The sequence below is a fragment of the Magnolia sinica genome, chromosome 16 (genome assembly GCF_029962835.1).
Source record: "Magnolia sinica isolate HGM2019 chromosome 16, MsV1, whole genome shotgun sequence".
Taxonomy (NCBI): Eukaryota; Viridiplantae; Streptophyta; class Magnoliopsida; order Magnoliales; family Magnoliaceae; genus Magnolia; species Magnolia sinica.
Window position 1 is genome coordinate 12,829,157 of NC_080588.1, and position 72,089 is coordinate 12,901,245.

The window sequence follows — 72,089 nt, forward strand, 5'->3', positions numbered from 1 at the left end:
CCATTTTTCTAGGACGTCGACTGCATTGGCCAAGTTATACAGATTTCATAAAAACTTGGATCGTTGTGAACCCTTGATCTCATTACATAATTGTTGCATGATGCATTGTTTGAGTCCATTTAATATTTTGATGTTTTAAAGCAAAATTAGTCAAATCGAGAATAACTCAAAATCTAATAAGAACTCATTGCGGGTTAAACAGTGATTCATGTGGCTGTGGAACGATTGCCGAGGAATTCCATGAAATCTGAACATTTATCCGATGTCATGTTCTACCATAGCTCTAAATTTCACTGACTTCACTTAAAATTGGGACAAGTCGATTTGGCAAGATCTCAAGCTCAGCCTCTTTAGGAAACTTAGTACTGGGTCTGACTCAGCTTTGACTCGGAGAGACTTATCAAGCCATCTCAATGGCTCGGTCAAGTCAAACAACTGAGTGTGATTCGAACCGAGTCGCCTGGTTAAATATCTATATAATTTCAATTTATAATAATTATATAACAAGTTGAATTGAGTAGTCTTCCACTCTAAACCCACTGGCTTTTGAACTATGGCATCTACCCGAGGGAGGATTAGTTTATCATCCATCTAAAGTCCTGTACATCAACTGCCAGAATGCCAAAATATCAATGTTTTTCTCCACCTCGATGTTAAACTGATTACCAAAAAATTCCTATTTTTACTTTGAAAGAAGTGATAAAGTTCAAATTAGTGGGGCCCACGTTGTTGTTGTTGTATGCGTATGGCATCCAAACCGTCCTATAGATGAATCCTATTACAATCCCATCACAAAGATCAGACGAATGAGCTTCTGGAGGATCAAAGTGATATTATGCACTGCACCCAAAACATCAAAATTCATGTTGGACGGGTTGAATTGTCATGCACATCATGTGGGCCCTGGGGTAGAGTCTTTATTTGGTGAACTCTGGATTTTGTGGTAAAAATCTTTCTTTTCAGTAGATTGCAACTAGCGTTATTTTAGGCTGCCAACATCGTCAGGATAAAGGGATTGGAGGAGTTGTTGAGTTGTGGTCAGATGCGAACGTGCCCCCATCCAGAGTAATGAGTTGCAGAATTGAGGAAGGCCCAAATGAATATCTTTTCTTTTCTGTTCCGGTTGAAGTTCTGCCCTTAAATAAGGTTGCCTGCTGGTTTAACTGTCCAAACGTACTGTCGGAGCAGAATCTAAGTTTTAGAATTTTGGACCCAGATCCAACCCATTAAAATTTGGGTCAGGTCCCAAGTTGGGTTGAAGTTAAAAATTAGCCAACCCATCAATTTAATGGGCTGGGTCTAGGTCCTACACGACCCAAACCCAAGCAGTATGTGACAACATGTATAGAAATTATAATTTGAGGTTTCATAAAAATGTAGTTCTACAATCCAATTCATGGTGACTAACAATTTTGCTACGGTGCAAGTTCAATAGGTTAATTCAAGTGGTTAGGATGGTTGGAGTATATGTGATTTTTGGTACATTCTCCATATGGGCCTTGATGGAGTCCATTTTGTTATGGACCTATTTAAACTGTCTGGATCAGGTCAGGTCAGGTCAGGTTGATTTCGAGAGAACCTAGACCCAACCCACTTTAGTAATTTGGGTTGTGACGCTCGTTTCAGGTACAAATGACTGCCCTTTCACTTCTATGCTTTTTATCCCCTATATTTCATTTTTCTTTTATTTGCATAAATCAATCCACCCCACCGATATTTCAGTAAACCGAAAGTTGTGGTGTACGCATCTCCAGAATATCATAGCACAAACTGGTTGATGAGCACAGCCGTGCAATTGATTTCTTGTAACCACAATGGTAGAAATAATGACCTGATCTATAGCCAAAACTTGCCAAAATGGTCGGTTTGGTCTTCATGCTGCGAAGCAAACTGTAAGTAAACCGGACCTCGTAGCCACCACAGTGACAATCACCAAATGAAGATTTCGGGTAGAATTGACAACATCTGGAATTGTATATATAGAATGCAACTTCAAAATTCATCCTAGAAATCTCCTACTCCGAAACGCCCTCACAAAATGGAGTCAGAACAGCACTGAAATCAAATCAAATTTCTCATCGGATTGTCAAGCCTTGCGTGGCCTGGGACCCTTCCTCAGTTATCTTGTTAGCTTGGATGGTGCTTATGACGTTTGTAATATTTCCCTGAAAAAGAAATGTTTAAAAAAGCATAATATCAGGAGAGAACCAATTGAATATGGTAAGCTCATCTGGATGTAACACAAATCACTTGCAGGAATAGCTTTTTGGCCAAAAAAACAAAAAACCATTTATTACCGTCCACCAAGCATTTGAGATGTTTGCCAAACAGAAATCACATAAGGTGTGACTCCATTTTTCTGCCTTTTTACTCCCAAAATTGATATCAGATGTATGCCAACACATGCCACATCAAATATCAATTTGGGTGAAAAGCATCATGCTGAGCAACTTCGCGAGGGACATCCAAAGGAGCCATAAAATAATCAAGCATAGCTTGGGTTGCAAACAATGACAATTCAATTAAAACAAAGAAAACAGAAATTTGAAGGTCCAAATGTAAGAAATAAAATTTACCCTCCAAGCAACAAGTTTTGATCGGAGAGAGTTCCATTGCGACAACCCGAACACACGTTCAGTGCAGCGGCTGCAAATCAAATATCAATCAGACTGAAATTCCCTTCAAGTCGAAGCGTAAGGGCAAACAAAAGAGGCTTTATACTGAAGAACATTGCTATTACAAGTTCCATCAGAACAAGCAAAATTTCAAAAGGCCAAGGCTATTCAAATTACAAAAATGTTACCATTTGATGCAACTACGCAGAAAGAATCCAAAGTTTGACTCAAGTCCCATTCCGAAAATCCTACAATTCACTAAGAATGGAACGGCATAACCATCTAAGTCTACTTGCCCTCATTAACTATTGGTGCTACTCCTATGTTCCCTCAAATGCATCCATTTTTATTCTACCCTTCCTCATCCTGCCACTCATCCATTCAACGTCCTCATTTCGGTTACATTCATCCAATGAACATGCTGTTCCTTGGCTGCCCAATATTCATTCCCATAAAGCGTGGCTGGTCCAATAGCTATCGTAAGGAATTTCCCCATATGTTTGATTGGGGTATGCAGCGATCGCATAACTTCATCCACCCAGCTCGAATTCAATAAGCAAAATCCTTCTCAATTTCTCTGCTCTTAACAATCAACCCAATCCAAAACAGTGATTTTGGAATACTTCTTGGTCGGCAATCTTAACTAATTCATCATTTCCACTCCTATTGGGATACTTCCTGGTCAGCAATCTCTCGGTGAGCAGTGTTCCCTTTGTGGTTCGCTTTGATTTGTTGTTTGTCTTCTCTAGTTCTCATCCATCAGGTTTTAATCATACACATGTCATACTAGAGTCCAGATGAGCAGAACTAATTGTGGGGTGTGCCACTTTAACACATGCAAGGAGATTGTGTTAGCACTTGCAAACATATGGCCGCAAGAGCATTATTCATTTGTTGATCACTACTTGAAGGATCGGGATATTCTAATATAAGAGATTTTGGGGCATTCCCTATCCATGATGGGGGTCATCAAATAAATGGTCTGGATCACGTGCATGTGCAGAATCCGGCGTCTCAGAAATCCTTGCCATCCCCTATCCATAATGGGGCCCATCAAATGGTCTGGATCACTAACACGTGCAGGCTCTGGCGTCAAAAAATCTAAGCCATCCCCTATCTATGATGGGTTCCATCAAATGGTCTGGATCACCAAACCACGGGCCCAATGCATGTGTAGAATCATGTGTCCCAAAAATCTATCCACTTGCTAAATCCCGAGTCCCTACAATTCCTCCTTATCTCATGCGTCTGAGGGAGATGAAACTTCTTTTCATCACTGCACCATGCATGGAGAGAATACTAAATTAACTATAATTGTATAAATGCTATTATTTCAAAACTTCTATAACTAGTATTTTATGTGAAAAAAGAATTTAAAAGGTACTATTTATATTATGAACAATTTTCTCTTTTTGATTATCAAAAAAGAAAAAAAGAAAAGAAAAGAAACCATATAACATGTCTTGAGCAAAAACTTTACTGTGTGGCCTATGCCATAGGACAGGCATAATGTCCTCAAACCCTGACTTTGTATGAGTGGGGCCTTGTCCCAATCTTTGGCCTTTCTGACAAATGACCCTCGTTGCATCCTTTTTGCCATCTCCTTGCAGGCCGCTGATCGAGAGTTAGCAGTCCAGTCTGGGAAATTTTTGTAGCATTCGGCTATACCCAATTCAGACCATTGAATCTTTGTACCATATCATCGAGACATTTATCCCTCTTTTACAAGAAGGCCTGAAACTTCTATATGTATTCTTGAGCCAAGGATTATATATTTCTATTTCCACAACCTTTCTTTAAGTAGCATGTGTCACAGTTAGCAGTTGCATCCTCTACTCTGGAATGATTATGCAGGATGTTGAGAAACATAAGGGGGGGTGACTTGGAAGTGGTATACTATTTAGAAGGTTAGGAGAATTTGGCAGTGCATTTGAGTGACAGTTTCAATTTTGAAATTCAATCAAATTTCATTTTTTCTCGTCATTTTTTAGTGAATTGTAGGCGATATTCATTTTGGTGACTGACCATAATTGCCAAGGTAAAAAAGGGAATGGGAACGGTAACTAAGGCTGGAACTGAATTAGAATGAAGGTAGATAGCTTCCAGATATAAACTGAAAACATATTAATTAGCAATTAGAAAATAATTATACATAAAAAATAAAAGCATGTTACGAACTAAGAAATAGGTTTCTTGAAAATAGGAAACAGGTTCTTTTTATTCAGCAGACACATTTGATACTGGTTTTTTGAAGACATCAACGGGGAAAGGCATATTGGAGTTGATGAGGGTTTCCCTATAACAATGTTAATAATCAGAACATTTACAGTTTAAAAACAATTTGCTAGTACTACATGTTTCCAAAAACAATTGGGTTGTATTTGACCATACCATTTTGCATTATGTAACACAAATACTTAAAAGTGTATTCTAAAATCTAATACTATATTGAAGAACCCAAAAATTCATAATAGATACTCAAAATTTTATTTATTGTCCATGGAACTAGGGATGTCAACGGATTAGGCTCAGGTTGGGCCCTATTGTAACTGGGCTAATTGGGTTCAGGTATTGCTGGGTTGGTTCCCTTCAAGTCAGGGTCTAGTTCTTCAATATCCAGACCTACATCCATTGTCGGGTACCTGTCGAGTACCCATCGGGTCTTTGCATCTAGGTTTCAAGTTGGGTCGGGAAGAACAAGAGCATTTGCATGGTCAGGCCCACCCAATGGATGAATTAGATCACACACACATGCCACTTCTAGACATGTAATGATGTGTAACTGGGCTCTTGAAAAAGTGAGACCCAAACCCATCCTAATTTCTTAATGGGTTGGTCCCATTAGAGTTGGGGTCCATCAGGTACCAGTGGGTCTAGGTACCCATTGACAGTACCCATTGACAGCCCTACATGTAACTTGGTTTTTTTTACATATTTTTATTATTAGAGATCATTATTTAACAGAATATTGGTTAGTGAATGGGCATCCAGTATATGATAAGCTGATCCTATTTTCACAAGAGACTATTTTCACTTGTGATTTTATAATATAACTAATTTTGGAAATTTAAAGTCATGCTTACCTCACAATTACAGTTTGATTCATCTGGTCCATCTTACAGTTGAGTAGTCTTGCAGTTATTGCCTTAACTACCCAAAGTTCCACCTCATCATCCTTGACCTGTGAAAAGTATCCCCAGATTAATAAGTACGAAGAAGCAAGAAACCAAAGAACCAACAGGAGAAAAGAAGATCAAGCTTACCCTAAGAGTGTCCTTGATGAGAGCATATGGGATCTCGCCAGAATCATTTGAACTCAAATCAGCCAATGACATCAACCTCATCCTTGTTATACAGTCCTCATGGACCAGACCTACATATCATCACCAGAAACAAAGTAACTGATATGTGAGAGGAAAAATGATAAAGACCATACCCTTTTATGGCTACTCTCCCACACATGCCAATGTGGTAGCTGCGCAATATCTAGGCCACTCATAAGGCGGGCCACACAGTGTAGCAAAGCAGCCCAAATCAGACCTGCCCAGTTTAGTTGCACGAAGTGTGAAGCATAGCAGTAATAAAATCAGGTGTGGGAGCAGGGAAGCATCTGTTTCAAAATGTTATCAACCACAGAAAGCCATGAGGCCGGAGTGGAAATCCCAGCTGAAGAACGATTTGAAGGAGCAGCACATGGTTAGAGGGATGAGTGCGAACAATGGGTCAATTCTAGTCAATCATCCTTTCTTCAAACATGTGCCCACCTCATGACTGTTCAAGTCAGACATTTTTCAGGCCAAGGCGTATATGCAGTGGAGCATACCCTAAAATGGCGCACAACTCACACATGTGGAGAGTAGGATGAGTAACCATTGTGCTTCTTCCAAAAAAGAAAAGAAAAGAAAAGAAAAAGAAAAAAGAAGAAAAAAAAAGGGGGGGGAGAGGAATAAATCGCACCATAGCTCTTCAGTAAAGTAGAATTCGCAGCATGGAATTCTAAGTAGGCATCCAACCTTTGTGTGAGAAAGATCTTCAACAGCTGATAAACCAATGCATATTTGCCATCTTTCTCTAATTGCCCTACGGTGGGCATATCTAGCAGATCACACTGCAAAAACAATAACAAGTTGAAATATAAGAACTCCTTAACACTAGGGATATAATTGACAATGTAAAAAAAAGATCCATTGGGGAGAAAAAAGGAACTAGAAAGCATGCACTAATGCAAGACAATTAACCACTTACTCTAAAAGCTCGAACTGATAGAGCATGGCAAATTAATCCATTTATCTCATAGTCCAAGCCCCAAATCCATGGGTTAGGTCTAGAGCTAGGCATCGGTCCAGATCGGATCGGATTGGGTCCAACTCGACCCGATCTGAAGTCTTAGTGGCCTGATCCGAACTCGATCTGATCCAGGACCGAGTGTGGATCACCTGACTCGGACTTATCCGATACATGGTTAGCCTGACCCGAACCGAGTCCGACTCAGTCAGGAAACCGAGTCGGATCAGGTTCGGTAGGATTCGGATCGTATGAATTTAATCCAATTGTTTCATGTGGTGTGGTCCACTTCAGCCTTTAATATACCGTCTTTTTGGGCTTAAGGCCTAACATGATATGTCAAAATGGATGAACGGCTTAGATAAAACATATATATCAAGGTGGGCCCCACATGGCTCTGAAAGAACTCTCTGTACCGTATGCATGCTTTTACCCAACGTGTGTTACGTGCACTGCACGAAATTGCAATGATTGCTTTTCACGCAAGTAACTTGCTGCAACGACGTTAGCAAGTTTCATGGGTCTGATAATGGGGTATGTGTTATATCCAAACCATCCATCCATTTGGCGAGCTCGTCATAAGGCTTGAGACGAAAAATAAGACAGATCTAACTATCAAGTGGACCTCACGAAATGTTTAACGGTGAAAATCATTCTCTACTGCTATTTGTGGTGTGGTCCAAATGATCTTTGGATATTATTCATTTTTTGGATAATGCTCTACAATGATCTCTAAAAATATATGAACGGTGTAGATATAATAAATACATCACTGTGGGGCCCATATAACTTTGATCTCCTTTGAACCGTTCGTACAACTCGGAGCTCGAGGAGCGTTAGTTTCATCTTCCCACGCCACTACCTAGCCAGCTAGCATAGCTACGAAAGCGGATTGTGTACTATGTAACTCAGTACGCTAAGTGTACTGAGTAAACTCTGTGGGGTCCACCGTGATTTGCATATTTTATCTACTCTGTCCATCCATTTTAACAGATAAATTTATGGTTTCATCCCAAAAATGAGATATATCCAAATCTCAAGTGAACCTCACCACGGAAAATAGTGTGAATTGAAATTCTACCGTTGAAAATTTCTTAGGGCCCACAGAAGTTTTTGATCAAGCTGATATTTGTTTTTTACCTTCATCCATGTCTGCATAATCTTATGAACAGGTTGGATGACAAATAAAAATCACTATGGACCCTAGCAAGGTTTCAACAGTGGATGTCATTATTCGCATGGTTTCTTATACTGTGGTCCACTTGAGCTTTTGGAATACTTCTATTTTAGACTCAACCACTAAAATGATCTCGAAAAACAGATGGACGGCATGGATAACCCAATACATTCATAGTAGGCCCAACTGAGTTTACTCGGTACAATAGAAGCGTAATGAGTAACTCAGTATGCAATCCTTCCCTATTTCCTAGGCTACAGCTGTAGCCAGTGTGTGGTACTGACGCTGACGGTTGCTCCATGTGTTCCGTGTTCGATGATCTGTTGGCCCCACCATTATGTATGTATTTCATCGATGTCGTTCATTCATTTTTATAGATCATTTTAAGGCTTGATACAAAATATTAGAGGGATAAAAATCTCAGGTGGACCACACCACAGGAAAACAATAATGATTGGATATCCTCCATTAAAAGCCTCCTAAGGCTCCGGATCAGGTCGGATCTGATCGGATTGGGTCCATTCGAATCGGGTTTCAGATCGGATCGGTCCGGATTGACTACGATCTGATCCCGATCTGAAAATCATTCGGATCTGAACTACCTAACTCGATCCGCCCCGATCTAGGCCGTCGATTCGGTTAGGATCGGGTCTGATCGGGTCGGACCCACCGGATCGAATCTGTTTTGCCCAGCTCTAGTTAGGTCTCGGCCGAACCCTCCTCGTGGGCCTCAAATCCATGAGTTATGCCCCCTCGTGGGCCCCGAATCCATGGGTTCCGCCTCACACAGGCCCCAAATCCATGGGTTCTGCGGGCCACCCACCCCGAGTGTGCCCCTGCATCCCATAGGCCCAAAATCCATGGGTTCTGTGGGCCACCCACCCCGATTGTGCCCCTGCATCCCATAGGCTACCCCACTCAAGCCCGGTGTGAAAATACTCCCGCATTAATCACCCCCGATGAGGAGTCTCGAACACAAGACCTCCCGCACTGATACCAATTTGATGCAAGACAATTAACCACTTGCTCTAGAAGCTCGAATTGATAGAGCATGGCGAATTAAACCCATAGCCCAGACCCCAAATCCATGGGTTAGGTCCTCAGCCAAACCCTCCCCATGGGCCCAAAATCCATGGGTTAGGTCCTCAGCCGAACCCTCCTCATGGGCCCGAAATCCATGAGTTCTGCCCCCTTGTGGACCCCAAATCAATGGGATCCGCCTCACACAGGCCCCAAATCCATGGGTTCTGCAGGCCACCCACCCTGAGTGTGCCCCTGCATCCCACGGGCCACCCCACTCATGCCCGGTGTGAAAATGCCCCCGCATTATCCACCCAATGCAAACAGGCAATATATTAAATAACTACAATTAGAAGATATTAGAGTGATTAAACAACTCTATAACTAACACAGATTTTACCATTTCCTCTTTCTAGGAGTAAAACATTCTCAACAAGAGTAGACATTGTTGGGGAAGGCTACATGGCAAGCAAAATAGAGGGGTGTTGTTCATACATGTTGATGCAAAAATCTGGTCCACCCTTTTTAGACCTTCGAGTACCTGCACAGGAAGAAGACAAAGGAGACCCTGGCTAGAGCAAGAGACCCTCCAATGCTAAAGTCGGGCTAGGAATCTAGGTCTAGTAGTATCAGGGGTTTTGGGTGAGAGATTTTGCGTACCTTTCACCATTAGATATACTTCTATTTATAGTTAAGGAGAGGTGGTGGCGTAGAGAAGACCTCTCTACTTAGTAGAGACGTATTGTAGAGGAGGATTTGGATCCCGAATGCGTGGGGGAATCTCCTGAGATCTTTGGCAAAGATCTTGAGATCACGAGCGTGTCGCAGATATCCTCCGAGATCTTTGGAGAAGATCTCAAGCGGATCTTTCTTAAATAAGATCTGATTATTCAGAATCAGCGGAGATGTGCAGTAGGAGGCCAATGTGGTCTTGGCCAACCTGACCTAGAGTTAATTTGCCGACCTAATCTGGGAGTGGTCTGCCCACATGACCTGGGAGTAATTTGCTGACCTGACCTGGGGGTAGTCTGCCGACCTGGATTCTCTAGCGAGCCCTGACCCTTCTCTCAGTGCCGTGTGGATTGTCAACCTGCCGACTTGCCCTTATACTTCGTATTTAGGGCAGTGAGGTCGAGCTCCTTTCCTTAGTAGAACTCGGATAACATATGTTGTGGGGGGTCGAGCTCAAGAGTTCAATGTGGTCTTGGTTGACCTGCATACTCTAATCAGCTTCAAGCCTCCCCTTATCATTGAGGAGATGGCCAACCTTCCTCAAGAATCTGAGGTGGTCTTCGCCTACCTGCCTCAAGAATCCTAGGTGGTCTTGGCCAACTTGGATACTCGGATGAGCTTTGAGCCTCCCCTTACCGTTGGATAGATGGTCAACCTGCCGACCTGCCTCAAGAGTCTGAGGTGGTCTTGGACGACTTACCGACCTGCTTCAAGAGTCCGAGGTGGTCTTAGCCGACCTATCGACCTGCCTCAAGAGTCCGAGGTGGTCTTGGCCGACCTGGATATTTGGATGAGCTTCGAGCCTCCCCTTGTTGTTGGGTAGATGGCCGACCTGCCTTCATATGTAGTAGGTGACCGACTTCTCTTCATTGGCCATTGAGGAGCTTATTGGTCATGACCGGCACTGGCCGACCTCGTGTCCCGCAGAGAGGTCCGAGCTGACTTCTCTTTATCCAGTCTATTTTTACCCATAACACACATTAATGCCTCTACAATTGAGAAGAACTATGCCACGAAGGATAAAAAAGGATCCTAACCCTTATTTGGAACCATGGACCACCACTGTAGTATCCCGCTATCCCAATTCATTTGATCAAAGGATCCTAACGCTTTTATGGAACCATGGATACCATAGCCATCTGCGATTGAGGAATTATAGGGTCCTAGCCTCACAATTATATCGCTTTCTGGCGTGCATGATTCCATACATGCGCCATGGGTGATCCAGAGGCCATTGTTCTTCTTCCCGTAACTGGCTATTTGTAGACCACTGGTTCAAGAGTTGGGATCTTCCAATCCAGGAGATTATGGGGGCATCCACCTTCCACAGTGAGGCCTACTACATAACCCTCCAGACCATTGAACCATAGGCACCATATGCATGCAAGATTGCACCTCCGCAAACTGTGTTTCTAGAGGCTCAGACCCCTATAATGCCTCTTTGCCATTTACAGAAACACATTGGGAATCAAGGCACATTGGGAATCAAGGCATGGCCATTATCATGTTGTTATGGCCTCCATGAGAATTTAACTGAATGTTAGAGATCAAGGATTGTATGCTTGAAGAAAGGTTAGAGGCAGTAACCCACTGGTATAGAAGTGACACACAGATAGTCAGACCCTACCGATTGATTCATCCATCATCAATATATCATCACTTGCATAGAGCATGTGTTTTGTTTGCACACTTTTAGTATAAGCTATTGCAATGACTTTGGTTCCCGCATGCCGAGACTATACAAAATTGTTAGTGCATCTACAAAGTTGTGACCAATGTTTTAAATATCGTTATCATGTAATGTATCGCACCCTTGGGATACAGATACATATCAGTTATCACGTGGGATATATCGGTTATATCGCGTAATATATCACTATTGTTGGGAAACATGGGAACATTGGGAAATTGGTTGAATTTTTTAATGAAATTTCAGGGATTGTTGAAAAAGACATCAATACACACTTTGAAATCAAAACATCACCATTTTAATAAAAATAAAAATAAAAAAAGGCCATAATGGGGGTTTCCTTTATATGGGGTCCTAATATATGTGCTTTCCAACTGAAATGATGCAAGTATGTTCAAAGTCTATTCATATAAATTATAAACGTAAGAAATGTATGGAAACACAAGCAATACATTCAGAAGCAAAAGAAGAATCATTAGATCAGGTTACATACATGTTTAATTTTGTGTTTGGATACAAAAATTGCAACCAATTTGCAAGAATTTGAGAAATTTTGATTTTTCTTAATTTTCCGCAACTTGACCCATCTCCCCTAAATCTCGAAATCGAAGTTCATAATCCATGATTTTTCATCAACAAGATGAATAACAAAAATGTGTAACCATTTGACACTGGTTTAACGTGATTTACAACAAAAACATGGATCGAAAATCGAAAATGATCACTGGATCGAATAGGTGGGATATATTGGCACTACCTGTGCGTTTCGTATCGCACAGGTGGGATACAAGATATATCATGGGATATATCGGCTGATATCGTCGATATTTAAAACACTGATTGTAACATTATTGACAGAAAAACGGCTTGCTAGCTGCAGGTGAAGAATGAAGGTATTCGGCAACAGTAATGGTAATGGCCGGCCATATGACCGTTACAATATAGGCCGTAACGACCATTACGATATGGGTCATAACGACTGTTACAGCTCTGTGATGGTTAAAAAATTAAAGAAAAATATATCAGCCCCATATCGGTACAGAATCTTTAGTGAATCTATAGAGCTGTCACATTATTAACAGAGTAATGGCTTAGTGACTTTAGGTAAAGAAACAGGGTATTCGGAAACGGTAACAGCCAGCTATGTGACAGTTATGATACAGGTTATTATGGCCTTGTAACGATCAAAAAAATTTCTAAGGTATAGAATCTTTAGTGAATCTATAGAGCTGTCACATTATTAACAGAGTAATGGCTTAGTGACTTTAGGTAAAGAAACAGGGTATTCAGAAACGGTAACAGCCAGCTATATGACAGTTATGATACAGGTTATTATGGCCTTGTAACGATCAAAAAAATTTCTAAGGTAAAAAAAACGTATCAGCCCATACCCATCCATTATGGGTGAAAAAATGTATCAGCCCATATCAGTCCATTATGTGCCCATACTAGCCCGTTACAGGCCATTTTTTTCAGATCGGGCCTTTGAGCCCTGTTTCGTGTAACGGGTCCCATCATTGCCATTATGTAACAGCCATTATGGCTGTTATGTAACAGTCTTTTAATACCTTGAGAAGAGCCAAAGGTGTCAGGAGATATTGAATAGCTCGAAGATACAAATAGGGGACTGGACTTGAGATCTTTTGCACATTAGTGCACAAGGTTCAAATTTTCATAGCCAAAACCCCATTAATTCATTAAAATGAGTGTGCAGATATAAAAGCATTTCAAAAAATTGGTGGAATATCACTGCTGCCAGTATTTCTCAGGGGCGACAGAAGCACTATGAAATTGTGAAAATCAGGCAGATCAATAATGTAACCAGGCTAAGGAATATTATACATAGAAGAGATGACATTTCAAGGAGATCAGCAGAAATAAAAAAATCAGGCAGATCGATAATACATTTTCAAAGGGAAATAAGGGAGGAAAGATTAGGCTTCACACCTTGGCATCACGCCATCAATCTCCTTTCAGAAGAGAATCCTTTCACAGGAAGAGAAAGCTTCAAGGGAAGCAAAGAGAAAGCTTCAGGGCATGAATGCATTTTTTCAATGGCCAACCCTAGGGGATGAATGCTTTTTTTAATGAAAACTCTTTGCTTCCCTTGAAGCTTTCACCTCTTGTAAATGGAATTGATGATGTGATACCAAAGTGTGAAGCCTATTCTTTCCTCTCTTATTTCTCTTTGAAAAGGTATTTCTCTCTTGTTTCTCTCATCTTCTTCTCAAATCCCTTTTTTCTTCTACTTTTCTTCTCCAAACATAAATTCCTTTCATTCTTTTCTTCTAAACCCAAACCCACTGCGTCAAAACCCTTTTTTCTTCTACTTTTCTTCTCCAAACATAAATCCCTTTCATTGTTTTCTTCTAAACCCAAACCCACTGCCTCAAACCCATCTTCTCATATCCCTCTCTCCACCAAAACCCAACCCATCTCATCTCCATCAAGCCCCACACGTACGGACTGCCTGTCCGTACAAATCAGTCTGTACGGCTATACGGACAAAGCCGTACAACCATACAGTCAGCCACCTACTCTACTTTTTCTTCTTCCCTCTCTTCAATCCTTCCTATCCCTTAAACCCTAGCCTAAAACCCTAATTCATATTCACCTATAAACCCTAGAATTTAATTTTCCCAAGCCATAATCCCCAATTCCCTATGAAACCCTAATCCCATATTTTTTATAAAATCTTAAATTCTCAAATCCCTCCAAAGCCCTAATTCTTTTCAAATCCATAACCTTACATGCTCGAAACTCTAACCCTAGATTCTCGTACCTTAACCTTAGAGAGACCAAATCAGCCCCTTTAAATTAGGTCTAAGCCTATGCTAAAGTGGAAGTTCTACATTCCATTGATTCTTTGAAACTCATGGTTTATATAGCTTAGTTTATTGTGGGATTGTGATTTAGCTTGAAATCTGAACTTTTTTCGTTTATTTGATTTCTTAAATTTATGGTAAGCTAGTATATTTTATGCTTTGAATTGCTCTTTAATCTATTTATAATTTCTTTGCATCATATTTAGTCTAGACCACGCATCCTGCATCAAATTTTGGCATCAAAATAAATCCAACATGAATAATCAACTAAATAAAAGAAATAAATCTAAAACAACCTAAAGTCTACGATCAATATGATCTAAGATCACAATGATCTAACCGTCCAATCGAAGCGTCCTCAAGATCCAACCGTCTGATCAACATGTCCTCGCAATCTAACGATCCAAATTCCTCAATAAGCAACCCACATGCATCTTTTCTAGTGTAGGGTCTTCGAATATGCACGATCATGCATGTGGGGCCTTCAATGTGGCCCACCTGGGCCCATGTAGTGGTCACCAAGCCAAAGTGAAATTGGAGTTGATCTCCTCCTCTGGTATACCCTGTAAGGTGCCCAGATGTCCTCATCAACTCCACCCGGTTGAGAAGAATTCGCTTCTGGTGAGAAAAAAAAAGTTGCGATAACGCTCCAAGAGGTCCGGATCAAGTCATTGAAGCTTCATCTCTACGATCCACGCACAATTCAACACTGTCATGTTCTTCCACTTGACAAGATATTTTTGAAATCCTCCATGTCTGGTGGAAACCACTTGCTCGTTCAAAATATCATTTATCTCTTCTATTCTCATAGATAAAAATGGTAAAGGTGGCAAAGGCTGATAAGAGGGATATGGTAATAACCAAGGGTTATGGGACAAGTCGAGTGTGTCATCATCTGGGTCCACGTGAAGATTAGGGAAGGGCCCTGGAAAGACATAAGATCTTCCACATTGAAGGTAGAACTAATGCCCATAGTAAGTAGAAGATCTACGGACTTGTAATTTCTTTATGGCTCCTTGCGGAAATCGTGTTGGCCTTATCCTTATCATCACTTCATCGCCTACTTGAAATTCTTTGCTCCTACAGTAAGAGTTAGCAAAAATCTTACACCTTTCATTGCTCACATTAATCCATTTTCTAATTTCATTATGCAAATCATGGATATGTCACGCAAATGCATCTACGGACTCTGATAGTCTATGGGAGATTGACATGGAAATGAGATCCATAGGCTTCCTAGGCTTGTAACCATGCACTACTTCAAAAAGACTCATGCCTATTGTCCAATTGACCGAACTATTGTAGGCAAATCTACAACTGGTAAGACTAAATCCCAAGTCTAACATGATCATTCACAAGACATCGCAATAGATTTCTTAAGTTTCAATTAACCGCCTCCGTTTGACCGTCAGTCTGAGGGTGGTATGTTGATAAGAACTGAAGTCTCGTACCCATCATGCGCCAAAGTGTTTTCCAAAAATAACTCATGAATCTCACATCTCTATCAGACATAATAGTTTTGGGCAATCCATGCAAGCGAACCACATCCCCAAAGAATAGCTTCACAATGTTTGATGCATCGGACATTTTAAAACATGGTAGAAAATGGACCGTTTTAGAAAAAGGGTCCTCCATCGAGCATGAAATCCAAACTAATGTCCTGCCACGAAGCATGTGGCACTGGCAAAGGCGTATAAAAACATGTGTTCTGCCTTTTCTTCTTTGCTAGTTGACAAGTCCTATACTGCTCAATAATCTTGGCAAAGTCTCGCTTGAGACTGGACCAATAAAACTGATCTTCCACAATGGCAATAGCCTTGTCTCTACCAAAATGACCAGTTACTCCTCCGGCACGAAGCTCCCAAACTAAAATATCCCAGAGGCCCACCAAATCAATAATCCTAATTATTGTGCCCAAGTACCACATACAACAGAGATGTTTTGTGCGCACTCCATGGAACTCCAATAAAAGTGCACATCATAGTAGGCATCCCTTGACTATATCTAGGAGAGCATTAGTGTCTACATGCGAGGAGAATCAAAGACGCACTCTATAGTACATATTCCAATGTGGCAGATGTGTGCGAGATCTGGATTCTAGACCAGTTATTAGGTGTGGTCCACTAAGAACATCCAATGGCCCATAAATCAAGTCGAATGTGTTTTGATTAAACCTAGCATATTAGATTCAATGCTTACCTTTTTCGTCATAATGTATGACACGTCCGTGCAATAAAAGCAATAAACATAAAGCATGTTGTTAAATTTAGCATGTTAAATAGATTAGAAAACAATCGCTTGTATAGAAAACTAAAAGCTAATGGAATTGGCCAAACATTTAGTTATAAACTAAACATGAATTTCTTGTTACAACTATGATACCCGTGTTCATATCTGAAACCATATCCTAGATTTTTTTTTTAAGGAAGAATCATATTCATATCCCCATTCTTGTATCAATATTGATACTTGGGAGTAATAGGCTTAAATGATTATCATTTTCTCAAGTACATGACAAGCTTTTTCCTAGATGAGGTGACATGCATTTTCCTAAATGAGGAATTATAGGGTCCTGCACATCAACAACACACACTTGTTGACCTACATTGTACATCTGGAGTGCCATTGTTCAGTCATCAATGATCCCTGATTCCCAATCGTTGAACTGATGGGCTCCCCCATGGATGGGGAATGACCCAGAAATCTCCCACATTGGAGTGTCCAACCAAACCCTTTAATTGGTGGCCTGCAACAGATATTTAAACAAAAAGATGTGGCAAAAATATCAAAGGATTATAACATAGTTATCTTTCATTCTGGTAGATATTTAGGGCACCCCTCATTACAGTGGAGCCTCAGGTCAACTTCCTGGAATACCTCCATGGGTGCCACATGTATGGAATCTTGCATGCCAGCAAACTGTGTGGTTACTGATGTCCAAGACCCTACAAATCCTTTTCCTACATATGGAAACCATAAATATCATGGTGCACAGTAGTCATTAGTAGTAATCCATGGGAGAAGGAACTCAAATTTGGACCCCACAAGCCACAACACCCATACATGCTGAGTAAGAACACATGAAGGCAAGTTTCCCTAACTAAGATACCTGAAACATATCAGGTGCCTTCACAAACTCTATAATAGCCTGAACTGCTTCGTCTTTGGCTTCACTCATGTTATATGCATCCTCACCCGAGAAAGTTGCCAAGTACTTGGTCAGAAAAGAAAACGTATCCTTTCCTGAACTGCATCACAAAAAAAAAAAAAAAAAACCGAAGAAGAAGAAGAAGAATATATCAATCAAAAATAACAAAAATTCTAAGATAACGAATCAAAAGGACACATCCTAAACTTGGTTCTACTTGCACAACAACATGTACCTTTTGTTTTCCTTTAAGATATTATAGATTGTGAGATAGAGGTCCCTTTGGTCCAATGTCCCAATATTCCATTCTTTTAAGAAACTATCCATCTTTCTGAAAGAAGGTACAATATTTTCGGTAACTTTTCCACTAACTGCCAGATTAAGAGCCTTCATATAAACAAAGAACCGGCTGTAAGGGTTCTCCAATAGGTTGTACAGATTGAATAATCTGAAACAACCAGTATAAAGTGTTAAGACACCATAAACAGAAGTCCAAGAGCAAAAGGATAATATATCAATGGTCATGAGGCTCCTTGGGTAAAAGTGTACTCCCCAAGGAATTCATGAATTACAACCTTACGCATGCAAACATTGCAAGCATGTGTTAGATCAAAGCTGCTGTGGCCCCACCCCATACATGCCCCAGCCCAAAAATTAGGTCATAAGTGGCCCCGCATGTATAGGAGAAATAAGCCGTTAATAAACTATTAAAAGAAACCAACAGTCCACATTCAGCATGCATGAGTGGCCCACCAAACAAGCAGACCATCCTGATCGCAGGCCCAGGCATCTACCAACAGGGGCCCGCAGGATGGACAGCTTGTATCTCGCACATGCAAGCCGCGTAAGCAAGTGTGACCAGCAAGTCCTTTGCAAAGTGCACTCGAGTAAATCTTGCACTTCTCTAGATAAATAGCATTACATCTTCAAGCGCAACGCAGGCTTGTCACTAGGCTGTTGGATGACTTTTGCAGATATAAGCTTTGCCATCTCTAGTGCTTCATCTGGACTCTCAGTTTTTGTGACAAGATTGCAAATGATGGTGAAGATGCATTCCAGATCTGGCAAACACAACAGCAATCAGAAGATTCCATTTATATCATTTATATAAACCATGAAACTTCAATGAACCTTGGTAGATTTTTTTTTTTTAAAAAAAAAAAACAATAGCAAGTTGTGTTGTAAAGAATGTCTAATTTTCATCTTGTCCTTGCAAATGCTGCCAAAAGACAAGAGTCCAACTGATTGCACCACCATCAAAAATTAAAATGCCCAACACTACTTGGCAGCATGCACAATCAACATTTTGTGCAAAAGAAACTTGTCCTAGAAACTCGTGTTTTGCAGATTGACAACTAATAAGCATGAACTGCTTCATCATTATGGCGTACACACATAAAAAGTGGGGTTTCTCAAGGTCAGGAAAATCAGATTTCTTTGAATTAACCTCCCTTGGTGCCTCCATAAAGTTAGTGAATGTGTTTCAAAAAAGAAAAAAAAAAAAAAAAAATTGATGTGCATAAAATCAAGGTTTACCTTCAGCCCATAGCCGCTGTTGAAATTGATTTGCAATCGATAAATGAGATTTAGAAAAGTTTATTCCCATGCATTAAGTAGAGGACCTTTCCTGAGCCCACACATGTGTGCAATAAAGCTCATGTACACGCCACACATGTGTCGGCATGGCACAACAGGCCCAAGATCAAATCCATCCATCAGAACAGCACCACTATATTGATGCCCTAGCCCAAGAATCAGGTTGATTCACTGGTCAGGTGGACCACGGTGTGCAAAACATATGCATGGCCGTAAAAAACATGGCTGAAGTTTTCTAACCCATCCACTTGTTTCCAATGTTGGGGCCCACATGCTGATTGGGGCAGATTTTATTTTTGGCAAAACGTGTAAAAGGTCAGACCAACTTGATGCATGGATTAGATCATTTTTGGGAAAACTTGTAAAAGGGCGGACCAACCGGATGCATGGATTAGATCTCACAGGTATGCGCCATGATAGCACATGTGGTGTGTACACAAGCTTTACTGCATGTGCATAGTTAGCAATAGAGATCACATAGCACCTGATAGCAGCTTGAGTACCAGGGAGGCAGGGACAGTAACAGGCATGGAAGCTAAGGTGAAATTCAAGAGTGAAGTGCTCCACAGGATTTTAAAAACCAACATTAAGTTTCAGGCATATTGCTCATTTTCATCTAAATCCATGGAGGCTAAAGATTGACATTGCACCATCCGAACATTTGGCATCACATAAAAAACCATGCAACAACAGTCTTTAAATAGATATTTAGAAAGGTTATAATTTGGAGCCACTGTTCAAAGTCCTGCCATAGCCCATATCAGTTATGGATGCATTAAGCTGATAAACATATTCCACCATACCAGCTAACACAATCATTATCAGATAAGGTCCATGAAGATGAATTTTCAGTGCAAACTGCTGATATAAATTCAAACAGCCAATTAGCATCGGTATCTACCACAGAAAAAGTAAACAGACGTGCTGATATAAATTCAAACAGCCAATTAGCATCGGTATCTACCACAGAAAAAGTAAACAGATGTTCAATGCACTCGAAATTTGGAAAAGGAAAATGAAGGGAAAAAAATAAGTACAAGAAGTTAGTAATGCAACCAAAGGCTATCATTCCATCATGACATTTGCTGCATTTGTCGGCTGGTTGCCACCCGAGACAATGTTCTCAACCAAAGTTACGCAAAACACAAAAAACCCCATTTCCATTCAGGATCCCATGATCTGGATTGTGGTCATTTGCGAACTGGATCGCTATTTTTAGTGACCCAAAACTATGGCTCCATATGCTTACTATTGATTAAGTTGTAGTGCAAATTTATGTTTACGATCTACAGATTTATCTTCTATTTATTTAATTCATACTATAATACCAAGGGGCATTTGGGAGCATGTAATCAGTGGTAATTGGTGTGAATCGGTGGCAATTGGTGCATTTGGGAGTGTATTTGATGTGAATTGGATTTCGAATGCATTGGTGTGGAGAGAGAGAGAGAGGGAGAGAGACGACGGTGCCTTGCAAACAGTGGTAATCAGAATCCATGTGAAATGGAATCACATGGTTTTGCTTTGATTTAAAAAATTAGACTTTTGGTGTATTTAGTGTATACTCTGATACTAAGTAACACAAGAAATGAGATGACACAAATACCACAAAATAATGAGGATGAAAGGTTACTTTAACCAGTTTAGCAACTGAACGCCCAGCTCGTAGTCCTCATAACCTCTTTTCATCATCCTACTACTTTTCAAATGATTACTAAGAGGATAATCATTGGGCTTACCTCCACCAGACCTTACTCCACCTTCAAGGGTATCTGACGACCTCAAATCCTTGGTTTCCGATGGCAGAAAGCCCAATCCACAAGATGAGGCTAGCCATTTAAGGCAGTCTCCACCCCTACTTCACCAGAGGGAGCACCAAAGTTTTAAGGACTTTAGGGTTTTGTCCCTAAATAACACAAGATAATGGGAGGTGACAAAAACAAATCACATAAGATAATGGGAGATGACACAAATAACACACGATAATGGGAGACTATACCAATTAACAGGATTAAACAAAAAACTATAACAATATACAACAAGCTACTACATACCATAATAGATGCTATTGAAAACTTAAATATAGACATCATTACTAACTCTCCATACCTCTATCAGACCTTACTCTACCTTTGAACTAGGAAGAGCTCACAATCTATAGAACTCAGGGACGGATTTGAAACCCGGACTTGAAACAAAATGAAATAAAAGATAAACTGCTAGCAGGCCTTACAATTATACAACAATAAACACTATGTTGTTACAGTAAAAACTATGCTGCCACATGGTGTTGCCTTTTGGAAAAGTAGATGGTTGGTGGAGAGAAGTCATGGCTGATGTGAGTGGGTGACATCACTGCTTTCATCATGTCTGAGTGAAGCTCAATCTGACTCAATTCTTGAATTGTCTGAATTCAATGGGCTACCAATTCCAACATAAGGTGAGCTTGGAAATTCATCAACTTCAGCTAATTGACCATGTTGCTCAAGGAAATCAACATGCAATCAACAAACCTTTCATTCAATGGATATCGGCGGTTGGCGAACGGGTTAGCTATGATTTCGAAGGGAATGGATGCCATTGAGTAACCATTAAGAGAGCATATTTCTTGCTTGAAATTTTGATACAGTTGTGGATTGCTCCTGTAATGTCGAGCAAGATTATAGGGCTGCCAAGCTTGTATTTCTGATTGAGCAATTGATGGGGAATAGTTCCCATTATTAGTCTAGACAAAATCTCTAGCTATATGGAATGTGATGAGCACGTATCTGGAGAAATGATCGTCCAGGAGAATTATTTTTTTTCCACTCTTCTAGAGTGTGAAACCATGATAGCCATTTGAACACATTCCTTTGATCATCAAGCATTGGGTCATTCAGCTCGATTTGCAAGAAATAGGCAGTAAGACATGGTGCATCAAAAACAAAGGGAATGGTGTATGCCTCAAACAAGTACCATCGCAGACGAAGGGCTTCTTTTGAGAATTAATAAAGGTTACTAATGGAAAATGGTAATCCAGATGAGGAATCTGTTCAAATACTCTGTAGTTTCTAAACAAATGGATTTCAAGGAATTGTTTAAAATTATGGGAGCTTCTTTTTATGAAGAGGAGGTTGGCTATGGATTCAATAATTTCTAGAGGTAAGGCAGTTATGGGTTCCATTGGGTAAATGCCAAGGATAGAAAGGAGTTGAACTTCTATATAAAGGGTATGAGGTTGTCTGGACAAGAAATCTAGTAAGGTATTACTTTTACCTTTGATTTTTACAACATTGAAATCCCATTGAGAAAACCATTCTACCCATAGAAGGAGTTGAGCATTGGGCAAGGTTTTTTGCTTAAATTCTAACATCCTTGGGAATGAAGACATATCCATTTCAATCTAGAATTTGTGCCCGATCAGGTGGAATTGGAATTTTGAAATTCCATTTTTGACAACTTGTAACTCTTTGAAAGTACAGTGATGGTATTGTTCTAAAGGTTTGAAGGTTCCAGTTCCACACTTGTATCCATAGATTTTCCTTTTTCCAGAGTTGTCTTCAATAATTAGAATTGCTTCCCAATAGAGATCACTTGCATCAGTTTGCAAGATTCTCTTACCTATCTGATTTGGAATCTGTAGAGGAGACAATAAGGTAGCCAACTGCTTGAGTTACTTGACTGCATAGGTATGGAGTTCACACCATTTTTTAATGCAACTAGGCCGAGAGGAGGCTTTTGTATACAGCGATGTGGGGGACAAAGTCAGAGATGTAATTGACAATACCAAGAAATTGTTGTAGTAGTTTATCACTCTAAGAACATCAAGAAATTGATGAACGTGGACAGCAATGTGTGGTTGTAGGCAATAAGAACCATTGGAGAGAAATTCCTAAGAAGTCAATCTCTCTTTTGACAATTATCATCTTTCTTTCTGAAAGCATAATTCCATATTCTTTGATAATGTGCTAGTAGCCATATCTTTTATTTCATTTTGTTCAAGTCCAGATTTCAAATCCATCTCTGAGGCCTAGGCAGAGTAAGTCCTGACAAAAGAATTGAGAGTTAGTAATGATGTTTATATTTAAGCTTTCAAGCAGTGTTCGAAATATCCGTATCGTGTTACATATCGCCCTTGGGATACGGATACGTATCGGTTATCGCATGGGATATATCGGTTGTATCACGTAATGAATCGTTGTTGTTGGAAACATGGGGAAACATTGAAAATCGGTCGAACTTTTCGATGAAATTTCAATGATTGTTAAAAAAAGACATCAATACACACTTACAAATCAAAACGTTACAAAAATTGTATGAGGTCCTAATCTATGCGTTGTCTAACTGAATTGAAACAAATATTGATGCGGACACAGGTGCATTCAAGGTGTACCAACGAAGAAAGCGCCAACCACAAGTGCCGTCCTTGTGGATAGGCGAATATTGAGGAGCTGAAGACCTTTCACATGTGATTGGACATATAGAAGACCCCACTTAGGGAAGACACATGTGAAGGAAGATTGGAGAAAGAAGACCGAGCGCACAAAATTTCCCATACTTATGTTATTTGTGCATTTTTTGACTTAGTTAGGGGTCTTTTAGTAATCTTATATCTTTATTTGCTTATTCTAGGGGTATTTTAGTAATTTTATGTCTTTATTTGCTTATTTAAGTGGGGTAAAGCCCTAAACACGAATTTCAACTATTGATGAATGAAAAGCAAACCCTTTGGTTGCCTCCTTCCTCTCTTCTCTCTAATGGTGCTTCTTCTCTCCCCTTGATCTTCTTCTTCTAATTTCTTCTTGTGCCCCTCCAACTTCCTCAAGGTAATAACTTTCTTTCTTCTATTTTTTTGTTTTGGCTAAGTCCTCTTCGATCAAAATCTTGAGAACCGATCTAAACCCTAAAACCCCAAATTCTCAAATCCCTAATCCGAGAAACTTCTTGGTTCTTCGGACTAGTGATCTTCATTGATCGATTGGGTGTGACCATGCAAGATCGGGAGGTCTCATCCCTCGCCGGATCCAACCTAAGTAGTAATTGAATTCCATACTCCATGGTTGTAGTGATGGCCCGCTCCATTGCATGTTTCCTTTATGATTTTCTCAGTTATGATGATTATTGTTAGAATTTTAGATCATTTATTCCTTTTATTTCCGCTGTTTAATTATTTCCATGAGCATGCATCATAATTAGGGCTGTCCTACGTCAAATTTGGTATCAAAGCCTAGGCTTGCATGGTTTTTGTCTAGATCGAGTTATCAAATTAGGGTTTTGATTTTTAGGTTTAACTTAGGAAAGTTCTAGGTTTAGAAAGTTTTCAATTTTAGAAACTTTTCAATTTTAGAAAGTTCCTAATCTGAAAAATTTTCAGATTTGAGTTGTTTCCTGTTTCAACTTAATTGTGTCAGTTCATAGTAGTTTTGCATTCATCGCATTCATCTTGAAAGTCATAACACCTAGTAGTCTAGTTAGGTAGAGTTTGGTTCAAGTCTTCATTGTATGCCCACGAGAAGAGGTAGAGGTTTCGGACTTCAACCTACCATGAATAACGAGCAGTTATCTGAGCAACTTGCTCAATTGATACAAAAGATAACCGCCCTAGAAGCGGGTCAAAGACGTGAGTTTGCCCGCCTTGAGAACCAAATTACCACCACCATGACTAAGGTGGAGCAACTAGAGGCGTCCCAAAAGGAAAACCCCGCTGTAGGGGAAGATGTGCACTCCCAAGTGGAAGAAATCATGGAAGAACGTGCTGCCACACGTGGTGGTAGTGAGGATAGAGATCGTGGTAACGGTCGTGGTGTGGTGCGAGAGGCACGAGCCACATGTGGTCATCAAGACCGTTATGATCCAGATGAGCGTGCGATGAAGAGTGTGAGAGTTGAGGCTCCAAGTTTTGATGGACGCTTGGATCCCAAGGCATTCCTTGACTGGGTTGCTGACATGGACCACTACTTTGAGTGGTATGACATGTCAGAAAACCGTCAAATGCGGTTTGCTAAGATGAAGCTTGTGGGTCAAGCCAAGCTCTTCTGGACCAACACCGAGCGTAGGGTAGAGAGAGTTGGTAGAGCCCCTATCACACATTGGTATGAGATGAAAGAGAAGTTGAAGGAGAAGTACCTTCCTCTCTCATACCGTCAGAAGCTCCTTGACCAATGGCAATCCTTACGCCAAGGGTCAATGCCTACCGCTGACTACATCGCTAAATTTGAAGAGTATGTGATGCGATGTGATATCCGAGAAGACCCTCTAGTAACGCTCTCGCGTTTTAAGACGGGCCTTTGTGCGGATCTTCAGCGCGAGCTTATTACTCGACCCTTAACGGACTTAGATGAAGCATATCAAGTCGTGCAGGAGTTAGAGCAGTATCTGAAGGCTCCTGTCTTTCGTCGTTTTGAGTCCCGAGACTCCAATGCTAGATCTAGTTCCCAAGGAACTAGACCTAATATTGGTAATCAACCTAGGGCACAGGCGACCATTCCGCCTAGGCCTAGGGAGGACAAGGGCAAAGGGATTCTTGGTGCCGGTCCTAGTAACATGAGCCAAGTGAGGTGCTATGAGTGTGGCAACCTTGGCCACATGTCTAATCAGTGTCCTACGAAGAGCCGTGGGAGAGCTTTAGTTATAGGCAAGTCCCACGAGGGTGGAGATGACCAGGGTGATTATGAAGTTGAAGAGTATCACCCTGAAGGAGGACTTACTGATGAAGAAGAAGTGGATGGAGAAGCAACGCTTGCAGTAGTCAGGCGTATGTTAGCTCAGTCTAGAAGTAGTGTTGATTGGCGTCGAAGCACTATCTTCTACACTATTGCCAAGTGTGGTGAAAAGAATTGTAAGGTGATAGTGGACAGTAGAAGTTGTCAGAATGTGATTTCCACTAGCACCTTAGATCGCTTAAAACTGAAATCCACACCTCATCCAGACCCATATAAAGTTTCTTGGGCTGACAAGACATCCCTACCTGTCACCCAGCAATGTCTAGTCCCCATCGAGTTTGGGTCATACAAAGAGTCCCTGTGGTGTGATGTTTTACCTATGGATGTGGGACATGTTATCCTAGGTAGACTGTGGCTATTCGATAATGATGTCACGATCTTTGGCCGTTCGAATGCGTGTACTTTTATGTATAATGGTAAAAAGATCAAACTTAATCCCATGCCACCTGAGAATACACTAGGGAAGAAGAAGGATGAGAAGGCAAGTGAGCCTAGAGAAATGGGTAAATCCAAACCTAAGTCTTTACATATAATCAGCGTAAGAGACTTTGAAAAAGAGGCTAAGGAGGATTCTATGGTGTATGCCCTTGTGGCTAGAGAAATTACACCTGAGGTTCCATCAGAGTTGCCTGGTGAGGTGACCTCGGTCCTGAAGGAATACAGTGATGTATTTCCTGAAGACTTACCGAATGAGTTGCCACCTATGAGGGACATACAGCATGCCATTGATCTTGTCCCAGGATCTACTCTACCGAACCTTCCTCACTACACGATGAACCCTGCAGCGCATGCAGAGTTGAAGAAGCAAGTTGATGAGCTTCTGCAAAAGGGTTTCATCCAAAAGAGTATGAGCCCGTGTGTCGTGCCTGCATTGTTGACGCCAAAGAAAGACGGCACGTGGCGCATGTGTGTGGACAGCCGTGCCATAAACAAAATTATTGTCAAGTATAGGTTCCCTATACCTAGACTTGATGATATGCTTGACATGATGGCCAGGTCCACTATATTCTCTAAGATAGACCTCAAGAGTGGATATCACCAAATTCGTATACGCCCAGGAGATGAGTGGAAGACGGCGTTTAAGACGAAAGATGGGTTGTATGAGTGGTTGGTCATGCCCTTCGGCTTGACTAACGCACCTAGTACTTTCATGCGGGTGATGACCCAAGCTTTGAGGCCGTTCATGGAAAAATTCCTAGTGGTGTACTTTGACTATATTCTTATTTATAGTACCACTAAGGAATCACACCTTGAACATTTAAAGAAGGTCTGTAGTATCCTTAGGAAGGAAAAGTTGTACGCTAATCTTAAGAAATGTGCATTAATGTCTAACCAAGTTATGTTCTTAGGATTTATAGTGTCATCTGAAGGGATGCGCGCAGACCCTGAAAAAGTCAGGGCCATAGTTGAGTGGCCAGAACCAAGGAACATTCATGAGGTGCGAAGTTTTCACGGCCTAGCAACTTTTTATCGTCGGTTCATTAGGAGTTTTAGCACGATCATGGCTCCCATTACCGAGTGCATGAAAAAGGGAGAGTTCGTGTGGTCTAAAGCCGCCGTCAAGGCTTTTAAAGAAATTAAGGGCAAGATGGTGGAAGCTCCTGTCATGCGTCTACCTGACTTTTCTAAAGTCTTTGTAGTAGCGTGCGATGCGTCTGGTGTCGGTATAGGTGGAGTGTTGAGTCAAGAAGGACACCCGGTGGCCTATTTCAGTGAGAAACTGAATGAGGCAAAACAAAAATACTCCACTTACGATAAAGAATTTTATGCGGTAGTGCAATCCCTGAGACATTGGCGACACTACCTCCTACCGCAAGAATTCGTTTTGTTTTCTGACCATGAGGCTTTGAGATATTTGCATTCTCAGAAGAAACTCAACCCAAGGCATGCCAAGTGGGTAGCGTTTCTTCAGGAATATTCGTTTGTTTTGAAACACAAGGCCGGGGTTGAAAACAAACCAGCGGATGCCCTTAGTAGGAGAGTGGCGTTGCTCAACTCCTTGAGTGTAGAGGTAGTCGGATTTGAGCAAATGAAAGATGAATACCCCATATGTCACGATTTTGGGGGTACTTACGCGTCATTCTCTAGTGACCCATATTATGGATGAATATGTTCTTAAAGATGACTTTCTTTTCAAGGAGACAGACTTTGTATTCCCGTATGTCCCTTCGTGAATTCCTCATCCTGGGAGCTTCATTCGGGAGGGATAGCGCCATTTTGGTCGTGATAAGACCATTGCCCTCGTGGAAGATCGTTTATTGGCCAAGCCTCAAGCGAGACGTAGCCAAAGTTTTAGGGCGGTGTCGACTTATCAACCGGCAAAGCAAAGAAAGCAAAATACCGGGCTGTACACGCCATTGCCAGTGCCACATGCTCAGTGGCGCAGGACATTAGTATGGACTTCGTGCTCGGGCTTCCCAAGACTATAAAAAGCACGATTCCGTTTTTGTCGTTGTGGACCGTTTTTCTAAAATGGCGCATTTCCTCCCATGTTCGAAGACGTCAGATGCGTCTCATGTTGCTCGTATCTTTTTTGATGGTGTGGTGCGTCTCCATGGGTTACCTAAAACCATAGTGTCTGATCGTGATGTTCGATTTACTAGCTATTTTTGGAAGACACTGTGGCACATTATGGGAACTCGTTTGCAATTTTCTACTGCTTACCACCCACAAACAGATGGTCAAACTGAAGTGGTAAACCGTAGCCTTAGAAATCTTCTACGTTGTCTAGTGGGTGAACATGTTAAGACTTGGGACCTAATTTTACCAACTGCTGAACTTGCTTATAATGGGTCAGTTAATAGATCTACAGGGTTGAGTCCTTTTGAAATTGTAAGTGGTCATAAACCTAGAATGCCCATAGATCTCTTACCTATGTCTGTTACCCAAAGGTCTTCTGAGTCAGCCGATGCATTCGCACGCCATATTCATGATTTGCATACACATATTAGACAGCGGTTAAATAAGAGCAATAATGATTATAAAGTTTCAGCTGATTCTCATCGTAAAGTGCAAGAATTTCAAGAAGGAGACTATGTAATGGTGCGAATAAGGCCAGAGCGATTCTCTCAAGGATCTGCAAAGAAATTACAAGCGCGTAGTGCTGGACCATTCAAGATATTACAAAAGGTTGGGTCCAACGCGTATCGGGTTGACCTTCCACCTGAAATGAGCATTAATCCAACCTTTAATGTGGAAGATCTAGTCCGTGCCCATACTCCCATTATTGATACATCGTCCCTTTCATAGCCTTTTTCTGAGTTTGCTACCCAACCCCTTCCACCACCTCCTCCACCCATTACCCATAAAGAAGCAATTGAGGAAATCTTGGATGACGAGATAGTATCCACGAGAGATGGGGGTTTCCAAAGGTATCTTGTCAGGTGGAAAAACAAACCATCGTCTGAATCTACATGGCTGTCGGGCGACGCATTGCAAGGTATTGATCCAGATCTACTCGAGCGCTACAAAAGTTTCAACTCGTCGGAGTCGAGTTTTTCTCATCCGAGGGGAATTGATGCGGACACAGGTGCATTCAAGGTGTACCAACGAAGAAAGCGCCAACCACAAGTGCCGTCCTTGTGGATAGGTGAATATTGAGGAGCTGAAGACCTTTCACATGTGATTGGACATATAGAAGACCCCACTTAGGGAAGACACATGTGAAGGAAGATTGGAGAAAGAAGATCGAGCGCACAAAATTTTCCATACTTATGTTATTTGTGCATTTTTTGACTTAGTTAGGGGTCTTTTAGTAATCTTATATCTTTATTTGCTTATTCTAGGGGTATTTTAGTAATTTTATGTCTTTATTTGCTTATTTAAGTGGGGTAAAGCCCTAAACACGAATTTCAACTATTGATGAATGAAAAGCAAACCCTTTGGTTGCCTCCTTCCTCTCTTCTCTCTAATGGTGCTTCTTCTCTCCCCTTGATCTTCTTCTTCTAATTTCTTCTTGTGCCCCTCCAACTTCCTCAAGGTAATAACTTTCTTTCTTCTATTTTTTTGTTTTGGCTAAGTCCTCTTCGATCAAAATCTTGAGAACCGATCTAAACCCTAAAACCCCAAATTCTCAAATCCCTAATCCGAGAAACTTCTTGGTTCTTCGGACTAGTGATCTTCATTGATCGATTGGGTGTGACCATGCAAGATCGGGAGGTCTCATCCCTCGCCGGATCCAACCTAAGTAGTAATTGAATTCCATACTCCATGGTTGTAGTGATGGCCCGCTCCATTGCATGTTTCCTTTATGATTTTCTCAGTCATAATGATTATTGTTAGAATTTTAGATCATTTATTCCTTTTATTTCCGCTGTTTAATTATTTCCATGAGCATGCATCATAATTAGGGCTGTCCTACGTCAAATATATTCATATAATTTATAAAATGTAAGAAGATATGTGGAAACACAAGCAATAAATTCAAAAGCAAAAGAACCACTAAATTAGGTTACATACATGTTTGATTTTATGTTTGGACACATATTGCAACCGATTAGCGAGAAATTGGGAACTTTTTGATTTTTTTCCAATTTTCCGCAACACAGTCCTTCTACTCCAAATTCAAAATCTAAGCATCTAACCCATGATTTTACATGAAAAATCATGGATCTGTAACAATTTGACACTGATTTAATATGATTTACAGGAAAAAAAACAGATCGAAAATAATAATAATAAATGCTCACTGGATCAAACAAGTGGGATATATCCCACTACTTGTGTGTTTCGTATCGCACAGGTAGGATACAAGATATATCGTGCGATATATCAGCCGATATCCTCGATATTTAAAACACTACTTTCAAGAGCATCTCTTACGTTGTGTATTATCTTTTAGTATATTGTTATAGTTTTTTATTTAATCTGATTATAGTCTCTCATTATCTTATGTTATTTGTTTGTGTCGTCTCCCATTATCTTGTGTTATGTGTAATCTCGTCATCTTGTTTCTTGTGTTACTTGGTATCTACCAATTCACATCGAAATACACTAACCACTTCTTGTGTTACTTGGTATCTACCAATTCACATCCCCAACAACCACCCCATCCCCAACAACAACACACCCCTCCCCCCCCCCTCCCGCTCGCGCAAAAAATGAAAAAAAAAATCCATGTGATTCCATTTCATATGGATTTTGTTACCACTATTCGCAAGTCACCGTCATCTCTCTCTCTCTCTCTCTCTCTCTCTCTCTCTACCAATGCATTCCAAATATAGGCTATCGAACACATTCACATGGATTCCAAGGGATTTCAAAGACAAGCTATCCAACACAACTGGTGATTCCAATTCACATGGATTACACGGTAATTGCCAATGCATATCAAATACACACTCCCAAACAACCCCTGAGTATGCAGGGTTTGTAATAATAGCATTCACCATTTCATATCATACATCAATTGCAACATGACATGTATAAAGCTATATTGCATACACTCCCTAAAGTTCCAAGGATAAAGGTGTATACATTTAGCATACACCCTACAGTACTGAGGATATATATATAGCATACATCCTAGAGTACCAAGGGCATAGGTGTAGAATACTGAATGACAACATTTCCTGAGTAGTGGACATCATGATCTCTACCCCATATATGATTCATGGAAACATGTTTGCCAAGTGAGAACACATCACAATTATAATCAACTTGGTTCTACAACCAATGGAAATTTGAGAACATCCCACACCATTGTGCCCTCCTACAATTGAAATGTGTATTTGTGTTGCTCAAATACGTGCTTCCCTAAAAAAACCACCACCCATTCTAATTCACCAACATAACTAACAACCCACTCCCAAGCAAGCACATTTAAAATGGTCTGCAAGACTGCAACAACAACATGATATCCTACTGATAAGGGAAACACAAAGAAAAAAGAAAAGAAAGAAACTTAATGCTTGCATATATACCCTCGTACGCTGTTTCGCATTCTATTTTCTCACAGTTATATTAGTATGTACGGTACAAGCAGATAATAGTATGTACACACCTTTCATTTCTACCATGTCACCATTAAGTACAATCACAATATAGATTCTGAACTCGTTATAAGGAAATCAAGCAATCATGGATATATGCAATTGCACCTTTCTCTGAAACTCTTGAAAATATCAAGTCAGCTGATGTGAGCATAAGAGAGGCCAGATCCAACCATCTTCCCATCACCATGCATTCTTGTGCCTCCATGCATAATCTAGTGACCTGGGGTTCTGCAACCTGTCAAAGAAACAATTCCAATACATCGAATTGTTTGATATCCCAACTCGGATCCAATAGATGCAAATCAAAACTTGCTCTACAAAGAAGATTGGCTATCATACACATCAAAAAATCAGAGCTGAAGTGGGCTGGAGATTAAATTGATTCTCTAAGCTGGATGTAATTAATAAGCTGCTTTGCAATTTCAGTCCTCTTCAGAATCAAAAGACAATTTCAAATGGATTTTCTCGGAGGTACATGGCACGTGTGACAATATTTTGAACGGTCATTTCTGCGAAGAGTTTAATATTGTCAAGCTGAAATGGAGTGTGACTCAGTGTGTGGATGGCGACTTCAACTTCATCCACTTTTCTTATGAGAAAAGGAGGTGATGGTAGAATTTCCCCTGACATGTGTGCCTTTTTTCGGATTGGACATCGAGTTTCTCATGACTCGATTGATCTTCCACAATATACAAAGATGGCTCTCCTAGAATTATTTGCAATCTTGATTTGGAGAAGGCTTGTGATTATGTTAAGTGAGATATCCTTCTGTACGTGCACCAGGGGATGAGATTTGGTGTGAGATGGAGATTGCCAATATCAAAGTATTTGCCATCAGCGAATTACTCAATTAGGGTCAACAGCTTCACCAAAGGCTTCTTATGTGGGTCAAGAGGAGTGAGGAAGCACAACCCCCAAACCTCGTATCAATTTATCATGATCATCAACGCTCTTAGCAGGATGATTGGCAAAGCAATTGAGAGCAAGGTATTCCATAACAGTAACGGTTGGCGTAACTCCCACCATTACGATTGCACGTAACGTCCATAACGGTCAAAATAATTTTAAGAAAAAATTGTCAGAAAAATCAAGAACAATGAGAGAATTCTATATACGTCTTCTTCTGTAGTTTTAAACATGTTTATGATGGCGTAACAATCCAGTCTTTGGTAAGAATGTTGTTTCGGCCCTCGGCATGTCTTATAATTTATTTAGCCTAACAAGCTTAGATTGACCCCAAATTGGACCAAAATTCATGCAAGCTATGGCACTCATCCCATTAATGAACATTCCTAAGCATTTGATACCATTCCCCCAATTAATTTTAAGAAAAATTGAATTAAATTTGGATGAATAATGTCACTGAATTGGAGATCACTCAAATGCCCCCAAATGACTCCCAAATGCACACAATCTACAGCACTTATCCCACTAAAGCAATCAGCCCAAAACTATGATTATTTCAAAATGCAATCGTCCCACATCCCACACACGCATGGTCCACACACGTGTACAAGAAAAGAACCCCCCTCCTTTTTTAGCCTATCACTACCCTCCTTTTCTTTCAAATCTCTAGATTATGAAATTTCCTCTTTCTTTCATATCTTTATTTTAGGCAACGAATAATTTTAGATATTTTCTTATCTAAGTATCTTCTTATTTTGGGCATTTTCTTAATTAGAATGCTTTGTTATTTAGATTCTTACTTATTTTCACAAATTTGTAGATTCTATAGCCTTCATTACAGATTGTAAGGTTTGATTATAAATATGGCAAATAGCCTATGGAATAAGACAAGCTGATTAATATTTCTTTATGAAATTCTCTTATTTTCTTTACGATAACTGTTGAAAGTAGGGGGAGTGGTCTCTAGTTCGTGACTAAGGGACTGTTTAGCTTGCTCACACTCTTGCATTTGTGATCTCTAGCATTCGGTTAAAGGATTGTTGGGTCTTTTCCCACAATCTCTTTCTTTTCTTATTGATTTATTTGCTTTCCTTTTCGGGTTTGCATCACAAACATGACACGAACCTCCAGATCTTGTATCCTATTATTCCTCTTCGGCATGTGGCCATTAACAATGGGGCCCATCATATCAACCTTGTGGGACCAGTGTGACAAAAATCGCCAGAATTTTGAAATATCATAATAATATCACAGATTCAAAAAAAAAAAAAAAAAACACTAATAGATATTACCGCAAGATTTCCAAAATATCAACAGATTTTAAATATCGTGAAACCTTCAGGAATTTGTTAGTTAAATATATATTCTAATTTTAAATTATTTATTAATTTAGAATAAATGTTTGTAAATATTTTTATCTTCGGTGAGATTTTCCTAATAAAATCCCGAGAAAACCCTCAAATTTTTAAAATCTCCCAGCAGAGAAATTGCGGAGAAAGAGATGCGTGGGACCCATTTGTACAAACAGGTAGCCTAGGAATTCCTCTCCAACCGACCAATGCCAAAGGAATAAACTCAATTAATTTGTTCAAGATCCACATATATCTGAAAATTTAAAATTACAAAAAAGTAGAAGAAGAAGAAAAAATCCAAGGAGAGATTTTTCAGTGTACCTCAGGTCCTGCGTCGGCCCACGCAAGCTCGGACATGAATCGGACGACTGAGAGCGAAGGATCTTCTTCAGATGTGACCACAATAGTAGCCATGGCTTTTCTTTTCTTCTTCTTCTTCTTTTGTTTTCGAGCAGGAGAAAGAAGAAGCAGAGCTTTCTTTTCTTCTTCGGAAAAAAGAGTATGAGGACCGCGGATTTCCTGCGAAAGCCTTTCGCAGGATCATCCTGCGCTGGGAACCCAGGTGGGCCCCACCGTGATGTTTGTGAAAAATCCTCCCCGTCCATCCCTTTTGTGAGTTCATTTTGGGACATGCTGCCAAAAATCAACCGTATCTAAAGCCCAGGTGAGCCAAAAAAGTGATAATTAAACGTCTACAGTTGAAATATTCATGGGCCACGGAAGTTTTGAGTCATGCTAATATTTTTGTTTAAGTTCATCCCCGTAAGAATGACGTTATTAACGGTATGAATGGCATCTAAACATCACTGTTGAACCCAAGAAGGTTTCAACGGTAGGAATTTTCCTAACCTCATTTTCCTTTAATACGGCTCACTTGAGCTTTGGATACAGTTCATTTTTGATAAAATGTCCGAAAATGAACTCCCAAAACGGATGGATGGGGAGGATTTCTCGCAAACATCACAGTGGACCCACCCGGGTTCCCAGCGCAGGAACTTCCTGTGAAAGGCTTTCGCAGGAAATCCGCGTCCACATACTTCGCTGGACTGGCTAATGAAGTGACGTCACCAATTCCGTGGGCCCCACCATGATGTATGTCCTGAATCAACGCCTTCCATCCATTTGGAGAGATCATTTTAGGACAATATACAGAGAATGATTTAAATCCAAAGCTCCAGTGGACCCGGCACAGAAAACAGCGTGGACAGTGACGACCACTATTAAAAGCTTCTAAAGGCCACAAAAGTTTTCAAAAGTTTTAGATAAGTCGATATTTGTGTTTTCCCTTCTTTCCTTTCTTTTTTAACTCTTGAACAGTTAGGATTTTGAATAAACATTATGGTGGGCCTTAGGATAGTTTCAACGGTGAGAATCACTCTCTCCATTGTTTTTTGTTGTGGGGTACACTACAGATTTTTATCTACCTCATTCTTTGGCTATGCCCTAAAATGATATCTCAAAATGTATGAACAGTGTGGATACAACGCATACATTTCAGTGGGGCCCACAAAACTTGGTGACATCACTTCAGTAGCCGACTTGCTACTCAACCTGTCAGTATCTAATTCACGTCCGTTTAGGGCCTGTTTGGCCGGGTGGATTGAGCCGGATTAAGAGGGATGGGATCATAATATCCCATCTGCTCGGTCTGATCGTCTATTTAGGCGTGCATATATCCCACAGGACGACTAATATTTTGAGCGAAGTAGTCTTTGAGCTGAGGGATTCCAAAATCCCTCTCAAATATGACACCATCCCTTACTGCCATCATCGAGCCCATCCCATGGCATTTCTCTCATCCAGTCATACAAAACAACTGAATAGTTATTTTCAGGCAGACATGGCCGCTCGAGTTGGTGGGAGTGAAATTCTTGGCGCGAATAGGTATGTCTACAAATACCTATTAATTTGTGAGATGGTGGTCGTCTTCATCCCTGTGACATTGATATCAGGTGAGCAAAACGTTTGATTCAGACCCATTTCGGCCAAGGTACACCTCCCTCTCCGTCTGAATTGAAGCATCATTGTATTAATCTATTGATTTCTTCGATTTGATTTCATAATTTGATTTCACTGTTGATGTTTTCTTAATGAAGGTTTTACTTCCTGCATGTTGGTCCGACTACGGATTTATGATAGAAATTGAGAGTTTTGCTTCCTGCATGTTGTGATCCCTTGTTCCTTTCATTACAATGTCGCATATAGTTTTTTATTGGGGGATTTTTGGGGGCTTGCTGTCTATGGACTATGCATGGTACCTGAGATGGGGCCCTGCATGTTTTGATTCGTGGGCCCTTTGATTTGAATATCGAATGGATTTTTTAAGGGGGGATTTTTTTGGGATTTTGTTGTCTATGGACTGTGCATAGTACCTAAGCTGGTTTCCTACATGTTGTGATGCGTTGTTCCTTTGATTTCAATGTCGAATGACTGTTTGTTTTTTTTTTTTTTTTGGATTTTTGGTGGTTTGCTGTCTACGGACCACGCATGGTAGCTGAGATGATTTCCTGCATGCTGTGATGCATTGTTCCTTTGATTTCAATGTCGAATGGATTTTATTTTTTATTTTTTTTTTTAGGGGGGGGAGGGAGGGAGGGAGGGAGAGAGAGAGAGAGAGAGAGAGAGAGAGAGATTTTTCCTTTTCAGACCATGGATGTGTCTCAGTTACTATTACAGTTCCTATGTGTTGGGAATTTAAAATATTAATGGGCGGTCTCAATGGGAAAGAACATATATTGTGTATTGCTTTTTCTATTTCAATTTTTTTTCTTGTGCCACATATGTAGTTTACATCAGTAATTCACCACTGTTTCTCATGCTATTGGTGATGTATTTGGAGTGGTTACATTTCCTTATGCCATTGGTGATATATTTATGGCCCATATGTAGTTTACATCAGTAGTTCACCACTGTTTCTTATGCTATTGGTTATGTATTTGGAGTGGTTACATTTCCTTATACTATTAGTGATGTATTTGCAGACCATATGTAGTTTGCATCAGTAATTCACCACTGTTTCTTATGCTATTAGTGATGTATTTAGAGTGGTTACGTTTTCTTATGCTATTGATGATGTATTTGTGGCCCATATGTAGTTTACATCAGTAAGTCACCCCTACAAAGGGTACATTTCCAGCTACATGTCCTTCATTCATCCCGTGACATGTAATGGTTGGCTTGGAATGACATTGTCTTCACGAATGCTACATTTTGCCCATGCTAGTAATGTCATTGCCCTCATTTAGGGCAAAGCAATATGTTACAGTAGATTCTGTATATTAGCCCAATCAAAATGGTTCATTCCTAACTTCATGTCTTTCACTCCTCCTAAGACAGGAACAGGTTGGCTTGGAATGACTTTGCCTTCATGAATGTTATAAGAAACCCATGCTAGTAATGGCATTGCCCTCATTTTAGGCAAAGCAACAGGCTACGATTTCTTGATGTACATTCTTTATCTATGAGGTATTGGTGATGTATTCTGCTGTAAAGTATGTCTGTTTCCATGCTATAATGAAATGTTACTTCTCACATATATTCAGCAAGTTAGAGATTGTTTCCAGACATATAGAGATTGGTTCATCTCCTTCATGCTCATGTCCTTGGCTATGTGAGCTATGATGCCTTTTTTGTGAAATGGGTCTGGCCATCATAATGCTAGTTTGGAATGTTTCTGATTGCCATTTTTACTTTTGTACACTTTTCATTTTTTTAGGAGTGACTCTGTTACTGCTACACTTCCTAAATGCTGTGTAAAGTATATATTATATCTATGACTGAGGTGGGCAGAACATACATTACATACTGAATTGTTTTTGGTTGAAGATGTAACATCCCGAAAATCGGTACCCGAGTACAAAAACTTCAATCCCGAGTTCTCGGGTGTTAACCTAATGAGAGTGCACGTGTGTCCTCATTCAGATTCAAATTCATTCCACACACAGATAATCAGAGTAGCACAATTCAAATTAGCAGATTCAAAGCGAGGTAGAGATAACAATAGATTCAGAAATATAGGGCTAAGAGTTAAAAATACAGTTCCAATTGTGATGATCACCCAAAATGGAATTATACAAACCGCAATCCATAAATATATACTCAAGACGGTTAAAGTGTAAAGCCTTCAGTTTACACCCCATTCTCCAAAATATAACGGCGTTGGCACAACCCGATATGAGCCTACCTGTCTGAGGTCTCACTAGTATCTGCATCAATAATACGCCTGGTTGGTGTTTTAAAACACCGTCCTAGGTGGGAGTGATGAGCTAACTCAGTGGTTCCATTAGTTAAGTTACACATGTTATCGACACAATCAGCGCAGTCAATGATAAACAAGAAACAAATAATTCCTAAATACTCTTGTTAAATGTGCATATGAAGATATGACATGATGCATGCCCTTTCCAAACAACACTCCCTCACACGCGACTCCGACCACCTGTTTCGCAAATGACAACACTTCCTCATCACGCGACAACCACGCCTGTTTGCCATATTCTAAGCTAATGCAATACAGTGAATGATCATGTTAGCTGAGTAATTATTAAGTTCAATTCATTCAGCATATTGGCGAAACTATGATGCCAACGTTATATCACGAGTCCTCATCCGGATCACGTGGCTCGTTGCCGCACGTAGTGGCTCCTTACCAGTGTCCCTTGATCCAAATTTAGGTATCACTCGTTTATATCACAAATCAATAATTCTAAAGATACGGTATGATACCTAAATATATGAGGATCAACCCGGTATGAATCGTCATCCAATACCAGGTATGATCACTTAGTTCCGAGGTACGGGTTTGTCACATAAAACCAAAAACACATAAATGAAAGGGCTCGTCACCCAATTTCATTCACGTCCGGGTCGTTCGAACGGTACTCTAACACGCAACCATCAGCCGGGTAATTTGACAGGGGCCGTTTGAACAATGGTCTATCACTTCCATCAGTGCTCACTGGTCACTATGGGGAGGCTCATCATCTCAGCATAGGCCGACAGCTCGGACACGGTATCCGATACCACCATGCCCAGCTCATGAGTCTTAGTTGCTCACTAGTCACTACGGGGTGGCTCGTCACCCCAGCGTAGGCCGACAACTTGGACACGGTGTCCCATACCACCATGTTCGGCTCATGAGTCTTAGTGGGATCGTATCACACTAACGGTTATGAATGGACACATCCATTAGGAACGGGGTATCTTATATTCCATTTAATCGTGTCATACATTGTGAACACACATGATCAGTCGGCTAGTGGACTAATTTGATTGACCTGGGAGAACCACGACACAACCGACATTGGGTGCAAACAGCCCGTGTAGTCCAGCTACTGTCGGTCGTTCGTATTCAACCCAGGTCAATCGAACAAGCCTAGGGTGGCCGCCCTAACTCGGGCTATCCCTTGGTTTGAGCGATTTACCGACTAACCCAACATTATAAGTAACTTAAGCATCACTATAAATTTAACAATTCGTCATGTCGTCAACATAGATTCAACGACACAACCACATAAGCATTTCATCAAACATGTGAGCATACATAAAATACTACGTTCACTAAGGTATTAAATCAAACATGTGAGTATGCAAAAAGTAATACAATCACTTAAGTATTAAATCAATCACATGAGCATCGAAAGAAGTAATACATTCCACCATTCAAGCATTTCATCAAACACGTAAGCTTCCATATCAAACAAATAACATATATTATAGATAAATCAAAACACTTACATATTAACATGAACAAATTCATCTATAAGCATCTAATCATTAACTGAGACCCTCAAAGGTCGATAAATGGAAACCTAGGCATAATGTTACGCACCTTAAGAAGGAATATCCGATTTTGAGCTCTTAGGGTTAGGGATTTGGGGAAAAGCACAAATTCCTATATAATCACCAATAACTATATGAGATTCATACAATTCATTTTAGAAAAAATGAGGTTAAAAAGTAGGATTTGTTTCTTACCTCTCAATCGCGAGTGGGGTGGATTCAGCGGGGAAAAATGATCGATGCTAAGGCTTTGAATGGAAGAAACCGATTAAGGGAAGCACTAAAGCCTCCCCACTCCTACTCTCACTCTTCTTCTCTTCTTCTTTCTCTTTCTCCTTCTATCTTTCTCTCCATTGAAAAATGCAAATTCGTATAGAGAGATAGGGTGCCCAAAACAAGCCCTTATATACTGTCAAATTTGGTGTAAATGGCCCTAAGGGTTGGGTTTTTACTATACTAGCCCTATGAGAGGGTTTTTCTAACCTCTAGGGCCCACTATGGGGTATACATATTGACATACACTGTAGGATAGTTAGTCCTAATGATGATCTATGTATGGACATGATCGGCCCGCCATTTGAATGTGCCGATCGACAGATACGATTAGAAGTCTTTTCAACGGTCACTGATAGTCGATAAGGGCTGCAGCTATACAGATATCTGTGGAGAAATATCTTTAGTCAGTACCCCGAATTTGGCCATGAACCGATAGTCCGAAAGTTACAACTTTGCGAAAGAGGAATGAACTTATTTCACTTAAGTCTCATATTTTCATATAAGGTATTAGCATAACTCAAACACTCACCTTGCGAGTCCAGTTGAATGATTCGAGACGTGATCTTGGCTCGATGTCCCGCGATGGACGTCAAGCCCACTAAGATAAATATATTTCTATAGCCTCGGGTATAGTGGCCCACTAACGAGTAGTCTAGAGCTTGTTTGGATAATCAGAGCATTTTTGGAATGAATTGAGTAGTAAGATTTCTCGTGCGTAATAATTAGGATATGGATTAGCTAAGTTTGTAGTTTGACCTATTCGCAGTTAGAGAAAATGCCGATTTGGTTAAAGTCAGTCTTAGCCGTTGGTTTTTAGGTTAAAGGGATAACTGATTGATTTGGTTTGTTAATTAAGATTTGACCCCTACTTATCTCGGTTTTGGGTAGATCTTTATTTAGTTACGGTTTTCTCGATTATTTAGTGATAGGTCGACCAGATTTGGACCCTACGTGAACAAATCCCGAGACTAAGCTCGATATTTAAGTGATCGGGCGGATTCATTGGCTTCCTATGGTTGATTGATTAGATTTGTGCAATTCTTTACTGGTACTACTCATGTTTAGGCTCACTTCGAGCATTAAAGACTAATAACCGACAACATAAGTTAATTATAATGAAAATTTTCATGGGTTTTTCGAAATCCAAAATAGTGAAAATCCAAGACATTACAGAAGAAAACACTCCGCGATAACTTTTGTGATGCAGGTGCTGGGTCGGTCTAACAGGGACTGGTCCTTGGTTCTATTAATCTATTTCTTTGTAGGCATGTAATAACTTTTTTATTCACTGATGATGGTTTTTTCTTTTCTTTTTTGGATTGATATAATTGGTATATACTGTATATCAATTTGAATGGTATAGGAATACTGGACATTTTGTGCTTTAATATATTTAATATATGTGATTTCACAAGCTTGTTGTGTGCACATTAAAACAGATAGGGCCACACACTTCATTTAGAGAAAGAGTACGTACTAACAAAATTTTAAATTCAGATCATTTCAATGTAATTTTTTTATCCTGGGACAATATTGCATATTTTTTAAACGCGATCATATTCCAATACACGAATCTCATGTCAATAATGGACATGTCAATGTAGATAGCAAAAGAGAAGTACTACGTTGTACTCGTGGGCCGTCGACTGGGCATTTATCTGACGTGGGACGATGCTAGGTTGGAGGTTGAGGAATACAGTGGAGGGAGACACCGGGCTTTCGAGAATTGGAGGGAAGCTGTTACATGCTGGGAGGGTTACTTCGGTGGTACCAGTGCACAGTCAAGACCTGCCATAGAATCTCATGCGGTTCATGTTGCTGCATTTTCAGACGATGTTGAAATCCATCATTTGTCAACTGCGTCTATCCAACAGATGACCCGGGCCATGGTTTCTAGGGCCACGACGACTGATGATCCTGCCCCATCATTTGGGGAGAGATTATATGCACTTCTGTTTGCCATAATCATTATTTTCTTTGCGTTACTTATTATTTTTAAATTATAGGTATATGAGGTTGTGTAACTGAATGAATATTATTTTTTTGAACTGTGATGGTATGGTTTTGCTAATTTGGGGACCATCAACCACTGACAATTGCCTTGGTCACCTGTATATTATCAACTACTTCACCTTGTCAATAATTTTGTCTCCAACCACTGTCAATTGGTGTGGTCCAATGGATATGTGGACCTGATACACTGATGTCGGGGTTTTTCTTATTGGGAGCGGAATCATTTGGTGTGGTCCACTGAATATTTGGGCAAATGGTTTTTACCTAAATCTTCCTGGAATTTGGACTGGACACTTAGATTAGACGGTCCAGATTAGGCAATCTTCATGTGGTGTGCTACTCTTTTGTTGGACACGCTACACTTGCATATGATTTGAATGACTCATATTGAGAATGACGTGGTCCACTAGATATTTGGACCATGTTTATTTACTTGTAAGACGCCAAGTCCTTCTTGCATCTAATATATTGGACGGCTTGGATGACACTCTTTCAGCTGGTGTGGTCCATTAGAGACCCAAGTACAATATGGATTATGCGCTGGTTGGAGTTCTATCTAAGCTAACGAAAATCCTAGGGGAATAGATTAGCTACTCCCCCTGCCGCCACCCCCGTGGTTGGTTGTTGGTGCTCTGTGAGCCCCACCATGATGTATTTTCTTCATCCATTCTGTTCATCCATTTTTAGAGATCATTTTAGGGCTTAATTCCAAAAATGATAGGAATATAAATCTTAGTTGGACCAACCACAGGAAAGCAATAGTGATTGGATATCCACCATTGAAATCCTCCTATGGCCCACTGTACTGTTTATTTTGACATCCAATCTGTTGATTAGGTAATTCAGATCGAGATGAAGGGAAAAAACAAAGATCAGCTTGATCTAAAACTTTTATAGCCCCCAAAACAATTTTTAATGATCGAAGTTCATTCAACATTAATTCCTGTAATGCGGTCCACTTGAGATTGGAATATACCTCAGTTCTGGTCTCATACCATAAAATGATCTAGAAAATAGAGCGATGACATGGATGAAACACATATTTCATGATGGGGCCCACAAAACACCGACCACCAGCCATTGGCTGGAAGCAGAGGGAATAGCCAATCTGAATTCAAATCCTGGGATGTTGATACTAATCCAAACGGGTGGAACCACTTAAACCAAGGGATTCATGCAATTCCATGCTACATCCAAATGGGACTCACTTCCGTGATCCCGGGATATGCCAGACGTCCCACGGGGTATGCTTAACGTCCCAAACATGCGCGGTGAATGTGATCGGGATTAGGCAATATCATGGATCTTACAACAATCCACTGACATCACCATGATTACCTTAAAATTAATCCCATCCCTCCTAATCCCGCTAAATCTGCCTGGCCAAACAGGCCCTTAAGGTACACCAGCAGCGGAGGACGCAGGTTAGCTACTAACAGTTTGAGTAGCGACCCTCACTATCGAAGTGACGTCACCAAGTTCTATGAGGCCCACCATGATGTATGTTTTGTATCCACACCGTCCATCCATTTGGAGAGATCATATTAGGGCATGATACAAAGAATGAGTCAGATCCAAAGCTCGAGTGGACCCCACCATAGAAAATAGTGTGGAGAGTGACTCCCACCGTTAAAAAGTTCCAAGGGCCACGAAAGTTTTCGATCAAGCTGATATTTGTGTTTTGAATTAACACATGAACAAGTTGGATCTCAAATAAACATCATGGTGGACCCTCGGAAGGTTTCAACAGCGGGCGTTACTCTCCCCACTGTTTTATGTGGTGGGGTCCAATACAGCCTTGGATCTGCCTCATTCTTTGGGTACCACCCTAAAATGATCTCTCTAAATGCATGGACGGTGTGGATACAACAAATTCATCATGGTGGGGTCCACATAATTTGGTGACGTCACTTCATTAGCGAGTCTCTATTCAATCTGTGTCAGTAGCTAATCCGCATCCAGCAGCAGAAGCGGATTGCGTGTCGAGCGTACTGAGTAATCTCGCAGGGGTCCGCATGTTTCTTATCCACGCCGGCCGTCCTTTTTTTTTCTTTTTTTCTTTTTAATATCATTTTATGGCATGAGCTCAAAATTGAAGTATACACAAAGCTTAAATGAACTACACCACAGTAAACAGAGTGGATAATGACATCCACCGTTGAAACCTTCCCATGGCCCACAACAATGTTTATCTGTCGTATTCATAAGATCAAGAAGGCATGGATGAAGGAAAACAGTTTTCTATGGTGTGGTCTACCTGAGATTTGGATATGCTTTGATCATGGGCTCAATGATCTAGGCATGTTTAGTCGGTGCAATTCAATGGTATTGAAATGGATTAGATGGGATTAACATCATTATTGCATAATAATTGTATGTTTGGAAATACTACAATACTGTAGCTGTCCAATTCCATGTTTAGGATAAAATTTTTAAAATAGGAAAACATGGATGAAGTAAAATCATATATGGTAGAACATGAAATTGTAATCAACGGACTAAATTCACGATGGATATAGTTTACCTTTACACATATATAATAAGAATATCACGTGTAAATGGTGTATATGGATAAATGAATGCATCAATGTGAGACCCACATGTGTAGCATGGGACCAAATGCAATTCCATGCGACTGAATGTAATTCCATCCTACGTAGTCCCAACATTTTCTATCCCACCTAATCCCATGTAATACCCTGCGCCAAACCCCCCTAAAATGGCATAAAGAAGGGATGGACAGCGTGAATAAGACACATGCACCACTGTAGACCTACTAAATTTACCCAGAGTGACTCAGTTGGTATTCGGCTTCCCAGACACGGACTGCCACCCCTGTGTTGTGTAATGTGTTGGGAGCTTTGAGACCGACGCAGATTAACAAAATTGGCTACTAAAGTGATGTCACCAAGTTTTGTGGGCTCTATTATGGTGTATGTGTTATATCCACATCTCTCATTCATTTGGAGAGGTTATTTTAGCGCATGAGCCAAAATTTGAGGTAGATGAAAAGCTCACATGGACCCACCATAGAAAACCATGGGACAATGACGCCCTCCGTTGAAACGTTCCTGGGCTTACCATGATATTTATTTGAGATCTAACCCCTTCGTAAGTTAACAAAGATATGGATGAAGAAAAAACACAGATATTGACTTGATCAAAAAGTTATGTAGCCTTCAATAAGTTCTTAATGGTAGGTGCTCAATCCCTACTGTTTTCTGTGGTGGGCCAACATGAGATTTGGATCTGCCTCATTCTTCGGCTCCTGCCCTAAAATAATCTTTCCAAATGGATGGATGGTGTGGATATAACACATATATCATGGTGGGGCTCACAAAACGTGGTGACGTTGGCAAATTTACTAGTGATGCCTGAGTAGCTAATCCGCTTCCATCGGTGAGCAGATTAGAAGTAAAAGTGGACCACACCGTGAGAAGCAATGATAAAGATGCCCACCGTAGAAACCTTCCTACAGCTCACCATAATGTTTATTTGCCATCTATTGATAAGATCACGTAGACATAGATGAAGATAATATACAAATATAAGCTTGTTTCAAAACTTATATGGCCTCAAAAAAGTTTTTAATGATGTGCATTCAATGAAAAGTTTTTAATGGTGTGCATTCAATGACCATTATCTCTAGTGTGATCCACCTAAGCTTCAAATCTGCCTCATTTTTTAATCTATATCTTAAAATGAGCTGAAAATATAGATGGATGGCATGGATATAATAGGCATACATCATGGTAGGCTCCACGGCGGTGTGATGTTGGCACCCCACCAAATCCATGCAGTGTTGACCTACCACCATGTTCGTCTAATGTTGTTTAGATCCTAACCATGGCCCTTGCATTTCATCCTCACATGCATGAACGTTCATTAGATCCTAACCATGGCCTTTGCATTTCATCCTCATATGCATGCTTGAGTGTTAAGTGAACCTTAAACGAGTATGTTACAACAATTGATGGGGGGTGGATCTCATGTGTTTGTGATTGCGTGTAACCGAAGTTACACTCTTAGCAGTGTATTAATAGCATGGCCCAATGAAAATGCATAGTAGGCACAAGTTACCCCCATAAATTATACACAAGTTGGCCTTGAAAATTTTGATAGTCAAAAATTACATGGGCCCATCAAGATGTCAGCAAAAAAGTCTCCACATTCATCAATTTCTTCACTATATCTTAGGATGCGGGAGAAAAAAAAACCAAGTCCAACACTCAAATGATCTGCACTGCATGATGCATGCGAAGCGCCAATAGTCAAATCTTTGACGGGGACAAAAGTTTTGGATCAAATTTATATTTGTGTTTTCAGTTCATCTCAATCAGAATCACCTTATGAACAATTTGATGGCATATAAATGTTGTGGTGGGCCTCTGGACGGGTTTCAATTGTGGTTATTTCCATCCTCATTGTTTCCAACAGTGTGCTCTACTTAAGTTTTGATCTAGTTCGTTTTCTAAATCATGTCTTACACATGGTTGGAGAAATCGATGGATGGTATAGATTTTTCACAAACATCGCAGTCTGCCCATATGACTTCCTACAACAAGATCTTCCATAGTAGGCTTTAGGCATTGCGCATCTATTAATTTTATAGGTCTCACATCTTAAATGCACCCATGTCCTTTTTCTACTAGTTGGAACTTGTCTAAACCTTGGCTACATGTGTTCAACCTCATACATTCAAAGTTATTTCCCTCGTTCAAGTGTTTAGCATGCTCTTGTTGAAATTTGGTTTTTAAAAAATCAAAAAAAAATTGAAAATTTTGTTTTGCTGCCAAAATGATTTTAAAATTTTTTAAACAAAAAGTGCGATTTGTGCTTTTGTCTCACATCGGAAATAAGAAAAGAAATCTTGTGGTTTATATGTGGAAGTGTGTATAGTATTCTTACTTGGAGTTTTGGAAATTAAGATGCTCGGGTTGCGTGTTCCAGTGCTATGCGTGTAAGCGCGCACGGGCACAGGAGAGGACGTGGTAGTGTGGCTGTAGTGGTGCTAGTTGGCGCACTTCACACTTCGCATGTGTCGCAGAGTGGGCACTCCCTCGCGACCTTACGTGAACTGTCACGAGATGGTCCGATCGCGGTATGAGTGATCTAATATGATCCTAGGTCTGAATGGTCTGATATGAGCTTAGATTTTATAGGAAATAGAGAACGGCCAGATTATTAATCTGAAATGGCCAGCCGTTTTGAAAATGGCTAGCAACCTTAAAAACCACAATGGTCCAAAAATAGACAGGCTATAATGATCCAATGGTCAAATCTTTCGATATGACGACAAAAAAGGCCCAATTTAAGAAATGTTTTTCAAACATTCTGAACCATTAATGGTCACCTAACAACGATCCACTCCCCTTGTGCCCATATAAACTGGACCATTCCTGTCTAAAATTCATCATCTCCAACAGATTCATTCCAAAACCATCAGATCTCATAGATATCAATCTCCTTTTAAGAATATTATAAATAGGTTAACTAACAGAGTCTGCCAGAAGATCAGCTACGTTGAAAAGTTCTTAAGTGGACCCTTCGCGATTGCTGCACGCAAAATCCATATAGGCTTGTTTTATCTAGTAAGCAATTTGTCACGCCTCAAACTCAGAAACTGGGCTCATAAAATTCTCGATCGCCGAATCCGGTGTCAACAGCCTCCGCAGTACACTATTCTCAGCTCCCAGCGCCCATATACCAGATTCCGATCCTGGGATCCTACAAGGAGGATTTTCCAACGTACATTTAACTCGTAATAAGCATAACTACAAGTTTACCTAAATCACAAAGGCAACAACATCATCACATATCTACTAATATAAACAGTTGAATACAATGCTGAAAAGGAAATACATATATCGAGAATTAAAGCTCCAGAAGACCGCTGCACGCTCCAAGCTCAATGTTGTTGCGACCTAACGCCACCTGCACACATCTATCGTGCATAAGCTTAAGAAAGCTTAGAGGGTGGTGCAAGTGTGTACACAAGGTAAGTGCCAAGAATGTAATATTAGAGTGAGCAGAAATACTAGTAAATCCATAAGTCATACAATATCAGAGTATGCAATGCAGATCGTGGTAACCCAGAATATTATATGTTACGGATGTAATGCAATATGCGGTGCGAATGAAATGACCAAGCTGGAGTGTGAAGTCGGGATGATAGTACATAGTATCGCAGGATACGGGGTCTATTACAAGGGACTTCTATCTAAACTAGTCTCATACCTAAATTTGGATAGATAGACTTAATATGGTAAACTCCTGACCTCTCTCAGGTTGGTTGCGTGCCCCAACCGAAATCCTGGTCATTACGAAAGTACACATATCAATTAATTGCACACCACCAGCCCGAGTGGATAATGAATGAATGAGTAAAATGCTGAGTATGCAACTCCTGCTCAATAAGTCCACATATCAGTACTGTACATCTCTGGGATCATCACCGGGGTCTAGTACACTCTACAAGCGATCACCGCTCACTGGACGCACAACCATACAAGTGGAAGAGACCTCACTATCCGCCTAGCCAGTAATCAGCCAATATCTATCTGACATGTCGATAACGGACCCATTTACGAGTTGGTCAAACTTAGCCTAGCTATGCCCCCTACCCTCGGGTGGGTAAGGCCATACCCCCTTCCAACCGACCACGACACAGTGGGAGACGAGGCCTATTGGTATTCGGCACTCGAGCGCTCATGTATCCACTTGGTCTAGACGTTGGATTGTCTCTTGGCCACGAAGGTTTAGAGATTTTCACCCAGGGACATCTATGACGCCCATATGCTAGAACCAAACATTTTCAATGTCCCATCTGGCCATCCCCGATATGCCTATGGAGGCGACGGCCCTGATATCGCTAGGGCGTATAGTAGTCATATCACAAAATGCGAAATGCATGAGTCATACCATCCAGTCATGCATCAAACCTGCGCGAACTACGCGCTCATGTGGGATGACTCCGCCTATCAGGGAGTCTCATAAACAACCTGCCTTACGGCATATGCAATAGTCATCCACATCTCATTACAAACATGCAGATGATGCGTATGGGCATGTATCATGATGTTATGCTGTCACATACTCATATTCGGTATCGATAACCGGCATCGATAATCGGCTTAACAAAGGGCCTAAGGGAAGGTTACAATGTGGACATTTAACTATCATTGCCCATTAATATGGACATTTAACCAACATTGCTCCCAAGAAGTGGCCTTCATAGGGCCAAATATATAGTGGGCCCATGACCTCACACAAGGGCCTCATATACAACATAATGGGCCACATACAATCTCAATGGGTCACATACAATCATAATAGGACTTACCATATGGGCCTCACATATATCACATTGGGCCTCAAACATGGGCCGCATATATATCATATTGGGCCTCACTTATAGGCCTCGTATACATCACACTGGGCCTCACCATCTGAGCCTCAAATACATCAAGTGAGCCGCATCACATGGGCTGCACCCAGTGGGCCTTATATACATCAAGTGGGCCCACCGACCTAGCCGATCCGTCTAAACCATTTGTCTATTTATAGAGATAATTTAAGAGCATATCCCAAAAAAATGAATCAAAATGGAAAGCATCTGGACCATACCACAAATAGTAGTGGAGATAATGATTTCCACCCTTGAAATTCCCAGGGCCCACCATAACATTTATTTTCCATCCAATCCGTTCATACTGTCACTAAGACCTAAATCAAGAGGAAAAATAAATATCATATTGATCTAGAACTTCGGTGCTCCCAAAAGGATTTCAATGGTGGACGTTCAATCTCCACTGATTTTTGCGGTGTGGTCCACCTGATAGATGGTGTAGATAAAACACTTATATCAAGGTGGGATCCACTGCACAGACGGTGCAGATAAAACACTTATACCATGGTGGGATCCACTGCACAAACCATGCAGATAAAACACTTATATCATGGTGGGGTCCATTGCATAGACGGTGCAGATAAAACACTTATACCATGGTGGGATCCACTGCACAGAACGTGAAGATAAAACACTTATATCATGGTGGGGTCCACTGCACAGATGGACGGTTCGGATTTCAGGAAGATGACGGTCTGGATTAGAATAAATACATCAAGGTGGGTCCCATCTACCACCGTCCAGCAATGGACGGTGTAGATATAAAACCCACACATCGTGGTGGGGTCCACACGTCCCACGTGTGGACGGTGTTGATAAGGCACATGCAACACGGTGCATCCCACCGTCCAGCAGATTAGATGGTGAGGATGATATACAAGACATCATGGTGGTCCCACAATCACGTCCAACAACTAGACGGCTTAGGATACAACATACCTCGTGATCAGAGCCATGGATTGGCTGATGAGAATATAACAGTTTGCTGTGCGAAGTACGCTGGCAATTTGATCACAGAGGTGGGTCCCACGTGGGGCCCACCAGATGTACATGCATGAATGCATTATATATATACCTTATATAGTATAGTATTATATATATATATATATATTGTATTGTATTATGTGTATTATTATTATTATTATTTTTTTTTTTATGGATTGTTGAGGAGTCTAGCAACCACCGTCTAGTGGACTGGACGATGTGGACTGCCACACGTGCAGCAGGCCCCACCGTCCAGGATTCCATGGACCGTGTGGATACACGACACATACATCACGTGTTGGTTCCAGGTGGTTGGGCCACACGCCTTGGATCAACTTGATATTTGTGATTTCCCTCATCCAAGGCCTGCAAAAAAAAGGGGCAGCAACAAAGTGGGCCTCACAATCGGACGGTGGTTAAAATACTTGCATTATGGGTGGGCCATACAATCAGGGGAGAGAGAGAGAGAGAGAGAGAGAGAGAGAGACGCAATAGAGGAGCTTCGCCACTATGAGCTCTCCTAGGTGGGCCATGCAAATACTATACATACATCAAAATGGGTCCCAAATCATGTGGGCCCTAAGTCATAAAATCAACGGTGGAGATTCCTTCCCAACAAAAGATGCAAGGTCTAGATGACCTTTCCAAAAATGAGAAAAATAAACATCATGATGGGGTCCATGGAGAATGGCCCCACTATAGGATGATCATAAGAATCGTGGTGGGCCATCGGCCACACCTAGGGGTCCAAAGTGAGATCCATACTATCAATCGGTAAGCCCCACTTGGCCCATCATCAAAAACAAAAATCTAGGCCTATAAGAACACCCACCGATTACTCCTCTTCTTGGATGTATGGCAAGCTAAGCACCTAGGCTTTTCCTTTGATGGTGGAATATGATGATTGAAGGGTGGAGATGGGAGATGGGGTGGTAGGAAGTGGGCCACATTATAGCTTCTCCATGGGAAGCTTGGACGTTTGGCTCACTTTCATGGGTTGCTTGAGAAAATGGTTTGAGAAAGAGAGAAAGAGAGAGGTGATGTAAGAGTGAGAGGGATGGGTGTGGTGGGTGAGTGATGGGTGTACTTGACTAGGTATGGGTTGCTTTGAGTTTGGGTGAGAGAGGGATGGGTATTGTACTTGATTGATTGATGGGATTGATTTGACATTTGGTAGAGATTCTCTTACGCGGTATTTTTTTCGAAATAAACTCGGGCCCACATCTCCTGGCCTGGGTATCGCATCGGCGTGCGAGATGTAGTGTTAGAACCGCGGCGACGGCGCGGTCGCTAGGGTACAAGTTTCGAGTCAAGCCGACTCAGATATTCGGGATGCGACTTAAGGTCACGCACAAATGCTGATTACAGGTCGCGGTTTGCCGAAATCTGACTGGGAGGATCACGGGAGTCTATAGAATGGCACGGTCTAAGATACGGGTCTTATGCAATTCGCATGTAACCCATTAGCAATTGATAAGGGGGCGAATCACGCTTTAAGGACAACGTAATTTTTTGCGTGATTCAACCTGGTGAAACAAAGAAAAAATTTTACTTGTATTTTTTAATTTTTAGTATTTCCAACATTTTTCACAACAATCTTAAAGCGTGATTATGGATATTGAAAGTGTTGCATCAATCAAACTGATGAACTAGGATTCGATCAGATTGGACTGATTCGACAGTATGAATTTCACCGAGTGGTAAGATAAGCTGATATTTCTTCTAACTACTTTGAAAATATTCTACATCCTGGACTCGAATCTTCAACATATACCAAAAGCGACGGATATCGATACTCTAGAACAGATCGTTGCTAGAATCAAGCGATAAGAAGATGAACTTCTGTGTCGTGGTCATATTCTCAATACGCCCTCTAATCGATTGTACGGACTTTACACAGGAACCACCTCAGCAAAGGAAATCTGGAGTGTGTGGAATACAAGTACAAGGTTGAAGAAGAAGGAATAAAAAATTCCTAATAGCCAGGTATTTCGATTTCATGATGATAGACAATAAGCCCTTACTGGCCCAAATCCATGAATTACAATTAATTATAAACAAAATAAAGGCTTTGAAAATAGAACTACCTGAATCCTTCCAAGTTGGAGCTATTATCACCAAATTGCATCCAAGCTAAAAAGACTGTAGGAAAAAGTTACCGCATAAATCTGAAGAATTCACCCTAGAATGAATTCAAAAGCATCTTCGTATTGAGGAAGAATCTCGTAAATGGGACAAGAGGGATAATGCAAATGGTACATCCCCATCCAAGGTAAATGCAGTAGAAAAACCATCACAAAATAATAACTTTGAGAAAAATGATTCCTTAAAATCCAACAAAGATCAAGGAAAATTCAAGAAAACCCAAAAGAAAAAAAAAGGGCAAACCCAAGGGTCCTTGCTATGTCTGTAGCAAGACTGGACAAGTCTGTAGAGACCGCAAAAAAGCCTAAGAAAGAGGTTAATGCAATAGACGATGATATCATAGCTATGGTCATAGAAGTGAACTCAGTTCAAGAGAAAGTCCCTAGTTGGTTGTATGATATATGTGACACATCCATGTATGCAACGATAGATCTGCCTTCAAAACCTATGAAGACGTGACCAATGGTCAAGAGGTTCAAATGAGAAATAAAGGTTAATTGACAATCATAGGTAAAGGAACCGCGGAATTACTCTTTGTGAGCCCCGTATCCTAGACCGTACCATTCCATAGGCTTCTGCGGTCTTCCCGGTCGAATTCCGGCAACCTTCGACCCTTAACCGGTATCTGCGCGCGACCTGGATTCTCGTGCCGTCAACCCGAGTCGACTCAACCCAGGGCTTATACCTTAGCGACCGCGTCGTCGCCGCGGTTCCGATGCCGCGACTCGCGCGCTGATGCGATGCTCTGGTTGGGAGATGTGGGCCAGCGTTCGGTGCGAGGAAACGCCGCGCGTCGAATCCCGAGAGAATCTCTACGAGGTGTCACATCAATCCCATCAATCCCATCATGTCAAGTACACATCACTTTTCACCCTTTCCCAAGCAAGCCCCAAAGTCAAAAGTTCTTACACAAACCCATACCTCTCTTACAACTTTTGTCAAAAAAGTCATAAAGTTCTTACACTCCCATCCCTCTCTCCCATCCATCACTCCATCACCCATCACTCTCTCTCTCTCTCTCCCTTACAAGTCTCTTTCTCATTTCATACTTTTCCAAGCAACAAAAATCCATACGTATGAGACCCTCTCCCATTTTTCTCCCAAGTTTCAAGTGTGGCCCATCTCCTACCCCTTCATCTCTCATCTCAACCATCCATTTTTCATCTTCCTCCATTAAAGAGAAGCACAAGGAGCTAAGGAAGCCAAGGGAGCAAGAAGATCAAGTGGTGGGTGTTTTTATAGGGTAGATTTTGATGTTTTTAAGTTGGGCCAAGTGAGGCCAACCAATCAATGGTTTGGATCTCACTTTGGACCTTAAGATGTGGCCGATGGCCCACTTAGATCATCATGATCATTCCATGATGGGGCCATTCTCCATGGACCCCATCATGATGTTTATTTCCTTGTATGCTTAAGGTCATCTAGACCATTTATTTTAGTGGAGAAAGGATCTCCACCGTTGGATTTCAATTCCATGGACCCCACATGTAATGGGATCCACTTGATGTATGATTTAGTGCAAGGGAGGGCCCATAGTGCCGGGGTCCCTCCATCACGCAGGCCTCACTCTCTATCTCTCTCCTTTTTATATATATATATATTTTTTTGGGTGATGATAATGAGATTGTATGGCCCACTCTAATGGACCCCGCCATGAGGTAGGCATTTTATCCAAACCATTTGCAGTGGGGCCCACTTTATATATGTAGTACCCTGCCATCCATCCCCTGGTGGCCCACCTAAGCAGGGCCCACCTCCTACGTATATGGAAAGTCCAGCGTCCAGGGACGCTGGACGTTTCTGGAAAGAAAACACAAATATCAACTTTTCTAAAGTTTTGGGGTGGTCCACTTATGTAGGCCCCACCTTGATGTATGTATTAAATCCTCACCACCCATTCCTTTCCCAAGCCATTTTTAGGCGTTGACCCGAAAGATGGGATCAATCAGACCTTCGGGCGGGCCATACCATAGCAAATGGTAGTTTTCACCATTGAAACTTTTCCCGGTTGTTTATACATTGTAATATGTCCAATATTGGACTTGTTTTGCTCGTGGTGAGCCATGGAAGAACACTGGACGGCGTGGATTATTTGGATGTGGTCCCCACCTGTGAAAACCTCGGATGTATTGAAATCCAAACAAAAAAAAAAGAGATCACAGCAGCTACTGCTGCTGTGTCAGGCGATGCAGCAGGCGCTGCCTGCGCACCTGCGCTCGGGCGAGCGGGCGACCGGACAGCCTCTCACGGCTGTAGCCGTGGGCCCCACCTTGATGTTTGTACCCCATCTAAACCGTTCATCGGGTGGGCCACTCTCTGACGTGGGCCCACCCCAAAAATCAGCCAGATCCAAGACTCAGGTGGCCCACACCGTAAGAAACAGTGGGATTGGACCTCCACCTTTGAAAATGTTTTGGGGTCCACCGAAGTTCCGGATTAAGGTGAAATTTGTTATCACCCTTCATCTAGGTCTGCTTGACCTTATTAATGGTTTGGATAGAATATAAACATAATGGTGGGCCCCACATGGAGCCCACAGTGATGTAAGTATTTTACCTCCACCGTCCGCCTGGACGGTGGAGCCCACTGTGTGTGTGTGCGTGTGTGTGTGGGTGCGTGTGTGTGCTGGTGTGTGTATATATATTTATATATATAATATTATATGTTATATGTATATATATATAATATTATATTATATATAATATTATATGTTACATATATATATATATGTATATATATTATATTATATATAATTTATTGATGGTGGGAGGCCCACCTCAGTACTTGTGGCCCATGGTTGAGGCCCACTTTGATGTATATATAGGGCCCATGGGTCGAGGCCCATTTAATGTATTAGGGGCCCATGGGTCGAGGCCCATTAAGATGTAATGTGGCTAATGGGTTGAGGCCCATTTGATGCACGTATGGGGCCCAACTGGCGAGGCCCATTTGATACATGTAAGGCCCATGTGAGTAGGCCCATTTGATGCACGTATGGGGCCCAACTGGCGAGGCCCATTTGACACATGTAAGGCCCATAAGATTAGGCCCATTTGATACGTCCTAAAAGCCCACAGTTTATAGTCCATTGCAATGCACATAAGGCCCATTGGTGCGGCCCAATGATGTGGCCCACTTGATGAATACAAGGCCCATATGATATGGCCCATTTGACGTATTTAAGGCCCAATGGGACGTGCCTAAGGTCCATTGCAATGTACGATCCCAACATGATTTATGTAATGATGTTTACGTCAGGGCTATGCCTTGGAAGCAATGGTGGTTTGACGTCCACATTGCAAGTATAGTGTGGTTAAACGTCCGCATTATGACTTTCCCTAGGGCCCATTGTTAGGCCCATGCGTGTTATGTGTAGGTCGTCTAGGCCCATCTTTGTTATGATTATCATCCATCATATTTAGCATGTTTAGTTCCATGATTCATGACCATATGCATCATACGTATGCTTGATATGAGGAATGACTGATCATCGCATATGCCTTTGGGCAGATCGTTTAGGGGCTTCCGTACAGGGGGTGTTGCCCTACATGTGCGCACGATACGCGCAAGATTGCTGTATGACTGGATAGTGTGATTCATGCATTCGCATTGTGTGATATGGTTACTGTACGCCCTAGCGACATCAGGGCCGTAGCCTCCACAGACGTATCGTGGTTGGCAGGATTGGATACCGGAAATACTGTTCTACATGGGGTGCGATAGATATCCCTGGGTGAAAGTCCCTAAACCCTTATGGTACCAGGAGGTTGCTCCAACGTCTAGACCGAGTGGATGCATGAGCGCTGAGTGCCGATTACCAGACGGTTGCGCTTTCCACTGTGTCGTGGTCGGTTGGAAGGGGGTGCGGCCTTACCCACCCGAGAGTAGGGGGCAATGCTAGGCTGAGTCTGACCAGCTCGAGGAATGGGTCCGCTATTGACGAGCCGAGCCCGATATTGGCAGGCGAATAGTGAGGTCTTTTCCACTCACCTTATTGCGCGCGATGGGGCGGCAATCTGGCTTGGAGTGTACTAGACCCCGGTGATATTCCAAATTTGAGCCGTATTGACATGTGGACTTAGATGAGGATTTGTATGCTTGACTTGCATTTCGCATTGCATGGCCTTGGTATGGCCGACATCATTCTTTGCACCGCATGGCCTTGGTACGGCTAGTGGGATTCTTAGCATTCATCAGCATGTTCCGCATTACTCTGATACTGCATAGCTACTTTACCACCTTGAGCATACACTTTCACCACCCTCTAAGCTTTCTATAAGCTTATGCATGACCGTTGCGTGCAGGTGACGTTGGATCGCAGCAGCGCTGAGGCTTGGGCGTGTAGCTGATCTTTTAGAGTTTTTGGTCTATCATCATTGTATTTCCCTTATGCTCATTGTACTTGTAAAGTTTTTTATTATAGTGGAAATGTGATGGAGTTTTTGGTTGTTGTTTGTGGGTTATGCCTTTGGTTATGCTTATTACGAATTAAACTGATGTTGAAAATCCTCCTTGTAGCATCCCAGGATCGGAACCTGGCGAATGGCCGCTGGGAGCCGAAAATGGGGTTCTACGGAGGCTGTCGGCGCCGGATTCGGCGATCGGGAATTTTGTGAGCCCGGTTTCCGAGTTTGGGGCGTGACACTCTTTGCTTTTGTAAAAAAGGTAATTCTGACTAATATAATGCATGTTCCAAACATAAGGAGGAACTTAGTCTCAGGAGATCTTTTAAGTAAACATGGGATAAGGGTTGTGTTTGAGTCTACTAAGCTAATCTTTTTTTTAAGAATGAGAACTTTGTGGGTAAGGGTTATACTTGTAATGGGATGATCAATCTTTCTCTAAACGAAAAGAATTCTTTTGCTTACATGGTTGAGTTTGTAAAATTGTGGCATGATATATTAGCACATACTGGTTATAGTACCATTAAACTCACGACTAAGAACGGCTTAATATCATACAATGATAGTGAGAACGATAAATGTGAAGTATGCATACGTTTTAAAATAACTGAGAAATCATTCTCAAGTGTTGAAAGATCGACTTAGTGCATATTGACATATATGAGTTAAATGGCATTCTTACTCAAGGAGGTAAGAGGTACTTCATAACATTCATAGATGATTGTTCAGGATATGTCTATGTATATATGCTAAAATCTAAAAATAAGACAATTAATGCATTCAAGATCTATAAATCCGAAGTAGAAAATCAATTAAGTAAAAAGATCAAAATGCTTCATAATGACAGAGGAGGTGAATATTTTTTTAATGAATTTTCTACCTATTATGAAGAGCATAGCATAATACATCAGTGCACAACACCTTATACACCACAACAAAATAGTGTGGCCAAGAGAAGAAATAGGACTTAGTTAAAATAGTCAACTTAATGCTAATACAAGCAAAATTGTTATTAAACATACGAGGAGAAACGTTGTTAGTTACGTGCCATGTTCTGAATAGAATCTCGTTTAAGAAAACCAAGACCTCTCTGTATGAAATATGGAAAGGAAAGAAACCTAAAATAGGGAGTCTTAGAGTGTGGAGGAGTCTCGCATTTTACAAAACTCTTAAACCCAAAAGAACTAAGTTAGGACCAAGAGCTATCAAGTGTGTCTTTGTAGGATATGCACAAAATAGTAAAGCCTATAGACTTTTGCACTTAGATTTCAATATAATCATATAATCTATAAATGTAGAGTTTTTTTAGGACTCTTTATTCATGGAGAAAAAGAATACCGAGATTCAATCTCCTAATAATATTATAGAAGGGACACAATAAGAAGTTGAAACTCTAAGTGAATCTCGTAAGAGTTATAGAGCAAGATTATAAAAGAGTCTTGATCTTGATCAAATAGACTCTCAACGTCTCTCTTTTTATCTTGTAGAGGGTGATAGAGAGAAGGTAATTACGAAAATACATATGGTTTTAACTATAGAAGATTAACCCAAAACCTTTAATGAAAATATGCCTTCAAGAGACTCCATTTTTTGGAAAGAGACCATTAATGATTAAATGGATTTCATTATATCAAATGTTCACAACTACAAGTATAGGGTCACGATGTAGTAATAATCTCGATAAGATCGAGGTCAAATCCACATGGACTAAATCTTGTACGTTTTTTTGAAATAACTAGAACTAAAACTAGAAGAAGATCTAAATTAGAAATCTGGAATAAATGAAGTAATTGTGAATTATTTAATTAAAACTTCTGAATTTAAAGGTGGGAACTAAGGTTCCAAGGATTCACTTTGCAGCTATCAAGATGTTTCCTTATTTAATTCAAGGAACATAATTGGAATTGGAGTCCTATCCTATCCAATTGGAAGATATATTAATAAAATTAAATCTGAACTTTCATTAACGTAATTCTCAATTAAGGAGAATTACGAAGGTTGGAAGGGATTCCATCACCAAACCATGCCTAAGTAATAATGGCTAACAACAAGATTTACTAGTCCCATAATTTCAAAACAAGAAAAGAAGATACTCTAAGTTGTTGTAGATCTATTGTAATTTGAGTCACAACAAACCATTAAAAACTAAATGTATTTCTTACATATCAAATTAGAATCAAAGAAGTTTTACAAGAACAAGAATCAAACAAGAAAAACATCCCAAAAATGCAATAAGCTTCACCTCTTAGCCCTAGCTAAGAGGTTTAGCCAAACATAAACATGATTGGAATTAAAACCTTAAAAGAAAGCATTAAAAACTAGGAAGAAGGGAAGAAGAAACTTTTGGATGACGGTTCTAACCCTTTGCTCTGCTCTTCAAAATCCTAAATATCTCAAAAAGTTCGTAGAAAACCCATATTTATAGTCTAGTTCGCGTAAGATCGCAAAACCGCCTTAATTTACGCAGTATGTGTAACTCTGTGTAACGCGTTCGATGACATCAAATAGACTTCGATGTCATTGAACATAAGTCAAATTCTGGAAGCGGCACCTTTACGCACTGTATAACTTTTCCGTGCTACATAACTTTTCTTGTCATCGAGCACACCTTCGATGATATCGAAGTCCTATTCGATGACATCGAAGGATCTTCAAGTAATTGAAAAAGTACCCAAAATAGTCCAGTGAGTTGCTTCAAATTCTTCAATAAATTCGATGCCATCGAACAGACTTCGATGTCATCGATCATCTTCTTTGAGTCATCAAACATGACTTCGATTCGTCGAGAATTGCATCCAATATGTCTAGCAACTAACTTGATTTTCATGTAAAAATTCGATGTCATCGAGCTGTATTCGATGTCATCGAATAGTGGTTGATGACACGAATAATGAAGTGAATTTCAGCACTTTATTCTTCCGACTTCCTTCCTTCTCCACTTGGTTTTCTTAGATTTTGGGGTCTTGACATCTTGAATCTTGGTCTTCAAAGATTCATTCTTTGCTTTGGTAATTTTTTAGCATCAAATCCATGCTTTTAGCATTCTTTTCAATCCAAGTTCTCAAACTTGCCTTGCAACGCAAACATGTATAAAATATACCATTAAGCCTTATCATGTTCATAAAACTAAGATATAAATGGGGTAAAATATGCAATATTTGAGTCTCAACATCAAACCAAACATAGGAACTGGTGGATCTACCTCCAGGTTCCAAGCCTATAAGGTGTAAGTGGGTATTTAAGAAAAAATATCACATTAATAGTACAATATAAACCTTTAAGGCAATGTTAGTTGTTAAGGGTTTTCGACAGAAAGAATGAGTTAATTATTTTGGCACATATTCACTAGTGGTTATAATAACATCAATTAGGATTTTATTTACTCTAACATTCATACATCATCTCCATATCCATCAAATGAACATGAAGACAATATTCCTGAATGGTGACCTCGATGAGGAGATATATATAGAGCAACTAGTAAAGTTTGTTCTACTAGGCAATGAAAGAAAAGTATGTAGACTTGTTAAATCTTTATATAGATTAAAACAAGCACCAAAACAGTGTCATGATAAATTTGATTCTAAAGTTCTGTCTTATAGTTTTGTATATAACATTGTTGATAAATGCATATACTCAAAAGTTTGTAATGATTAGATTGTAATCATAGTTTATATGTATATGATATGTTAATAATCAACAACAAAATGGAAGGTGTAATTAAAACAAAGAGGTTTCTCTCCGTTTTCAAAATAAAGGATATTGGACAAGTGGATAATATATTAGGTATCAAAATTAAAAAGCATAGTGGGGGTTGTGCATTGTGCTAGTCTCATTATATTGAGGAGATATTAAACAAGTTTAACTACTTGAAAATCAAAGAGGTAAAAACCTCATTTGATCTAAGTAGTAAATTGAAGGAAAATAATGGAAGAGCAGTTGTATAAGTAGAGTATGATAGTGTTATAACCAGTCTTATGTATGTTATGCAATGCACAAGTCCGGATATAGCATACGATGTGAGTAAACTAAGTAAGTTTATTAGTAATCGAAATGTAGAACACTGGAAAGATATAAGTAGAGTTTTAGGTTATCTAAAAAAAATCAAAGAACTAAGGCTATTTTACTCAGAATTTTCAGCCATGTTGGAAGGATATACAGATGTAAGTTGGATATCGAGTGCTGGGGACAACATGTCCACAACAGGGTAGATATTCACGTTAGGAGGTGCAGCTGTATCATGGGGATCTAAGAAACAAACTTGCATAACGCACTCAACAATGGAATCTGAGTTCATAGCATGGGCTGTAACAGGCAAAGAGATTGAGTGGTTGAGGGATCTTCTATTAGAAATCTTGTTCTATGCAAGTCTATACCGACTATTCCACTTCATTGCGATATCATTTGTGAAGTCAAGTAATAACTTGGTTGATCCCTTTACTAAACCTATAACAAGAGAGGTAGTAAGGGCAACATCTAGAGGGATGGGGTTAAAACTCTATAATCAAAGTTCCACCAGTGATAGAAACCCAATCCAAAGTTAGAAAATCTATAAAGATTGAGTTTAATGGGTAATAACAAATCACTGATATGTGAAAAGTTTCAGCACTAACTATAAAAGTAACCTCATCCAAAATGAAAAGTGTTGGCCGTTACAACGAGATAGCTGAGTCTTGGAACTCTTAATGAAATCTAGTCAAATAGGACAAATGTTTTAAGTAAAGAAAACACTAGAAGGATTTCATCTATGTGAACGTAGAAGTGATGCAGCTTCTCATGAGAGTTAGAGTTCTCTCGGGATCATTCATAAAATAGGATAAGCACATGACCATTAAAAGTGTTAAACGAGTAATGTAAAGGAACTCACTAATACAGAAGCTATTATGTGTGTGGTATTTTTGGTTATGTCATATATGAATAATTGATTCAAAGCTGCAGCAACCAGGAATTTCGACAAAACTTTAAAATACTTACACTAATGAAATATTCAAATCATGAGATATCTTTCTTTATACATAATAGTTGTTCTTTTTTCTGACAAAGGTTTTATTATTGTTTTTTAAAAAACCAGTGGGGGTTACTGAAATTTAGTTTTTGAAAAAAAAATCAGAATTTTCATTTTTTTGCCAAAACGATTTTGAAAATTTTCAAATGAAAAGTGCGGTTTGTTCTTTTGTCCCACATTGGAAATGAGTAAAGAAATCTTATGGTTTATATGTGGAGGTGTGTGTAGTATTCTTACTTGGAGTTTTGGAGGTTGAGATGCTCAGGTTGCGTACGCTTGAGCACAGGCGTGGGCAGTGTGCAATAGTGGGCAATGTGACTATAGTGACTAGAGTGGTCGCTCCCTTGTGACCTTACGTGAACCGTCGCGAGACTGTGCGATCATGGTGCGAGTGGTCTGATATGATCTTGGGTGTGCATGGTCTGATATGAGCCTAGGTTTTATAGGCTACAGAGAATGGTCAGATTATTAATCCGAAACGGTCAGCCATTTTAAGAACAACTAGCAGCCTTAAAAGGCACAACGGTCTGAAAACGGACGGGCTATGTTGATCCAACAGTCATATCTTTTGATCCGACGACTAGAAATGATCCAAATTAATGATCAACTATCACAAACAACTTTCAAAAATTTTAAACCATTGATCGCCACCTAGAAATGGTCCACTCCCTTGGTGCCTATATAAACTTGACCATTCCAGTCCAAAATTCACAACCTCCAACAAATTCATTCCAAAACCATCAGATCTCATAGATATCAATCTCATCCCAAGAATATTGCAAATAGGTCCACTAATAGAGTCTGCCAGAAGATCAGCTGCGTTGAAAAGTTCCTAAGTGGATCCTTCGTGATTGTTTCACGTAGGATCCAGATAGGCTTGTCTTATCGTGGAAGTAATTCGTATGTAACCCATCAACAATTAATAAGGGGGTGAATCTCGCTTTAAGGACAGCGTAATTTTTTTTTTATGTGATTTAGCTTGGTGAAACAAAGAAAATAATTTTACTTTTATTTTTTTAATTTTTGATATTTCCAACATATTTCACAACAGCTCTTAGTAATAGTGAAGCAAGAGGAGGCCTAGGTTGTAAATGATGCTTGATACGAAGACATTCTCAAATTGTACACAGTCAACTAAAATGGCCAAACACACTGTCACTGATTAGTAGTTCCAAGATCATACATAGCACCTGATCCATGGAATGCTCGAGGGAATGTTCTAGAAGTGATGGCGGAAAATGAAGACCCTTAGGGGGTGAAAATCAGAGAGATTCGGGACTAACTCGATAACATTCAGTAAGCTTACCGAGTAAAGGTCACAGTATCCATGGACGCCCTCCTCAAGCAGATTGGTCTATCCTTTACAGACGACATTATGCAAGCTCAGCTGCCACTTAGGTTTCGAATGCCCCATATATCATCCAACTCAGGTTCAGGCGACCCAGCCGAGCACCTGGAATCATTCAGACAATGGATGGAGCTTCACGGTGCTTCCAGACCCATGATGTGTAGGGTGTTCTCCTCGACACTCACCAAGGGATCTCGAAAGTGGTATAAAAACCTAAAGTCGAAATCCATTAGCTCATTTGCCCAGCTCAGTAGGGCCTTTGCCACCCAATTTGTCAAAGGAAAAGAGATACGGAAGCTAGTGACTAACCTCCTTATGATAAGCTAGAGGGATGACGAGTCGTTGAAAGACTACAATGTTCGGTTCAACACTGAGGCCATTCAGGTTGACAGTTATTCAGATTAGGATCGCCATCATATCTACATCAGTAATCATACCTTTTCGACTTCCTCTCCAACTGTCGACCTTTCGCCTCCCGCCTCTGCCAACGAATGACAAATCTGGGCACAGTTTAAATTTTGAAAAGAATGGGTTATTCAAAATTTGAATTTGAATTCTCATGCTTTTAGACCAGTTTGAGATCTCACTTCTGGGGCTCGTACAAGATGAGATCAAAAGTGAAGGGAAATTGTTATAGGGAGAACCGAAGTCCCTCACATGTGAAGAACAACCATCTAACTACAAGCGATGTGCCTCTGAGCTGGGGTAACCAAAGGTCTAGGCAGAAGGGCTATCGATGGGTCGTCGAGCCAAGCTGTTAGAGCACCGGGCTCGGAGATATGATGAGTAGTTCCTCTGATGCGGAGACGAGCCCTCAAGCTAAGCTATCCAAGGACAGAGCTCGGTGGGAGAGGACTCACTTCACCTGGAATGTCTGCAACATGGGTAACAGGCCCATAAGGGAAGAAGCTTGAGCAAACCACGAAGAAAGGAGCTTAACCGACGAGTTCCCTAGCATCCCAAGCTTATCAGGCCGACCACCACTAGAGCGGTACACGTAACTCAGAGGGGATTATGTCCTAAACCCGGAAGAAAAGGGCCTAGCCTGATCTTGTTTTAAGATTATGCCAATCGAGGTGGGCTCGACGACATCTTCCAAGGTAGTTTCCCATTAGAATAGAAACTCTCCAGCGTATCCCATTAATAGACGAATGTTTCAGAACCACCCAAGAACCCTATATATACGACTACTCTAAACGAGAGAGGTAGTGCAAAAACCCTAACTTCACCTTTAATCAGAATCTATTAGCCTAACTTAGGCATCGGAGGGTCCATAGACAGCCACCGACACCTCTCGTTGTCCACATCTCCCTTGTCTTATGCAAATCAATCGGAGGTTGATTACATTTGTTGGTCAAAATTCGATGACAACAAATTAATACAATTGCCTCTTTAAGAAAATGCGATTTGTGAGAGACTTCATCATATAAAAAGACTTCAATTTCTTCCATAAACCGGTAGTCAATTCTTCTCTGATTACATTGAATAAGACTTCATCCGTTAAGCATAATTAGATTATAGACAATGCCTTTAGATGCATCTCTTCCCACACATCAACCGACATGGATTTTGGCCTTTTTTTCAATTCTAAGCAACGCATTGTGTTGTCCTTATTGAATAAATAAATCATGGACCATGATCTTCCAAAGTTTGAAGTTCCTTTTTCCATTAAACTTCTCCACCTCAAAACAACCACTCGCCATTTTCCTTAAATTGTACAAACAACCCAAGCTCTTCTACAACTTGTTGCGACTAAGACCACTGCTTACCGACCACCGAAACTGAAGTATCACATTCTAAAATTGGCTTCGACGACTCGCAAAATAACCCAAGAACTATTTGTCCACAATATTGAAGAAAATGCAAAACACAACAACATAAGCCACAACACAAGATATTTAAATGTTTCACCACTTCGACTCCTCCATGCGCAGTCCAGTAAGGAAATAATTAACTATAGCAAAAAGAGATTACAAGGAACAAGGAATGGAGTACATTTCCCAATGATTCTATAAAACTCTTTGAACCCAATCTCAGAGAAAGAGAGATACCTCCACCATTGCTGTTATGCCCCAAACTTGGAAACCGGGCTCACAAAATTTTTGATCACCGAATCCGATGCCGACAACCTCCGTAGTACCCCCTTCTCGGCTTTCGGCACACATATACTAGGTTCCGATCCTGAGATCCTATAAGGAGGATTTTGAATATGAATTTGATTCGTTATAAGTATAACTATAAGCATAACCCACGAACAATAACGAGAATACCATCACAAAAATTCACTATAATCAAAACTTGAGTACAATGCGCATAAAGGGAAATACAATGATAATAATGACAAAACTCTAAAAGCTCTACGGCACGCTCCTGCTCCTGCTCAGTTATGGCCTAGCGTCACCTGCACGCAATGGTCCTGTATAAGCTTATTGAAAGCTTAGAGGGTGGTGAAAGTGTGTGCGCACGGTAGAAATGCAAATATGCAATATAAGAGTAATGCGAAAATGCTGGTAAGTCCATAAATGTCATCAGTTGTACCAAGGCTATGCGATGCAAGGCATAAATGCTATCGGCCATACCAAGATCATGTGATGTGAGGCATGAATGCTATCGGCTATACCAAGGCTATGCGATGCAAGGCCCACGGGGCCAATGTCATATGCGAGGTGCAACTCAAGCATACCAAATCTCATCTAAATCCTCATATCAATACAATTTATCTCTAGAATATATATATCACCGGGGTCTAGTACACTATACACCATATCGCCGCCTACTGGACGTGTAACCATGCAAGTGGAAGATACCTTACTATCCGCCTACCAATATCAACCCTGCACGTCGATAGCGGACCCATTTATGAGCTGGTCAAACTTAGCCTAGTTATGCCCCCTACCCTCGGGCGAATAAGGCCACACCCCTTTCCAACCGACCACGACACAGTGAGAGATGCGGCTTACTGGTATACGACCCTCGTGCACTCATGTATCCACTCGGTCTTGACGTTGGAGTCATCCTCTGGTACCATCAAGTTTAAGAATTTTCACCCATGGACATCTATGGCGCCTCGATGCTAGTAACAATATTTTCGGTGTCCAACTTGCCATCCACGATATGCTTGTGAAGGCTATGGCCCTGATGTCACTAGGGCATACAGAAATCATATCACACAAATGTGAAATACATGAATCATACTATCCAGTCATGCAGCAATCCTGCACGTACCGCGTGCTCATGTGGGCAACTCCTATCAGGGAGTCCTATAATAATCGGCCCAATGACATGTGCTATGATCAATTAATCCTCATATCAAGCATACATATGATGCGCATGGGCATAGATTATGAAGCTATACTAAGCATGTTATATGATGATGATGTACTCTCCTCATATCAAGAATGGGTCTAGACGGCCTACTCATATCAAGAATGGGCCTAATGATCATGGGGGCCCAACAGTTTAGGTTTAGCCTAATAAGATGAGGTGGTTTATGCTAATATCAATGGGGGCCCAAAGGTCTGGGCTAGCCCATTAGGGGAAAATGAGAATGGGCCTAATGATGGGCTTAGGGAGAGTTACAATGCGGACATTTAACCATCATTACTCTTACAATGTGGACATTATACCATCATTGCTCCCAAGGCATGGCCTATTTAGATCCAACTAGGAAGATGAATGGGCATTATCATTACATATATCTGAAAAGGCCAAGCTATATGTCCTAGAGGGGGGGTGAATAGGATAATGCCAAATAAAAACTTATAACAGCGGAATTTAAAAGTAAATGATAGCCAAAGTAAATTACAATGCAGTAAATTAAAATGACCTCAAAATTCAGATCTTGAGAGGTTGATACAAACGTTGTTCTAAGGACAACCTTACACCAAAAACAGAGTTTATGGTAGGACAACCTTATTTCTAGAAAGGTCTTTGTATCAAGTCTCAAATCGAAGAGGAATATAAAAAGAAATACAAACTGAATTGAAATAACTTGTAATTAAAAATGTATTGTTCTAGGGACAGCCATACACCATAAAAATGGCAGGGCAACCTTGCTGGAACAACTTTCAAAATGAAATTGAAAAACAAACTTATAAAGGAATAGCAGAAAGTAAATTCTAAGCTATTACAACATTCTCACAAAGCTTGAAATAATTACAACATTCACCACCATACATACATCCCACAAAAAGAATAAAAACAATTATAAGAATAAATCAATCAACCACAACTCAAAGGATTTATAGTGGTTCGCCTGTGTGTTCACCAACTGTTATCCAACAGCCACACAAAAAGCTACTCCACTCCTAATATCCTCACACAGGGGATATTAGCGTTTACTAACGAATAGGTTTTCCCAGTTCACCCAAAACCCTTACAATTGTGTCTTTGTATGTGGGCTTACACAATTAAAACCCCACTTCTGAGTTTTCCTGGCTCTCCTCAAATAACCAAAATAACAAGATTTTTCTGGCAAATCTTGAAAGAAACCAAAATAATAGAAAGGAATTTACAATATGTAAAATACCTGAATATCTTCTTCGTTGTAGCAGCCCGGTAGAACCAAGTCAGAGTAGATGATTGAATGTCCAAGTTCAATGTCCAGTACTCGATTACAATGGTTCTAGATCTAATTGATTTTAAATTAAACCAAATAGGGCTTGCCTTAATTGATTTTGATTCCAAAGAAAGGGAATAACAATTCCTCTTTTCAAATCAGATTGGAATATAAGAAACAAAATCAATTAAAATAAAGCTAAGGAAAGAGAATATTAAATAAGCACACTTAGCTTAGATGGAGCACAGAATTATCTCTCGAAGTTCGACGAAGATTGGCTTGAATACTATAATTAAATCGATGATTTCTTCCGAGATTCGTGCACTATTTATAAGTGAAAAGATCGGTCTTCTATTGGTCTAGAGTGCTCTACGACTAGTCGAAGCTCTACAGATATTTGAAAAATCCGGCGGGATATGCTTTGACCGTTCTACGATTGGTCGTAGCCCTCCTACGATGTCGTAGGTCACCTACGACCGGTCGTAGGTTTCCTTCGACCGTCGTAGGTCCTGTAAACCTTAGTTGGACTTCGAGTCGTAGATTCTACGACTAGTCGAAGATGCGGGACACTGTTCCTACGATCGGTCAAGCAGTCTCCATGACTCGAAGCCTAACAGATTTTATCCGAATTTGTAACAAACTTACGATCGATCCAGGAAATTCTTAGATTGGTTGAAGCAAGTCTAGGACTAGTCGAAGCAGACCTAAGACTGGTCGAAGAACAGACCAATCACATGTAAAATAACATTCGGTTTATGTATCCGAAATGACCTACTTCTAAGGTCATCCTATGGTCAAACAAACCTCAATCATGAAGTATGGACATTGAAACAAGAGACCATGAAGAATGAGCCTTGAAGTCTTGATGTAGACTAAACCTTGAAGTAGCTCAATCATGAAAGTGGCTTGAGTTTCAGCTTGAGTCTTGAGTTCAGCTTGAGTCTTGCCTTGTACTTTCTTTTTCTTTTCAGCTTGAGTCTTGTGAGCAGTTCTTTCATTCAAGATCTTGAGTCATTCAAGATCTTGAGACTTGTACTTGAGAGCTTTGCTTGATGTGAGCTTGGTTTGTTCATGAAGTCATGAATGTTGATCCTTGAGAGAGCTTCACTTAAGCAGGTTATATAAAACATAACAGAGATTTTGGCATCACAAATTTGACAACTTACAGGTATATAAACTATAGCACTTACAATCTCCCCCTTTGTCAAATTAGTGACAAAACACATAACCAAACAAAAGTAAAACAACTGGTTAATACATGCAAATCAATAAGCAACATTAAACATTCAACCAGTTTCAACATTCAACAAGATCAAACATATATTCTTCTTGACACCCCACTCCCCCTGAGTAACATAACCAATGCTACTCCTCTCACAATCACATTAACAACAAACCATTCTCCCCCTTTTTGTCACAAGATGACAAAGGAGAACTAAATAAAGGAATGAGAGTAAACATGAGGAGGAAATAGAGTATAGCAAAAGAGTCATAGAGATACTCAAGATAGCATCACAGATATCCAGCATAAATATTACATTAAGAACAAACATCCAGCATAGAATCCAACTCAAACTCAATCAAACAAGAGCAAAGTAATAAAGTTATTACATACCAAAAGTCTCATAGAAACTAGCCAGAATTAGAACTTGAAGATGGAGCAGGAATAGAAGGATCAAGTTGGTGCATGCCTTTGTTCAAGCGCCTTAGGTATTTGCGCATGTATTTGAATTGCAAATCATGAGCAACAGACATGTTCTCCAACTTAACATTAATATTCTCAACTTTATCTTCTAATGCACTCAAACGTGCATCCACATCAGATGGTACAAAATCTGGATCATTAGCAGAGTCAGAATCCAGTTCCTCAAAAATATCATCCATATTAATATCAACACCAGCTTCTTCAGGACCACCATCAACACAACCACCTTGTTCAGGAAGCAGATCCAACTTCATCTTATTAATATTTGTATTGTTGAAGATCAGATGATGGATAGGTGCTTCATCAACAGGCATATCGACTAACATATGAGTAGCCAATACCATAAAGTATGCAAATGGAATGTCACTATGACCAGGATGGAGGCGAAATCAAGAATGAAATGACAGATTAAGGAAGGCAAACAAACTGAGTACCATTTGAGATAGCATGGATAACACGAACCATAAATGAAGTTAAATCGATTTATTACCCGATCGAGGATACAGATTAGACACAAAGATTCTGTGAAGAATTACGTATTTGGGTAACAAATACCTTGGGGAGCGCATTCCCTTTTGAGTCCAGTGAACATCCATATTACACAAGTCTCTAGTGAGCATGCGTTTTTCAGCCATTGAGGGTTTATCAGTTAAATTATGAATTGGAATACCCTCATTATTCACAGGAATTTCCATAAGGGCTGAAATTAAATGACGATCAACGTCAAATGGCCCTTCTCTAGTAGAAATTTGAAAAGTTAAATTATCCTGTGAAAATGCACTAATACATGAAAACATGGATTGGGCAATGGACCGGTATGCAGTGGCCCACCCCAATGCAATAAGTTAGTCCAACCTACAACTTCAAGCATAGGAAGGATGTCAAATGGAGCAATGTGATTGACATCAACGATGTTCAACGATAACCTTACGAGATCTAATGTCCCTAACAAATGATGGATCAACATTGGGAACAAGAAGATGACGTTTAGATAAAGGGGTAGATCTGGAGGAAGAAGAAGGACCACGTGAAGTAGTTTTCTTACCTCTAGAAGCCATTTGCAACAAGGATTTAAAGGAATAAAGAAGTTGCAAAGGATTGAGAAGAGGGTTTGCTCAAAACAGATTTTTCAAAATCTCAACCCCAAATCTCAATGATTTTCAAGATAGAAAGCTTCAAGAGAGAAAAGGAAGCAATCTTGACACAAATATGCAAGAAAAACGGATTTGGAACACTAACCTTGAAGAACTTGAAGGATGGGTTCGACGAGTCGAAGTTCGGCTCCAAGGAGAAGAAAGAAGAAATGAGGAAGAAAGTGAAAAATCCCCAATATGAAGTGAAATCCGTGCTCCACGACTGGTCGTGGGTATCTACGACCGGTCGTAGTACGACTGGTCGTACAAACCCCAAAAATCCAATATCTTGCAATTTAAACAAAAATTAAAATTTAATCTAGCAAATATATACAATAATATACAAGAAGGCATAAATTATCAATTTAAAATGCACATGCCAAGATCAAATTTCATCTTTTTGAACCTGTTTTTATCAAGAGGTTTTGTGAAAATATCAGCTCGTTGAACTTCGTAGGAATATATTCTAGAGATATAACTTTTTCTTCTACTAATTCCCTTATATAATGAAATCTAATGTCAATGTGCTTAGTACGAGAATGTGTAATAGGATTTTTTGAAATATTTATCGCACTGGAATTATCACAATGTAATAACATAGAATCTGTTTAATTCCATAATCACTTAGCATTCGTTGCATCCAAACAAGTGTAGCTCAATCTTGAAAGAATGCAATATATTCAGCTTCAATTGTTGAAAGTGATATAGAATTTTGTTTCTTACTAAACCAGAAACTAGACAATTTCCAATGAAAAAACAACCACCACGGTTGATTTTCTATCATCTAGATTACCACCCCAGTTCGTATAACCCACTAATTGAACATTAGTTTCATGAGGATACAGAGACCAAGATTTACAATATTGCGACATATCTAATAATTCGCTTGACAGAATCAAGTGAGATTCTTTTGGATCGGATTGATATCTGTGCAAATACCAACACTTAGAGAAATATCGGTCTACTAGCTTAGATATAACAAACTACCAATCATACTCCGATAAAGTTTTGAGTCAACATTTTTACCATTAGAGTCTTTTGATAGTTTCGGGTAGTACTCATAGGAGTATCGAAATTCTTGCCATTCTCAAATCCAAATCTCTTGATTAGATTCAAGGCATACTTAGATTGAGAAATGAATATTCCTTCGATTGTTGCTTTACTTGCAATCCAAGGAAATAAGTCAATTCCCCAACCATGCTCATTTGAACCGTGATTTCATCAAATCTGCAAACTCGGTAGTCAAGTTCGTACAAGTTGATCCATAAATGATATCATCAACATAAATCGT

At 40.3% G+C, this 72,089-nt stretch overlaps 1 protein-coding gene across 1 annotated transcript; it reads right to left on the bottom strand.

The window, feature by feature from the left end:
* Positions 1 to 1,923: 1,923 nt before the first annotated feature.
* Positions 1,924 to 34,533, bottom strand: LOC131228948 (uncharacterized). The gene is made up of 10 exons (XM_058224783.1): positions 34,361 to 34,533; positions 31,887 to 32,016; positions 18,414 to 18,552; positions 17,727 to 17,939; positions 17,453 to 17,591; positions 6,573 to 6,723; positions 5,879 to 5,988; positions 5,699 to 5,796; positions 2,577 to 2,646; positions 1,924 to 2,165 (listed from the first exon to the last, which is right to left on the bottom strand). The coding sequence occupies exons 1-10, from the start codon at positions 34,451 to 34,453 to the stop codon at positions 2,076 to 2,078; spliced, it is 1,233 nt and encodes a 410-aa protein (XP_058080766.1). The 5' UTR covers positions 34,454 to 34,533; the 3' UTR covers positions 1,924 to 2,075.
* Between the last annotated feature and the right edge of the window lie 37,556 nt (positions 34,534 to 72,089).

Bases quoted from the DNA above. Each gene is read 5' to 3' on its own strand.
- LOC131228948 (XM_058224783.1), bottom strand. From the start codon at position 34,453: ATGGCTACTATTGTGGTCACATCTGAAGAAGATCCTTCGCTCTCAGTC. The intron at 17,592-17,726 runs GTACATGTTGTT...TTTGTGATGCAG, and splicing joins ATCTTAAAGGAAAACAAAAG to TTCAGGAAAGGATACGTTTT. The intron at 2,647-5,698 runs GTAAGCATGACT...TTTGATTTGCAG, and splicing joins AATCAAACTGTAATTGTGAG to CCGCTGCACTGAACGTGTGT.